Source organism: Pinus tabuliformis, chromosome 4_2 (genome assembly GCF_031772625.1).
Source record: "Pinus tabuliformis cultivar Carrire ecotype Pingquan chromosome 4_2, CPIR1, whole genome shotgun sequence".
In the NCBI taxonomy this organism is placed as follows: domain Eukaryota; kingdom Viridiplantae; phylum Streptophyta; class Pinopsida; order Pinales; family Pinaceae; genus Pinus; species Pinus tabuliformis.
In genome coordinates, this window is record NC_142304.1 from 166,021,982 (window position 1) to 166,094,070 (window position 72,089).

The following is a 72,089-nucleotide window of genomic DNA, read 5'->3' on the forward strand; positions in this document are numbered from 1 at the left end:
AGCCTTCCAATATCATGTTCTTGATTAATGGAAACATCTTTGGCAAATGATTTCATGGGTTTGCTTTTCATAAATCTCGGAATTTTATCTCTCTAAATCTTGTGAATAGTCATATGCTTGTTTGAAAGATTAAGCCATGCATATCTACATATTAACCAATTCAGACTTTCAAACTTTAAAACTGTGGATGGCTAATAAGATCCAGTCTGATCACAATGCTTTGAATATAATCAGATTTCCCTACAGACAAGCCACCTCTTCAGTCTTAAATAAGTGCCGAACATATCTTCTTTAAACAAATCCGATGTCATGTTTCTTCCTAGATTGCCTTACAGATCTTTTCTAGATAATCCAATGTCTTGTTTCTTCATATTTCTTACCACACACAAGGCACCTCTATATATTTAAATAGATTCAGTGGGTAGTTAAAAGTCAAGGAAAAGTGTGTTGAGCTCAGGATAAATAGTATTCAAACTGCCCTATTTTCCTGAGTAAATTTGGCCTTAAATCTAGTTTGAATTATGATGGAAGTCAGAGTTCTGTTTATTGGAGGCGAACTTTGCCTGTGGAATTTATTTTTGGAGTTCTGGCTGATTATCTCTTTTCAAATAAACAATAAGAAAGAGTGGAACTTTTGACTCGTGGAAAAACAAAACTCACCAAAAATGAGGCGATATGAGTGCTGGATATCAAACATGGATCTCAATATAATTTCATTGCATCGACCTGGTTGTTAAGTTACCAATGCTGTGATTCTGTACACGTTTCTCGTTTATTGGTAAATAATACATTTCTCCACCAACCTCTTTTTGTTGTCAATGAAACCATAATGTTTCTTGGAGAAATAATCTCTGTTACTTACCTGAGATAAAAAAAAATTAAACCCAGATTTGGCCACTGCAACAAAGTAAGTCATTTTCCCTTAATGTTATTGTATTCTCTAATTATCATTTGTTTTTGGTTTAATTTCTTTTCAGGTTGTTGCATTTGTCAACTAGGTTCATTTGTTGAGAGGATTAGAAATACATCATTTTTTTATCAGAGTATTGATTTAGACTTGTTTCTTCATTAAATTTTATTTATTTCTAAGCTAATTGGATCACTCACTAGTTTTTTTTTTAAATGAAGTTCAGATTTGCTTCCTTTGGAGTATACCTTCCCACCTAGATCTAGATTGGCACTCTCTCCTCAGTCTCCCTATTTCAATTTTGAATTGATTTGGAACCCTTGTTTCAATAAAAAGACTTCATCGGATCTAATCCATGGATCTTGGCATTCCCACTAAGATTTCACTGAATTTCTTTCAGGTCAGTTAGTTTTGTATTAGTTCTATTTTTTTTAACATTCATTCGTCTCTTACCTCACAACTTTTTAGCTTTGTTATTCTCTTCCATTACTAGCTTGCTTGAACCCAACATCCACTTTTCTCTACGATTTAGCCTATCACTGGCCACATTACACCTCTATCACTGCTCCTGCAGATCAAGATCTTATGCTGTTCACGGTATCTAAAAGTACAGGTCATGCAGGAAGTCGGATTGGGTAAGTAATGTTGATTCTTTTACAATTATATGCAATTTTCTGTGCTACCTCTTCTTTCTCACTTGTAACTTGAATGTTGGCAGACCTTGTACTCTGTTTCTCTGGGTCTGTATGTGTATGCTTGTTTTTGTGTGCATGTGTGTACTCAATGGCTTGGAGTTTGACTGGTACTTATGCATGTCATGTAAGGTATGTATATTTCAAATGGGTCTATCTGTCTGTTGAAGTAGAGACATCAATGAATGGTGGAACTGAGTTGATGTCTCTACTTTAAATGGTTGAAATGAAAATACTTGGCAAAATGGACTAATTACTCTTACTCTGGCCGTCTGTATCAATGCAGCTTTTGCAGGGCTAAAATGTGAAGGAAAGGAGGATGAAGATTGTGAGAAGTTATTGAAGAGCAATGGAATCATCACACGCAGTGGGATGCATTTTGGTGCACCTCAAACTTATGTGAGGTTGAGTATTATTGACAGAAACCAGACCTTCAATCTTCTGCTTGACAGGCTCTCAACTATTCATGGATGATTAGTTGAATCGCTCAATCATTGATGCGAGATCAACTATATTCCTTTTCAATGTTTACAACTACAAATACAGTAGTATCTTTAACTAGAAGGCCGAGCGACCATGGCAGGATGATACAAGGCTTTACAAAAGTTTATCCACCAATTCTACAAGCAAATTCCCAAATCAGCGTTCTTTTCTCGGTTCTGTTCCAAATAATCTTTATATGTATGTGCACCACCTGCTCATAAAAAATCATTCTCAAGATCGTGGAGGGCCTTCCTCTTTTCTGTTGAACAAAGAATTAATGTCACTCACTATAGCAATTGAACTTGAAACCACTGCCAGAAAAATCATGAACAATGCAATAAATATGTCCTTCCTGGTTGAGATTCCATGGGTGTCTCTGCAATTAAAAAATAATTGAGGTTAGAAGTTACATACAAGCAAGGTGAAAGACGAAACCAGAAATGAAAAACAACTTTTTTTCTACCTGAGAGCAATGGAAGCTGGGAAGATGAACCCAATACAAACTGCTGCTGTGGCCCCTGTGAATTGAAATGCATCCCAGATACTTGGTATGAATGATGCCCCAAGGAAAACGATTCCAATTAACCCAGCAGTGATCAAAATGAACCTCTTATTATCCAAAACAAGATGCTTTTTCGCTGGAAAGACAAGCCCATCAAGATTAAGTCTCAGGGAAAAAAAAATGAGAGGAAAGACCAGCATCAGATGTACAACATAGGTCACACGAACAATGTCATTCAGCACAACACTGTAGGGAACTCCCAAGTTGGTGTCAAAATTGGCCAGGACATCATCCATGGTCTGGTCTCCAAATAGAAGAAAGCCAAAAAAGCTTGTACTTATGTATACAATTGAGCACAATGCCAATGATGTGCGAACAATGGGCTGCATTTCTGAAGGGTCCTCAAGTTCATTGTATATGGAATGAACTGCATGGCACAAAGACATCACAATTCATTATAACATAATTTTAAATGCAAATTCAACTAATGAACTCTAAGATACTACACTGCAGGACCAAAGATGGAGGAAAATAATCCATACCATTGTAATGACAGATGTAAGCAGTCACAATAACTGGTACCATAGTGAAAAGCTTCAAGAACGAAGTAAAATCCACAATATCTGGTAACAATCTTGGTGCTTTGACGGTGCCACTGAACAACTTTACAATTGCAATACCAGCCGTAATCACAACAAATACAACAACGAGTGCAACTGATAATGCAGAAGTGAATTTCAAAGAATCTGCAAATTCATGGAAATGAACACATCAATGTAGGCATGAAGATTTGAACATCACAACTCCTAAGGAATAACCCATGATCCACATCCTTGAATGTATATGCCATATGCCATTTCTAACAGGGCAACATGAAAAGTCAGACAAATCGTTAAGCAGATGCCATCAGTATGTGACATTCCTAAGATATGTTGAATCCCCTCATATAATTACAACAGTTTCTAGACATTTAAATCCCTGAAAAGGCCCAAATGAAATATGATATTTCTGAAAATCAGTGCTAAAAAATGCTTATCAGGATGAGCAAAGCAGACTTACCCACTCTCTTGAAAGACACCAACAGAGCTAAAATAAGGACTATGGTGAGAACTAGGATCGGAACACGTCCATTCCACCAATGAAATCCAAACCATTCTTCAAGTATACCAGCATGATGCACGCCATTTGATGATGTTCCGGATAGCACATTGCCTGCCCAAATCAAGAAAACACCCCCATCAGACATAGAGATTTCTAATTCAAAGCCATATATAAGATAGGAATCATGCCCAAAGGCACCAGATCAGTGTTGCGGGGGAGCGCCCCCCCCCCCTCGAACCCGCTCCCGAAGCGCGCTCCGGGCGGGAGCGCGCTCCCAAAATCGCTCCTGTAAAAAAAATTACGCTCCCTGGTCTGTTAGGGAGCGACTCAGGGAGCGATCGCTCCCGCGCTCCCGGAGCGTTTTTTAATGCCCGGGAGCGATCGGGGAGCGATCGCTCCCTGATCGCTCTCGGGCATTAAAAAACGCTCCGGGAGCGAATTGGGCCGGGCCGGGAGCGGTTCGGCGGAAAAAAAAAATCCGCCGAACCCGAAAAAATTAAAAATTTTAGAATTTTTTTTTTGTTTTATAAGGCCAATGGGCCAAAAAAACATCCATTATCACTTCATTGAGCAAGTTTGGAGCTGGAGCAAGAGCATTGGAGCGAAGAGGAAGTGCTGAGGAGCGAGGAGCAAGCCTGCAGAGGTAAGTAACTTAGTAATCTAGTTAGTTTAGCTGGTTAGGTAGTTAATTTAGTTGATTTAATTTAGTTGTTTGAGTTTAACTGTTTAAAAATCATGTATTTAAATTAAATTAATAAATTAAATGAATTAATCCCAATAAATTAAATTAATTTGCAGATTCAAGACTCAAAACCCTACAAACATCAAACACCATGGACCTGGGGATATTTATTGGCATTTTCCTCTTCCTGATCCCTTTTATGGTTATTATGGTGGTGGAGAGTAGGAAATGGAGGGGGCCTCAAACTGAAGAGGTGGATGAAGAAGCCGGAGGAAGTCAAATGGGTGAAAACCCCAGTGAGGAGGAGGTGGAGGAGGGTGAACATGACCCTCAAAAAACTAAACAAGACCAAACTCCATTGTGGAAATATGTTCACAGGGCTGAAACAGGGAGAGGGGGTGGAACCACTAAATTTCATTGCCCCCATTGCAACACTGATTACACAGGTTCATACACCCGTGCTATAAGACACCTCTGCGGGAAAAGGCCATGGGATGGGGAGAAACAAGTAGGAATCAAAACTTGTGCAGCGGTGTCAACAGCAGATAGAGCCAAATACATAAAGGAAGAGGAGGACGCCCAATACAGAACAAAAAGATCAAGGGGTTTCTTTGAACCAAGCTCACAATCACAAAGAACTCCTTCAGCATCCTCCCAAGGCAGTGGATATGGACATGGAGGCACAGGGTCATCATCTTTAAGGTGTAGAACCATATCAGATTTCCTTGATGAGGGGTGTAGGAATGATGTGGATTCAAAAGTTTACAGGTTCCTCTATGCATGTGGGATACCATTCAATGTTCTACGCTCACCTTATTGGCACGAAATGGTTTCTGCCATAAATGATGCCCCTAAAGGATACAAGAGCCCTGGGTATGACAAGGCAAGAACTGTTGGCCTTGATCATGAAAAAGCAAAAATATCACATTCTTTGAATAAAATGACAAGTTCTTGGACTGACAATGGGGTGTCCATTGTATCTGATGGATGGACAAATGTAAAAGGCAAGCCATTGATAAGTGTTCTTGCTGTGTCTGTTAGTGGTCCCATCTTTCTAGCTGCACATGATTACTCAGACAAGTTCAAGACCGCTATCAACATTGCAGAAGCATTACTTGAAACAATTGAGCGTATTGGCCCATACAATGTCATCCAAGTCATCACTGATAATGCTCCTAATTGTAAGGCAGCGGGAGCAATTATTGAGGATAAATACCCGAACATATTTTGGTCTGGATGTTTGGTTCATACATTGAACCTTCTGTTGCATGATATTGTCAAAAACAAAAATGAACAATACCAATGGATTGGTGATTTGTACAAGAAAGGAAAACAAATGATAAAATTTATTACAAATCATAGCAATACCCATGGCCTTTTCCGCAGTCACTCGAGATTGGATTTGCTGAAGATTGCGAGGACTAGATTTGGTAGCTATTACCTCACCTTCAGGCGCCTTTTGAAGGTAAGAGAGGCATTAGCTAGCATGGTATCAAGTCCACATTGGCAGGTGTTAAAGGAAAGGGCTACAAATGTAGCTGACATGGCAGGTTTTGAAACGGTGGAGGAGGCCGCTCTTGATGGGCAGTTTTGGACAACTGTGAGGCAGGTATTGGATTTCACCAAGCCAATTTATCACATGATTCGGTTTGCAGATACAGACAAACCAGTGATTGGCGAGGTGTATGAGCAAATGGATACCATGTTGGGGGAAATAAAAGACATTGTTCATAATAAAGATCCCAACTTGTACAAACTGATTCATGATTGTGTGTGTGAACGGTGGAATAGGCTTAACCTTCCACTACATTGCTTGGCGTATATCCTTACGCCAAAATACTACTCTACATCTTGGTTGGGCCAACCTGCAGCAGGGGGTGGGGTTAGGACCAAACCCCATTTAGATCAAGAGGTAACTAAAGGATATCTGGAAGCATTAGAAAAGTTGGTGCCTGACAGGGAGGAATGTGCAGTTGTGCGCCTTGAAATAGGCAGATACTTCAGTGGCACTGGTTTGTATGGTAACTTCCATGCAATGGACGACAAAGATAAATTTGATTCTCTCACATGGTGGGAAACATATGGCGGCCACGGACTTTTGCCAAAATTGGCAAAAAAAGTTCTTTCACAGGTTGTAAATTCTTCTTCTGCAGAGAGGTGTTGGAGCACCTACAGTTATATACATAATGTGAAAAGAAACAGACTCAACGAAAACCGAGCAGAAAGCTTGGTTTATGTGCACTACAACTTGAGGTTGTTGAGCCATTACTGTGATCGGGCTAATGAAGATCCCACATATAAAATTTGGGACAATCACCCTGAGGACGACAATTTGGAGGATGGCATTGTACATATTGAAGAACTAGAAGAGGAGCTTGTAAGGGATGAAAATGAAGCAGCTGCAGCAGCCATGCCACCTCCATCGACACCCTCGCGTGGAGGTTCTAGTTCTGGTCGTCGGTCTGTGCGGGAGACTCCTAGAAGACCACCACGACCTGCTTATACTCCTGGAGACTCTCGTGGCAAGGGCCACTTGTAGATTTACAGTTCACTTGTCTTTTTTAGTTTCTATTAGACTTTAGTTTTCATAACTGTTGAGTTTTGAGTCCTTGACTCTTGACTCTTGACTCTTTCATATCATTATGATATTTTTTGTAAACATTATATCACTGTGACAATGAAAATTTGAAGTTTGAAGTTGGGCCTTGGCAATTATAACTCATTGGTAATGATTGTGAATTATGAATATCATGCTTTGTGAAAGACTAAAGTTGTTTCATTTCATCTCATTATTCATGTTTCATTTTATAAATTTTTAACATTTCATATCATGTTAACAATTAGAAGTTAGGACTTAGAAATATCTTCGATATTACTTCTTGTAATGGTTAAACTTGGCTTACAAGTACAACTTTGGTGATCAATGATGATAAATGTTATTGAATTTTCAATTCTGAAAGCTTGAAGTTGAAACTTTAATATTGAATTTGATGAATCATGATTTATAAGACTCAATATGTTGCAGTTGTAATATGTATTTTACTAACTTGTGGACATGGTTGATGACGATTATAATTTCTAGATGATTGATGTGATATGGTTCAATGATCAATTTATGTTTTTTTATGTTTTTTATGTCTATTTCATCATTCTACATGTTTTTGTTGACATATATGTATCAAAAATTTAAAAATATAAAATATATATATATTTTTAAAAAATCGCTCCCGGATTCGCTCCCAAACCAGGAGCTTCTGAAAATGGTCGCTCCCGCTCCCGTTTTCGCTCCCGCTCCTGCTCCCAAGTAACATTGCACCAGATAATTGACCATTCAAACAAAAATGAAAGGAATCTAAGAAAAAAGAGACACTAATAAAGCATGTCAAGTCATGTATGCTTCATAGAACACTTCAACTTTGTTAAACAGAAACAAGTTGTTAGTGTTTCAGCTTGCTAAACTGCTCACAATGCAAAAATTGGGTTGAAGTTTCAATTCAAGCAGTACTTTTAAAATACTCTAGTTGTAACATACATGCTTAAATATTCCCACACGATATACTATTTATCCTTGGATATTACCCTCAAAACTGGGCTAATTCAGCCTGTGACCTAAAATGCATAACCTACAATGTTTAGATTGAATTACTTTTCAATTCATCTTATCTTGATTCCTTTCTAACAGAAGCCTGTAAAAATAATATCAATGGACTGCTTCTAAATCAATGATTGCAAATAGTTAAACTCTTCACAAGGTACGAGGGTCTCCCTCGATCTCCAACATATTAAACACGATGCAATTATGAGCTAAAGTCAGATGAACAGAAACATACTCAAATTCAAACACTGGATTCAGTGATTAAAAGCAAGGGACTATCACATATTTACCAAGATTCAACTTGGGAAATATCACTGAATAAAGGCAGTGATAAACTGGTAATTTACCTTATGTAGCATCCCTTTCCATAATCTTCCAACAAATTGGTCTCCTCAAACAGAAAATACTGATTATGATCGATTGTTATAACAACAAAGGGAGTGAGATTTTTTCAAAAGCCATCAGAAGCAGAAAACAAATAACAGAGGAGAAATAAATAATTTGTTCCCAGTACATGATTTTGTAATCAAATAAAAATACTTTTTCAACTCACAAGGACTGAAAGATGACTCGATTTCAGAACTTTATCCAGATCTTTAGCATTCAAAATGCAACCAAACAAAAAGGGCAAGGGCTAACCAGCCTGCCATAGGGCATTAAATGCTTGTATGTAGGCGGCCCTTACCATGGATGTCCATACCCGAACCCATAATCGAATGCCGCATCCATCGTCATGCCATAAACAATCCGGTCGGCCGTCCCCATCGCGTCATTCTCTTTCCGGGAACGCGGGACCCACCACCTCCGAGCTGGCACTGGGTCACTTTTCAAACCTGCCCTCGCGCCAAAATACAATTTCATTTTCACCATTCGGCACCCGCTCCCATCGAACATGCTCTGCAACCCGTCTCGAGGAAACCAGCCGGCGTTGTGCACCCACCTCGCAGGTCCGCTCTCGTCAATCCCAGCATTCTGTGCGGCGTGAGGTAAAGTAACCTCCCTGCTTACAGAAAATTTAGGATCTATGCGAGTGTGGAAATAAAAAATGCTTCTGCTGTATATTTCCTTCTCCTCGCAATTCAACACAAAACCTGTATTAAACCACAACCGTGAGTACACAGCGCCACAGAACCTGTTTGTGCATGATTGTTAACCCGCAACCGTGAGTGCACAGCGCCACAAAACCTGTTTGTGCATGATTGGAGGAAAACATGATTGAACACATTGATCTGAGAAGACCGCCAGATTTAGGCCCACGTTTATGGCAATAACAGGAAGTTTGTTTTCATTATCTTGGATACTTATGAAGTGTCAGAAGCCATTTATATAACTCCAAAAATCAATCTGCTTTATTTTTTTATTAAATTTTAAACTATTATCATGTAAAAATCTCCCTCAAACTGGATCAACTTAGATCTAAAAACTTCATGCCAATGCAGGCTTGGATCTGTGTAATAAACTAGGCAACGCTAAATCTCAACCACCACAGCCAGAAGATTACAGTGTTTGCCAAGTTTAGCATGCTTTAAGGTTCTGATATATATATATAAAAAAGCACAAAATCACTTCTGCCTGTTCACAAATTTGAGCACCATTTCAAATAAATGTCTTTAGAAAACAAGGTTTCAAAGATGTACTGAACAAAAAAAATAAAATAAGCCCATGGAAAGCAGAATATCCAGAAACCTGAATAGAGCAACGGAACCAAAAATACACATATCTAGACATATAGCACTTATTCTTGGATACAAGATTACAGTTTTTGCCAAGTTTAGCATGCTTTAAGGTTCTGATATATATATAAAGAAGCACAAAATCACTTCTGCCTGTTCACAAATTTGAGCACAATTTCAAATAAATGTCTTTAAAAAACAAGGTTTCAAAGATGTACTGAACAAAAAAAATAAAATAAGCCCATGGAAAGCAGAATATCCAGAAAGCTGAACAGAGCAACAGAACCAACAATACACATATCTAGACATATAGCACTTATTCTTGGATACTTATCAAGTGTCTTGAGCTGCTGATTCTCCTACTAGTTGTGAAGTTCATTGAGTTTTTCAACTTAAGCTTAGCATAGATTCATTTAACTTTAGCGCTGTCTATTAAACACCAAGCCTACCTTTTAAAAAAAAACTATTCTTAAAAAAGCTTCCAGGGTTCAGATGGATCCATGCTACTTTGTTTTGTTTTGTTTTTTTTTTTTTTTTACCTCTTCTGGCATTGGCCCTTTTTTTACACCCAGACTAAGATCACCTTACTCCAATAGTAATGTATTTGATATGTTTCTGGCTGCCATTTCTAAGGAGTACCAGCCCTTTACTGTTGATATGTTTTTGGCTGCCATTGTGCCTCTCTTCTTCTGTATTTTGGGTTTGTTTTGAGAGGATACAGTCATCTATTTTCCTAGGTGAAGTATATCAATTTGTCATAGTATATCCTCTCTTATATGCTCAGGCTATTGTATGAAGGAATATCAATTTGTCATAGTATATCCCCTCTTATATGCTCAGGCTATTGTATGCATCATTCTATTATGACGTGATTATTTTGTTTATATTTTTGTGAACCATATTAGATGTTATCTCTTACAAGGGCGGGGTTTGAATTATTTTGTGTCTTTGTTATTTGAGCCACACATTATGTTATTCAGAAGGCCTTTGAATTACCAGCAAAACCACCAGCAGCAGGCACAGCAGCATCCTAATCATGGAAATGAACCAGAGACAAAATATTTTAAAAAAATCTTGTTTGGATCTGACCTGAACCTTCCTTTGAGAGGCTATCTGCTTCCCCATTAAACCAGACCCTACTTCTCATCATTTTCCTCAATCTGGGAAGGTAGAATTTCAAACCAGCACGTCACACCATTATTAAGGAGATTGAGACAATATACAACATAGATTTAACAGAAATATTCTAAATAAGATGGAAGAGACAATACACCTACTATGTGGCCATGGACGACCAAGGAAAATGTTGGATGACGAAATTTGGTGAAGCAGAAATACCTCTATAACTACGCTGCATGATATGGGGAAACGGAAACCTGAATTTGAAATAGAAATGTGACCCCTCAAATTAGTAAACAGTGATGTGCTTTTTCAAATAGAACCTGTTTGTGCATGATTGGAGGAAAACATGATTGAACACATTGATCTGAGAAGACCGCCAGATTTAGGCCCACGTTTATGGCAAATAACAGGAAGTTTGTATCTTAATAATTTAACTTTTCTTCTCATGTGTTAATGCATTGTGTAACAAAACTAAAAAATTTATAATAAATCATTGTTGGTATTATGAGCAGGAGAAGAAGCTAATTATTTAAACATAGGCAATCACAAAAGAACATGATAAACTCTCTCTCATGCTCTGTTTTTTTGTTTTCATTATCTTGGATACTTATTTCTATTTGCTAAGAGTAAAAAGCCATCTCAATATGGAATCCCAAAAGTCGCAAGCCTTTCCTTCCATGAAGTGATTGCAGTCACATAATTCGATTGCTATTTTATATGTTCAAGCACAGCAGTGCAAAATGAAAAGATAAGTAGGCAGGAGAGGGATAAAAGTAGTTGAGGGCAGGAGAACCTGGTTTAAGATTCCTTTGAACAATTAACAAGACACTAAAGGTCACAACCTTTGGTGAATAATGATACCACCTAAGACACTATAAAAAAAAATGGGATTGAAACCATTAGGTATCCATCCAAGAAGCGTTTTCCCATGTGATCTCTGCTCAAGGAGAGTGAATACCTCAGTTGCCCGCAATACTTAAAGAAGGACGAATGTTGGAGCATGAATGGTTTCTATAGTCTACTAGAATGCCAAGTATCTACTCAAGTAAGAGGATGGTTTCTTTTGTGATTTTCGTACCTTGTGTAGGACTGTTGAGCGAGGGTTTTGGAGGTATCCTCTGTCTAGTTTGTGCCCTAGTTTATAGCTTCTTTTATGCAAAAAAATTCACCATAAGTCCGTCGCTATGCGGCCTAGTTTTTTGCATTAATCATGAGGAACGAGACCCTTAACAGGTGACATGCTACTGTGATATGTCTCTGCAATAAGGACACATGACTTAAGGATTTAGCACATGTATTTTAGTGAGGAACAGGGGCCAAGATATTGCTCAAATTGTGGCAGAACAAAGCATGTTGGGACTGTCTATTGGATTGTATTGAAGTGAAGGCTAGTGGGAAGAATCAAGGAGAAAGGAGTGTTGAAGGTTGGTGGGTAAAGGTCTGTTTAATAGGCTGATTGGGTAGCGTGTGAATAAGCCCTAAGTTTCATGCAATTTGGGGAGAAAAATTGCGGATGTTTGGGTTACTTCTTGATGCCTATGATCATCCTCTTTCGTGATGAAAGGGGTTGTGTTGGCAGATTTATGGATTTCCTAAGTAAAATGAATGGGATAAAAGTCAATGATAGGTGAATTTGGTTCAGTCATTAATGGCCTGTGATGCTCAGGAAGTGCATTTGCACTGCAACCATATCGATGTCTTAGTCAACAACATTTTGACACACACAAAGAAGTTGAATAGTAATATAGCAAAAAATTAACAAGTCATATTAGTATAGTACCTTGCAGATGGAAGAACTCCCATTAACTGATTGAATGGCTTGAATGGAGTCCGAAGAATAAATGTAATCTTTAACTGACTGAGACCCATAAGATCAGAGGCAAAAGGAGCATAATGGTATGGATAATACCTGGCAAATAAATAAACCAGTCAACCAATATTTTCAACTCAATTAGAGTGCAAACTTACTTGTTTTTGCATCAATTCAGTTAGAAGCAAACATATCACGAAATAAATGTGCTGAGAAAAATATTATACAGCCCAATTAGGAAGGATACATCAACTCTTCATGTAAGTATATGCACGTGTCTGTAACAGTAAAAAACCCTAGCAAAAGTAAATACAATGCCAACTCCTTGTGTGTTATTTCATATATATATATATATATATATATATATAGCATAGATTGATCTTTATCCCATATCTGTTTTATGTTGAGGCATCAAATCTCTCAAGTTACTAAATCCAATGGTTACAGCACACGCCACTGATTAACATTTTGTTCCAAGCAGGACATTCTACATCCCAAGTAAAGGGGATCCTTCAAACTTTGCATGTATGTTTGTAATATGTATGTTGAGAGGTATCAAATTTCTCAAGGTACAAGTCCCAAGGTTTTTGCATTCACAACTAATTTACTGCTTGTTTAGTTGTTCCAAGAGGCACATAAATCTGCCAACACAACAGTGATAAGGCAACTACTTTATCACTATACTTAGGGTTGTACCAATTCTGCCAACACAACCCCTTTCATCACGAAAGAGGATGATCATAGGCATCAAGAAACAACCCAAACATCCGCAATTTTTCTCCCCAAATTGCATGAAACTTAGGGCTTATTCACACGCTACCCAATCAGCCTATTAAACAGACCTTTCTCCTTGATTCTTCCCACTAGCCTTCACTTCAATACAATCCAATAGACAGTCCCAACATGCTTTGTTCTGCCACAATTTGAGCAATATCTTGGCCCCTGTTCCTCACTAAAATACATGTGCTAAATCCTTAAGTCATGTGTCCTTATTGCAGAGACATATCACAGTAGCATGTCACCTGTTAAGGGTCTCGTTCCTCATGATTAATGCAAAAAACTAGGCCGCATAGCGACGGACTTATGGTGAATTTTTTTGCATAAAAGAAGCTATAAACTAGGGCACAAACTAGACAGAGGATACCTCCAAAACCCTCGCTCAACAGTCCTACACAAGGTACGAAAATCACAAAAGAAACCATCCTCTTACTTGAGTAGATACTTGGCATTCTAGTAGACTATAGAAACCATTCATGCTCCAACATTCGTCCTTCTTTAAGTATTGTGGGCAACTGAGGTATTCACTCTCCTTGAGTAGAGATCACATGGGAAAACGCTTCTTGGATGGATACCTAATGGTTTCAATCCCATTTTTTTTATAGTGTCTTAGGTGGTATCATTATTCACCAAAGGTTGTGACCTTTAGTGTCTTGTTAATTGTTCAAAGGAATCTTAAACCAGGTTCTCCTGCCCTCAACTACTTTTATCCCTCTCCTGCCTACTTATCTTTTCATTTTGCACTGCTGTGCTTGAACATATAAAATAGCAATCGAATGTATGTGACTGCAATCACTTCATGGAAGGAAAGGCTTGCGACTTTTGGGATTCCATATTGAGATGGCTTTACTCTTAGCAAATAGAAATGGCAGAAGGCTCTCAATACTCTGTACACACAACAAAATTATTTTTGGAGTTATATAAATGGCTTCTGACACTTCATAAGTGGGGGTGTCAGAACATTGATAATATTCAAATGAAACCAGAGACAAAATAAAACCAGGACTATTAATTGACAGTAACCCAAAAACAGATAAAGAGCCTACTTTACATGCAGTAATGCCATGGTACACATTTATTTTAACCGGCTCTCTGAGGCCCTCTTATAATAGCAAAAAATATGTAGTGTGACCTTTGATGACCAAAGTCAAATAGATATTATATCTTATGGATATTTAAACTAGGGAATCTGTACTCACAAAGTGGAATTTCTTGATTTTGCTAAATTTGAATTACTACAAGAATCTCATGCTTCCATTTTTTCCAGCAATTCGTTCATTTTAGTCCCGCTCTTATGCATTGACAATATCTATCCATTGCTTCAACCAGATGACATAACTCAATATCAACCAGCTACAGTTTGGTTGAATGTACATGTTTATATTTCTAATGTCAATATCTATTGTTTCATTTCACAATTGTTGGACTTTTAGTTATTTTTTTCTAGAAAGTAGAAATATGCTTTGTGGGTGTTGTTTCCAATGACTTCTCTCATGCTCTGTTTTGTTTGTTTTCATCATCTTGGATACTTACATTTTTCTTGATATGTATCAGTACGCTGTTTTTTTTTTAAACCAGAACTTAATCATGTCCTCTTCTGTGATATATGTATCTAAATCATTGACTTTGATCAACATTTCTTCCACTGAGATTTGGTTTTTACAAGACATTGTACAAAAATTTAGAAAAACAAAGACAAAGCTAATATTGTGGCTTCTTGGCAAATATGATGTAGATCCATCAACAAATGCAACATATGGTTCCCTCGTAAAAAGCTTAGCATTTGTGAGGAAATTTGTTGTTGGAATCATGGTTCCAAAGGACTACATTTGCTCGGTCGATACAAACTTGTATTTAGAAGCACCTACAAGTATTGTACAAGATGCACACTCTGCAGGGCTGGAAATATTTGCTGCTAATTTTGCCAAATTATAGCTATGACCCAGTAAGGGAATATCTTCAGTTTGTGGACAACAAGAATTTCACATTTAATGGCATCCTAACCGATTCCTCTGTAACAACATCAGAGGCTATAGGTATGAATTTCTTTCTACTTAACCTCCACCAATTTTTGAAATTCCTTATCCATGCCCTCTTGGCCAAAGAGGTATTAGTTTATTTCTTTAAACTTGCAGACAATGCAAACATCAATCATCATAATAGTTATATCAGTGCAATATTTAGCAGCCTGTGTCGAAGCCTTTTTTTTATGGTGCCAATCCATTTCTGCCATCAAAACAACGATTTAAACACTCTCACGGATTTCCCCAAAATTTTCTCACAAGATATTGTCCAGAAATTCATGGTATGGACAAAATTTTGGGGTCATTAGACAACACCCAAAAGTTTTGAATTGCAAATTCTACGAACATCTAGGGTGGACAGCAGCAAAGTCAAACAATTTATGTTTTGTACTGCAGATTCTGCGAACATCCAGAATGGACAGCAACCAAGCTAAACAATTTATGATTTGGATTGCAGATTCTGCTAGCACACATGATTTGACTTCATAGATTGGAAACATTTAGCACACATGATTTGACTTCCTGGATATTGCCTCTTGTTGATGGTGATCTGGATAAGCATAGGAGTGTTCTCTCTATTTGGAACCCTCCACCCAATGCAATCCCTCTTTCAAGATGTGAGCAATAGCTCTGAAACACTAACAGTGAATTGCAATTGGAATCGCTGGATATAGCAATGTTTTTGAAAATGGATATAGCAATGTTTTTGGAAATGTAACAGGAAAAACCATTTTCTAGGGTTTCTTTAGTCAATCTTACTAAAAGATGATATTTTGAAGTCCTTAGAATCCTTGATAGCATGATAAGGTTTGTCTTAAATGATTCATTTCTTCTTGTCATGCTACATCCTCATTTTCGTGAACATGCATGCATTATTAACTCTTTATGCCCAAAGTCTTATCACTGATATTTGATTTTCTGTTATTTTTCAAGGATGTGCATTCAAACTTGAGGTAGCATAAAAATAATCAATTTCAATCAGGATATTTTGTCATATTAAAGTATTCTAACATGAATCTATTTTGTTGTTGTCACTATGCAGTGCTTCTAAGCTCACGGAATGGTGGAAAAGTGGACACTGTGCATTGAAGTATCATGCCGCCCAAATCCGGGTTGAGCATCTTTAAAATTTGTCCTTCACAATGGGGCAAAAAATCATGTGATTTATAGAATATGGGAAGTGCAGGGAAAGACAACCAATAACGAAGCATACTACATTACACTTGTTGCGGGGTTAAAAGAGGCAAAACACAATGGGGTGAATAACATAACAGTGCTGACAAACTCAGATTTAATCTGTAATCACATGGAAGGCATCTACAATGTTCGCGCAGACAATTTGAAGCCCCTCTACAGAGAGGCAAAAATCTGGAGTGCTCGATTTAATTCTTTTTCGATAAAGCACCTTGCGGAGATCCATAAAATCTCTACTGATCTAATGGTTGGAGCAATCTCAAGTGTAGATGCAGGTGCCAGAGATGATTCAGGATCATCGTTCATTCCACTGGCAAACATTGATCAGCATCAGTATAGGTCTCGACTATGTGTATACACCATGGTTGTCATTTTTCTTGGGATTCTCATACCGTGGTTCTTTCAGTAAAGAACTCGTTAATGTACTTTTTTTTGGTTTTGTAATATCATTCACCTTAGATGTCCAATCATGTTATAACTGAATTCATGTGTCCAATTATGTACATTATATTTGAGGTGAACTAATTATTCTTAACCTACTAGTGGTTCAGCGAAGATTATTGTAGCTCCGTTTGAATTTAATTTTAATTTCAAGTTTCAGATGCTACCTCTTTAATAGTGTTGATTTCCACCTGGATGGATGCCATGGGAATAAATGAAAGTAACAAAATAAGGTTATTTACATCTGGTTTGTTGGTTTTCACAACATTTAAGAAGTATAAGTCATTTCTGATGCAAACCCTAGCTATATCCATATCTATATGATGACAAGCCGAAAATAGTTGATGCGTGATCTAATGTGAGATGAAGAATTTCATACCATGAAACCCTCCTAGGAACATTGATGCATAATAATGACAAACTCTAACCTAGTATGAAATTAATTTTCTTAGGTACATGGTTTGCCCTAGAATGATGCAATGTACGCATATATCAATGAAGCCCTACATGCCCATGATGCTTTTGAAGATGCCATAATCTTAATAAATAAAGTTAATAAATAAAGAACACAAGTGAAGAAACGCTCATCTTTCAAAATTGCCTAAAAGATTAAAAATATGGAGTCAATAAACTTTGTCAAAATCATAATGATAAAATCTGCTTCAAAAAGCTTAATCCCCCATTTTCTTGACATTTGTTTTTCTTGACATGTCCCTTGTTCGTCACACCCACACTAATCTTCCAACTAGGACACCTTTCTTACAAGCACAAGAAATGCTCTAGAGTCTAGTGTCCCATGTTTTTAGCACCGGAACCAAAAACCAAGGCTTTGCAATTTACAAGAATGACACCAACAATAACAACTAGAAAGTTAAAGCGTAATGCCCCATAATATTGGCCATCTCGTTACCACAGGTCTAACTCAGCTAATGGCCATAGCTCATCATCTAATCAAGAACACTCACTATTGACTTTACACCGGAATCAACGGTGATGTGCGACCATAAAAAGTATGCCATAAACCATAACAAGGAAGTACATCATCACCATCCATATTCATCAAAGTGTAACGAAGAAAGATGTAACAAATACCATGCTTATTAACATATACACAACAACTACAAGAATCCCGATGGAACAAAGTAGGTTATCAAACATTTAGAACAATGCTCCATTCAGTATCCACACATTATGGCAAGAACCCTTCAATAGCATGCCAAAACTAATCAATCTTACCATTTGTAACAACCCAAAACTAGCAACAACCCTAAACTGTTCAGAGCTCAAGTACTTGTACACCACTACCTGCTCAATGGCAATTTAGGTAAACTTTACAGCGTTCCGTTACCCTTATGTACATGCATCTTTCACATCCAAACTAGTAAGTAAAGCAGAGTCGTTTCCAAAGAAACGTTACAATGAGTTCGAAGCTCTCTTAAAACTTCCAAATTTAAAATGAATATCACTTTACATTTGACCAAGTCAAATAATATATCTAAAATGGGGATTAATAACTCGCCGACCAAGTCAAATAATATATTTAAAAGGAGAGTAATAAATAATATATTTAAAAGGAGGATTACTCACTGTACCATATAATTCATCTTTAGATCCCGTGTAATGCATAAAGAGGTGGAATGCTATGTTATGGAGCCCATGTACTATTATCACAAGCATCACTTTCAGTTATATCAAGGTGTCAAGGTTATTTCTATATTATATGTTAATTAGAGTCTAGCAGTGAGCAGCTTGATTAATTCATATATCCTGAAGCCTTATGAATAGTTGTATAGCTATGTTTTTATAGAGATGTAAAATTGGTTGTGTGAATGGCCTAGAGATGGCCTGTGCTCATGGTTTTTTTGGAGCCAAGGCTAGTTTACATATGACATCACTATGTTTTCACAATCATAACATTTTATATCAGTTCATTTACTAAATGAACTAAATTATGGTGCATCCAAAAACCAGATTAGTGTGATATTAGAAATTTTATTCATTAGATTTTAAATCCAGAATGTTTCAGTGTAATGCCTTCTGGATCTATTTTCAAAATCACAACAGATTAAATCAGTTCATTTACTAAATGAATTAAATTATGGTGCACCCAGAGACCAGATTAGTATGATATTAAAGCTTTTGTTCATTAGATTTAAATCCAGTGTAATGCCTTCTGGACCCTCTTTGGTATATGGGTTGTTATCTATGTAATGTCCATAATAATTGCAACTTTTACAATAATACTGTCTTTCCTCCTCGTCACTGATTGAAGAACAAGGATCCATTAAGCTGCCAATATCCTCCATAGACAAGATAACTGCTTAGCCGTATGGCTAGTTACACAGATCAAACTTTACAAAAAAAACTCGTTGAAAAACCATGGTGCTTTACAGGCCTTATCTTCCCAAGCATATACTAAAAGAATACAATTTTGTATCAATATAGTGAAATATGCTACAAATTACAATGACATTTGAAAAACTCCATCACTAACTCTGCTTTCCAAAGCAATGGGTGTCTCACTTGGAGGAGGCTCACAACACAAATAGCCATGGAACTGCTATTATAGCTCTGTTTCGAAGAATAGATAACTCTTGATACATAATATAGCCGAAAAGGTATAACAATAACCAGATCGTTCTGCAGGAAAGTGATCTAAGGTTAGACTAAACATCTGAAAACAAATCTAATATATTCTTAGTGTGAACAGGACTTCATTAGTTATGACTTCCACCTGTTGCACCTTGTCACCATCCTATACAAACCAGTTGACTCCCTGACCAGAGAATCTGTGAGATGGCTTTCCAAATAAACTTGGAAAGGCTGATTTTATTCACTTTCATGGACATCAAAAGACAACTATAACTGCAAGGAGATGATGATTCTGCCATAAAAAATTAATAATCGGCGCAAGATTGTGGTCGATTGCCACGCAAACTGCTAGGTGATGCCTGGCGATTTAGTTCCTGGAAACATGAAGCACAAAACAATTTAGATAACTGATAATGTAGCATGTACTCTTTGCTTGAGTTTAAGTGTTGTTTGAGAATTCTAGGAGGCAGCTGCAAACTTTCAAAATTTCGAGTGCATTCTTTAACTCAAAAATTGAAGAACAGAAAAAGCCCAAAGCAGAAAAATATCAAGGTCAAATGTCACAATTTGGAATGAGCTTGATTAGCATACCTCTGAAAAATGCAGGTGTCCAAGTTGTGTATAGGTTGACTTCACAATGGTTTCTGTTAAATCTCTGTTGTATATTGTCTCAATCTCCTTAATAATGGTGTGACGTGCTGGTTTGAAATTCTAACTTCCCAGATTGAGGAAAATGATGAGAAGTAGGGTCTGGTTTAATGGGGAAGCAGATAGCCTCTCAAAGGAAGGTTCAGGTCAAATCCAAACAAGATTTTTTAAAAATATTTTGTCTCTGGTTCATTTCCATGATTAGGATGCTGTTGTGCCTGCTGCTGGTGGTTTTGCTGGTAATTCAAAGGCCTTCTGAATAACATAATGTGTGGCTCAAATAACAAAGACACAAAATAATTCAAACCCCGCCTTTGTAAGAGATAACATCTAATATGGTTCACAAAAATAGAAACAAATAATCACGTCATAATAGAATGATGCATACAATAGCCTGAGCATATAAGAGGGATATACTATGACAAATTGATATTCCTTCATACAATAGCCTGAGCATATAAGAGAGGATATACTATGACAAATTGATATACTTCATTCACTTAGGAAAATAGATGACTGTATCCTCTCAAAACAAACCCAAAATACAGTAGAAGAGAGGCACAATGGCAGCCAAAAACATATCAACAGTAAAGGGCTGGCACTCCTTAGAAATGGCAGCCAGAAACATATCAAATACATTACTATTGGAGTAAGGTGATCTTAGTCTGGGTGTAAAAAAAGGGCCAATGCTAGAAGAGGTTAAAAAAAAAAAAAAAAACAAAACAAAACAAAGTAGCATGGATCCATCTGAACCCTGGAAGCTTTTTTAAGAATAGTTTTTTTTAAAAGGTAGGCTTGGTGTTTAATAGACAGCGCTAAAGTTAAATGAATCTATGCTAAGCTTAAGTTGAAAAACTCAATGAACTTCACAACTAGTAGGAGAGTCAGCAGCTCAAGACACTTGATAAGTATCCAAGAATAAGTGCTATATGTCTAGATATGTGTATTGTTGGTTCTGTTGCTCTGTTCAGCTTTCTGGATATTCCGCTTTCCATGGGCTTATTTTATTTTTTTTGTTCAGTACATCTTTGAAACCTTGTTTTTTAAAGACATTTATTTGAAATTGTGCTCAAATTTGTGAACAGGCAGAATTTTGTGCTTCTTTATATATATATCAGAACCTTAAAGCATGCTAAACTTGCAAAAACTGTAATCTTGTATCCAAGAATAAGTGCTATATGTCTAGATATGTGTATTGTTGGTTCCGTTGCTCTGTTCAGGTTTCTGGATATTCTGCTTTCCATGGGCTTATTTTTTTTTTTTTGTTCAGTACATCTTTGAAACCTTGTTTTCTAAAGACATTTATTTGAAATGGTGCTCAAATTTGTGAACAGGCAGAAGTGGTTTTGTGCTTCTTTATATATATATATCAGAACCTTAAAGCATGCTAAACTTGGCAAACACTGTAATCTTCTGGCTGTGGTGGTTGAGATTCAGCGTTGCCTAGTTTATTACACAGATCCAAGCCTGCATTGGCATGAAGTTTTTAGATCTAAGTTGATCCAGTTTGAGGGAGATTTTTACATGATAATAGTTTAAAATTTAATAAAAAAATAAAGCTGATTGATTTTTGGAGTTATATAAATGGCTTCTGACACTTCATAAGTATCCAAGATAATGAAAACAAACTTCCTGTTATTTGCCATAAACGTGGGCCTAAATCTGGCGGTCTTCTCAGATCAATGTGTTCAATCATGTTTTCCTCCAATCATGCACAAACAGGTTCTGTGGCGCTGTGCACTCACGGTTGCGGGTTAACAATCATGCACAAACAGGTTCTGTGGCGCTGTGCACTCACGGTTGTGGGTTAATACAGGTTCTGTGTTGAACTGCGAGGAGAAGGAAATATACAGCAGAAGCGTTTTTTATTTCCACACTCGCATAGATCCTAAATTTTCTGTAAGCAGGGAGGTTACTTTACCTCACACCGCACAGAATGCCTGGATTGACGAGAGCGGACCTGCGAGGTGGGTGCACAGCGCCGGCTGGTTTCCTCGAGATGGGTTGCAGAGCAGGTTCGACGGGAGCGGGTGCCGAATGGTGAAAATGAAATTGTATTTTGGTGCGAGGGCAGGTTTGAAAAGTGACCCGGTGCATGGGTTCGGGTATGGACATCCATGGTAAGGGCTGCCTCCATACGGGCATTTAATGCCCTATGGCAGGCTGGTTAGCCCTTGCGAACAAAAAGTACCTTAGTTTTTGTACTTGATACCTTGAACATCACTAAAAAATTATTTCCAACTCTGCCAAGTTTTAGCCTTTAGGCAGGTATCCAAATTCTGTGGTAAGACTTTTGCCTGGAAAGGAAGTTGATCATTTCTCATCTTAGTCAATCCTCGGAACCATTTTGCTGCTTTGCTTGTGCCAAACAGGACATTACAGTCTGCACATTTATCACAAAACTAACATAATCAATAACATGAACACATCTGAAATAAAAAGGGGTTATATACTCTAACATGCAGCAATGTTGTTAAAACTGAAAAAATAAATAAAAGCTGTCCAGAGACAGAGCAAGTTACCTGATGACCCTGATTGATCTTCTGAAACAACAATAATAGCATCCATAATGCGCTCCTCTGCTTTTGTCATACAGATTAAAAAATCAAAACCCTGAATACCCTTCCTGTTGTGAAGCAGAAACATCAAAACTTCCCACTTCAAAACCCCATAGCTTGCAGACTGCCTTCAAAGCCTTAATCTATACTGAACGAAGCCATTAGTGGGAAATGCTTTATGCTAAATGAGATGTAACTAATCTCTGACCAGAATATGAAGAGAAAAATTGTCAGATTCAGTATCTGTCGAATACAAGTACCTATCTATCTGGTAAAACAACAATAGTAGCATCCATAATGCCCATCTTTTCTCTTGTCATACAAATTAAAATATCAAAACCCTAATTGCTCTTATTATTGTGAAGCGGAAACATCAAAACTTCCCACTTCTAAAACCCAAAGCTTGCAGTCTGTTTTCAAAGCCTTAATTTATATTGGAGGAGGGAATGACCAATGTTGTACACTAAAAGAACTACTAGTACCCTTTTATCCACAATTTCTCTATACAAGGAGCATAGATTTAAATTTCCCAAAAAAATAACCTGTTACAATTTTACAAAATGTTAAAAGACACAACAGCATGAATACAGGATATGCCAGCTTCCTTTTAAAAGCTTTGCACATGAAATGAAGCTCGAAATCAGATCTGCATAATCTTATGTAACGTGACCATGATCTTGCAACTGATGCATGAACTCCCTCTCCTGGGTAACAAATCTGGCTAGAGAAAACTTCCCAGCACTTTTATAGGCATCTATAACTGCCTTGAACGTGAATTCGTTTGGCTGAAAACCCTTCTGTTTCATTTTGTAAAACATTCTCCTAACACCGTCTACCAACCCTAGCTTCCCATAGCTAATTATCATACTTGCATAAGTAATTGTATCTGGTTCAAGACCTTTGGCTTGCATGATCATGAACATCTTGTAAGCTTCATTAATCCTCCCAGCACTACCAAGTGCATATATAACAGCATTGTAAGAAGACACATCAAAATCCAACCCAGAAGCTCTCAGTTCATCACAAGCTTCCAAAGCTTCAGCATGCATCCCCACTGCAGAAAAGATTGTCATTCTCAAGGCCTGAATACCATGTGGAAGCCCACTTTTACGTGCAACATCGAGCTGCTCTACTGCCTCTCTTGGAATGCCTCCTCTCTTCAGAAGAATGCCCAGTGTTTTGTATGTATTCTCATTGGGTGAAGCCTTTAGTTTTAACATTTGATGAAAAACTTCAGCAGCCTCTCTCAATCTTCCATCTGCAATGAACAGGCTAATGACACTATTAAAAGAAAGAACGTTAGTAAGAAATCCCGATTCTAACATTTCCTTTGCAATTTCAGTGGCTTCATTAAGCCTTCCATTCTTTTTGTATAAGGACAACATCATGGAAAAAGAAAATTCATTTGCCTGCTGCTTTTCCTTCAAGACTTTGAACACTTCTTGTGCTTCAGTCACCATATCAGTGCGAGCATAAAGGTCAAGCATACAGCCTGATAAAAAAGCATCTGGCTCAACACCCAATTCCTGTATGCGTTTGTACGTTTCTTGTGCTTCCTTCAAAAGACCACGTTTACTATAAACCTTAATCAAAGAACTATACACCACAGAGTTCCCTGCAAAACCAGCATTTTGCATTATTTGAAAGTAACGTACAGCTTCTTCCACACATCCAGCTTCAGCAAATGCATTTATCAAGGCACCATAAACAAAAACATCTGGCTCCACACCTGCTTTAACCATCTTTTCAAACATCTTCTCTGCCTCTGCAGCTCGACCCAATCTTCCATAGGCGGCAATAACAGCACAAAATGATGAACAGTTAGGCACAAACCCTGCTTCCTGCATTTTGGTAATAAAGTGTTTTGATTCATCTAGAAGTCCTGAACTTGCAAATGTCTGAATGACAGAAGCATATGTACATCTGTCAGGCAAAACCCCTTGAACTTCCATTCTTTCAAACAACTTCAGAACCTTGTCATGGACTTTTGCAATCCCATAGGCCTTGATCATGACATTAAATTCTAATACAGTTTGACCCTCGCCTCTTTCTTGACTGCACTTAAACACCTTTTCAGCTTCTAACCAATAACCCTGTTCCCCATATGCATCAATATTGGCAGCATAGCACTCACAGCTCATTCCTCCAGCAAGATGGAACCTTTCAAACCATGCCCATGCTTTCTCAAGCATCCCCAGATCTATATACATCCTAATAACAGCTGATTCGGAGTACTCATCCACATGAATGCCCAATCCATCCATCTCCCTGACAACAGCTTCTACTTCACTGACCATGTGTTTAATACAAAATGCATATAAAATAGTTCGACAACCCACAGTATCAGGAACGAGTCCTGCTTCCTTCATTTTTGTGAAGTAACAAAATGCTTTATCAATATTGTCATTTTGAGCATGCAATGCTATAAGAGTGTTATACGTCCTTGTGTCAGGCAAGCAATGAAGCTCTTCCATTTTCACCATAAGGGCATCTGCTTCGTCAAGATATCCATAAGATCCACATATGTGAATCATGGTATTGAATGTTACAACATTTGGGCTTATTCCTTCTTTTAACATCTTAGAAAATAACTTGGAAGCTTCTTTTAGGCGGCCTGCCTTCCCATATGTATCAATTAATGTATTATACATGTAAGAACTGCGTGGCCTCTGAACTTGATCATTCTCTCTGCAAGGATCCATGCACTTATCATCTAATAACCCTTTAATGAGCACTCCTTCAGGAAAATTATTTGGAGAGCAGTCCCTTTTACCCACTGGGTCCTCAAAATGATTTTTTACTTCACAACGACGACTAATATAGAAGAAATCCTTCTGTTGCTGTCGATCAGGCTCTGATTTAGATGAACAAACATTTGTAGTATTTCCTACAAAGATTTTCCCAGAAGACCAGTCCCTGAAGAACTGTTCAGCTTTCTCAAATTCCCTTGCCTTCTTCAAAATATGGACTACCGTGTTCACGATGACCTCATCTGGCCAGAGACCTTGTGATATCATGCGATCCAGCCAGAGAAGAGCCTCTTCTTTGAGACCAGCTTTCCCATACACATCTATAAGAGTACCATAGGTAGTGGCGGTAGGCAAGACCTTGTCTTTAACCATTTCTTCCCAAAAAAATTTCAGTTGATCCCATTTCTGTGCTCTTCCTAGAATTCTAAGCAGGATATTATAGTGAATTACATTAACTTCATAGCACTCTTTCTTCTGAAACCACTTAAAAATCTGAACTGCTCTTTCCCAGTCCCACTGCTCCTTTAGGATAATGCTTCGCTCTTTTGCACTGAGGTTTGCTTCCCAAGGTTCAAGCGCTTCTTCAATGTTCTCTGTAGAATCCAAAGCTTGCAAAATGGCTGGGATACACCCACCATACGATTTGTGTGAGCCTTTTCTTTTAGTTTCCATTTTCTTTGTTACATTTCTGCACCCTGAACTTGACTTTACTAGTGTGCTCTTGTGAGACTGTTTTGGTGGATAACGATGGCCTTCAGTATTTCTCTCTTTGTTAAAATTTTCTCTTACGCAGTTAAGACCTTCAACTTGCAAAATCGTTTCTTTCATATTTTTCTTATCCTGCAGACTTCCCACAGAGGTTGGCATATCTTTTCCTCCTTCCAATTTTTTCTCTATTTTCACCAAACTCTGCACCATATGCATGCCAATGGCGCCTGCATAACTTCTGCTGCCATTTTTTCTCGCATTATAAATCCTTGGTTCCGATTTTGTCCCGCGACTTAACTCTCCTAGAACACCACATTCTGTCCTATTATTCATCAAATTTTGCTGCTGGAACTCACTACTAACAGTTGCCCTCCTCTCTTCATTCCCCCTTTCTAAAATCCCACCTTGTAGTCCATTCATGTTCTTGAGACTTTCAAAAACCCTTCCTTCTGCCTCAAACCACTGTAAATTATGCAACAAACAATGTTTGAGCAAATCAACATCTTTCTCCAAAACACGCCCTTGCAAAACTCTGCCTTCTATTCCAGTCTTACTTTGAAACCTTTCAATAACACTCCCCTTGTCTCTAGAGACCTCCATAAAGACATCAAAATTCCTACTTCCAGATTCCATCCTGTTGGTAAACCCTTTACGAGCCCTAATTTCGTCGACTGCCCTCCTAAATCCTTGCAAAACCTTACTTTTGTCTCCAGTCCCCCCCTCAAACCATTCCCCAACCCTACCCACCACATCAACAAAGCACTTAAACCCCTCCAAAGCCCTTCCCTCCACCCTAAACTATGCAATATCACTCTCTGAATCATCCATGGTTCCTAATCCATCCTTATGTTGAACACACTCTATTTATGTTTCTGAAAGATTACAAAATTCCTTAAACAACAAATCTTGGGTTTCATCTAATTGGCCTGATACCAAGCACTCATTACTTTTATTCTTCATGAATTCTTCTTCTGAGGGTTTGTCACCATGATTCTAAAATTGATATGCGTTGTTTTCAATGGAAGAGGAATGTAATCTCATGGGTTTGCACCTTGAATGAAATGTTGACGCCCCTTTACAACTGTCACCAGACATAAAAAATGATCTGGGAGTTACAGTACCTGGAGAAACATGTACAGATTGAAAATGTTGCTTGTATTTCTGTTTCTTCTTAGCACTCCGGGGATGTGTATTGCAATAAGGATAAAGATAAACATATCCCGTGTTTAGGGCCGAAGGAGAAGGGATATCTACTAATGACTGCGCTAGCATTTCTTCTGTTTGATAGGCAAAGGCAAAACATGAATGAAATAATAACAGATAACGGAGATTCGTAACAAGGAAACCTTCTGCGCGGCCTGAATCGTATCCCTGCGGGATTAGGCTGTAGTGCCGTGAAGTCGATTGGCAGCGTGTAGGGCTCTAAATTAAAACAGTACATACACATCTATATAATTTGAAATTAAAATGCTACATACGCATATCTATATAATTTGAATGGATTATTGGTGAAGAAAATATATATATTATTTATAAAGTTAAATGTTAATAACGTTTATAAAATTTTAATAATTATCTTTTTATATAAAAAAATTCCCTCATAGTTTATGGGTATGGCTTTTAGATATTATGGTTGGATTTAATATGAAATTACTCTTTGCCATAAGGTATTGATTTAAATCTTTATAAATATTACTCTTTTTATATGGTTTAAATTTGTATAGATATTAGTTTTTTTATGCGTAAATAAAAATAAAAATATTATTATTATTATAATATGATGTTTTTATTTTTTAATAAAAAAATTGATTAATTAATTTTCAAAATTTTATTATAAAAAATTAAATTTAAAAAAATAAATAAAAACTAAAAATATAGCAATAATAAGTTTTTAATGGAGAAACACATAAACATATTTTGAATGTTAATGTAAATCCCTTGAGTTGCCTTATCACTTTTGCAATTGCTATTATTTATTTGTGATACTTAATTTAATTATAAAAAATTATATATAATTTTAATTTTATTTATTTATTATTATTATTTTTTAAATATAAATTTATTTAATTATATTACATTATATTAGATGTAATTAATGAAATTGCATTATACCCTCACGGGGTGGAAGAAAGAAAAAATGGTCGGGCTAAGAGAGCTCTAGCCACCCCACTGACTCCTGGATTTCATATAGAGGGGGCAGCGTGGCATGGCCCCTCATGCATCATATGTGTGTCATTACTCTCTATATCACGGTGGGTGTGGAGCGTAGTTGTGTAATCTTTCTTTTAGCAAGACCTTGATGCGTGAGGTTTGGAGTTTCAAGGGGTGGTAGGGTTGGCTTCATGATGGCCCGGTACACTAGGTTCTTGACTACTTTGAAGGCACACTCTTATATTGATGGTGTTTGCTTAGGGGACTCAGTGGCTGACAAACGTCTGATAGAGAATTTTGGGACCCTGGTAACTAGGAAACTTTGAACCCTCAGCAACAACTCGGCATGGAAGGGGCATGGTAGGTAGTTCATATCTACTTAGCAAACCTACAACTGAACCCGCCTCCTTTCACTCAACTTGTCTATGAGGTATCTCGAAGTCTCTAGTTGGAATGGCTTTCAATTCCCATGCTAGAATTTTGTTGGTTTAGTTTTGGGTCTTAACTTTCCTCTGGTTGTGTTATGTATATTGGCTTTTACGGTCTGCGTAGTTTATTATACTTGGCTTTGTATGATCTCTACCGATCTCAATTACGTCTGTGTTGTTAAATAGATAAGGCGCGTGCCACTGGCTCTCAGGTTAACTTTTACCTCCTTTAGTGACCTAGCACTAGCCTTGCTATGGTGACATTGTTTATATTATGTTAAACTTACCTGCGAGTCAAGGGTTCTTGTCACTCTTTGTTTCTTTGGGATCGTGGCAAGTCACAGTCTAGAGGTTTTATGAGAGTCTTTTTTGTCCTGCAGAGGTTTTCTTCTTTGGTGGCATGGGAGGCTCTTCCCCTGTGGCCTATATGTGCACTCCTCAAACCCTAGTCTACCTAGTCCCTAGAAAGTTATACCATGTTATGTCAGCGTGGTTGAGTCCATTGGGGGATTGGTGAGAGGGGATAGGCAATCCAACCTCGCCCAAAGACTCTCGCACAAGCAGAGGCAATGAACTTTCACCTAGCTAATTCTCCTAGCCTTCAGAAGACACTTATTGCTTGGAGAACACTTGCTACCAGTGCAAACAACTCAAGACACTTATGGAGCAACTACTCAAATACAAGCATGACAACCGAAATGTTATTATTCCTTTCATGAATAACCTTCAAAGGAATTAGTGGCATATGCAAGACAGCTTGGCTCGCCTTCAACAGAACCAATGGCACATGTAGGAAACCTTGGAATGTCTAGATGGTCCACTGACCCATATGGAAAAGCATGTACATTTTGAATTCCAGCCTCTGCCCCCCCCCCCCCAAATTCACACCCAGATAATCCTGCTCCGATAAATTCATCTGAATCCTAATGGCTTTGTGTTGTGCCTTGATCCTACTAGTTTTTTGGTTTTGGGTTCATTTCTGGTTTCGGACTACACACTCCTTTTGGTATAGTGTAATCATTCTTGGAAACTACCTACTCGCAAGCAAATTTGATCAAAGTGATGTGTGTAGAATTTTGGAAAATAGTGGGCCATGATGTAATATTTTGGCATAATGAAAAATCTTGACTTACAAAAAAATAATGTTATTACATTAAATTGACTATAAAAGCTTCATCAATATTAGTATAAAATTATTTTATACAATTCTTTTCTTTCTTTATTAAATTTACACATGTTTTAACATACTCATATTTAACCTTTCCTTATATCAATAAACTTACTTACCATAAAACATTTCCTTTTTGAATATCAATAAATTTGGATCTACCAAGCATAGATCTCTTTTCATTCTAAAAGAGGTTTGTATCTCAAGAGGTTTGATCTCTCTCAGTGCTCGGTAGATATGGAGTTGAGATGGATATAGGTTGGTTTAATCATTAATTTTAATTTTAATTATAAATATAATTACCAATTTTATGTTTTTTGTTTTATTTTTTATTTTATGTAATTTGACCAAGTTATTTTATTATTATTGATATTTGTACCAAGAGGCGCTCTCTAGCCGGTATGGTAGAGATGTCTTAATGCACTGTTTAACATTTTGACTAAGTCAAATTATATAAAAATTAAAATTAAAATTAAATAAAAAGTTTAACGTAATGCAATGTAAACATTTTAACAAGTTCTTGTCTACTAGCATAATTGACAAAAAGCATGTTGATGAGCCCTTGTGTATCCAAGTAATTGGAAGCTCAATCTTCCCGAACTTGTCTCCTACAAAAAAATAGCATTTTAACACGGTCAAAATAAAATAAAATAAATAAAAATAACCCTATAAAAATAAAATAAAAATAAAAATAGTCCATGATATTGACCCATGGTATTCATGTGGAATATAACCTACTTAAAGGGAAAATTAAACCAACCTAGATCCATCTTAACTCCACGAGAGGGATCAAATCTCTTTTCACTCTAAATAGAGATGTTGTAATGCAATGCTTAACATTTTGACTAAGTCAAATTACATAAAAATAAAAATAAATAAAAAGATTAATGTAATGCAAACATTTGAACTCTGTCAAAATAAAAATAAACCTCTAAAATTAAAACAATGATGATGATGATGATTAGTGTCCACTAAGACCAATGCGGTTTATCGGACCTTAAGAAAGTAAGAGATTAATCATTTGTAAAAAATAAAAATGGCCCATGGTATTCATGTGGAATATAGTCTATTAAAAGGGGGAAATTAAACTAGCCTAAATCTATCTTAACTTTGGATTTACCAAGCGTCTAGAGGTATCAAATATCTTGAGATGCAAACATATTTTAGAGTGAAAAGAGATTTGATCCCTCTCAACACTTTGTAGATCCGGAGTTAAGATGGATCTAGGATGGTTATATTGTATTGCATTGTATTATATTATATTACATTTTTATTTTTATTTTATTTTGACTAAGTCAAAATGTTAAACATTACAACATTTCTACCATATTGGACTAGAGAGTGCCTCTCAACACAAATACACATGTTCTTTACAAAGGATTTTGTTATTTCATATATCAGCCTAAAACCATCTTAACTTTGAACCTACCAAGCATCAAAAGGGATCAAACCTCTTGATATGCAAATCTCTTTTAGAGTGAAGATATTTAATCCATCTTAGCAGCTTGGTAGATCTATAGTTAAGATAGATATAGGTTGGTTTAATTCCCCCCTTTAAATAGGTTATATTCCACATGAATGACATGGGTCAATACCATGGGTTCTCATAAACCTAAAATTCAAAAACAACTAGTAACTTGACCAATTGAAGTTTACTTTAACCACCCAACAAATAATAATAATAATAATATATTGTTATTATTTTAGTTTGAAGTTACTTTTATTTTAACATAGAGTTTTTTTTTTTGACCAAGTCAAAATGTTTACAAGACATTACATTACACATCTCTACCATACTACCATACTAGGTTGGAGAGCATCTATTTGATCCCTCTTGACACTTGGTAGATCCAGATTTAAGATTGACCTAGTTTGATTTAATTTCCCCCTTTAAATGGGCTATATTCCACATGAATACCATGGGTTAGTATCATGGGTTCTCAATACCATTGGTTTGTTGTTGTTGCGACAAACACCCTCCAAAAATTTTCCTATACTTGAATTTTGGAGCCTATTGTGGATCTTGTGATCATTCATTTTGTAGTCACTTCTTGGTTGGTTAATGCTTTGTTAAGTCTTTGAGCTCCTTTCTTGGATTGTAAGTGTTGAAGTCACCTACTCACACATGCTCAGTCTGTAATGAATTCATGAACACATTCTTTCATGCAAGCTTGAACAGGCCTAGCACAATCCATCAAGATAGTGCCTGTGCACTGTTCAACCCATGTCGACAGTCAGTGCACAATATCACCAACAATCTCTCACGTTTGGTTTTGCTTGTACTTCTATTTCGGTGAGTTTTTCAAACTGTCGTTTTTGCACACCTTCGCTTTCACGAGTGTCACTTTCATGTTTTTTACTGTCACTTTTTATTGCTTTCACTTTAATTAGTATTGTTTTAAGGTTACCTTCGCTCTGGCATGTGTCACCTTCACCGTTGTTTGCATATCGCAAGTGTCATTCACACTTTTCTTTTCATATAGGATGTGTCGTCTTTTAGCATGTTAAGTGTCGCACATTGCATAAAAGCTAGTTCTAGTGTCTTTCAAGGGGTAATATTTGTGATAATGAGTTCTTCTCATCATGTAAACATGTATTGTACTCATTTCCGAAGTTTCAAGCATTGTCGCTCAAGTGTCGTCATGTCGTCGCAAAGTGTATATTTAGTGTCGCACTTGGAGTAAGTTGTCGCGACGTTATCGCATTAAGGAAAGTATGTTGTTCATATGTTCTGAGTGTCCTATGGTTTTTCATTAAGAAATCTAAGTGTGTGATCATGCTCAAGACTTGTACCTGTTCAACTTCATCTCATTGATCCCACACTTAGTCAAAACTGGGAAAAATCCCTGACCGGGCCACTCAGCCTCATCCATCCCTCTTAAACTGCGCATTGTGAAGTCTCAGTCCTCAAGTAGCAACCTTGTCTCTTGACACTGTGAAATGCGTAGTCTCTGCCTCCTAGAACTGCACATTGCCTAATTTAGTGCTCAAGCCCAACCCATGAGCTCCAAACCTGCGCATTTTTCCTTTACATCCAGTCCTTCACTGTGCATTGTGTAGTCTCAATCCTCAAGCCTTGGCCTTGTGCTCCTAAACTATGCAATTGCGCAGTCACTTGTCCTCCTCTCCTTCCAGAACAACGCAGTGGAAACTCAGTGCTCAAGCCCTCATCATGCCTCCTTGAGTCCCTCAACTATGTAGTTGAAATTCCTAGCCCAGCCTGAACTGCACATTGCATAGTCTATTAGGCATGAAATCCCCCCAAGGGAGGTTTTTGGGCTTAAAGCCCAAGTTTTGACCGAATCTTTTGTAAAAGCTCCGCGAATTGTGGGCACGGGGCGTGAAATGATAATAGAGTCACAGGGTTGTTCGCCCTAGTTTTTGTAATGTAATTTCAGCTCTATAGACCTACCCATGGTCCGCGGACCATGGGATTGTATAAATAGAGCAAGGCTCTAAGTGTATAAGATAACTAATAGCTAAGATGGAATCGAGAAGAGCAAGAGAAGTCTAAGTGATTAAGTGGAAGTATAAAGTGTGTCTTTGGGTTGTAGAGTAGGGAAAGGCTTTGTAGCTGAGTGCGTAGAGGCCTAGTAGTCCGCAGCTGAGTGCACGGACCCCTGCAGCTGAGTGCACAGGGCATGTCGAGTTTGTAACGGTTGGAAGAATCATAAAGATAAAGTTTACCATATTTCTGTGCATCTTTTCCTGTTTTAATATATGATTGGGTATAATTTGCAAGTATATTGTTTATGAGCTACGCGAACTTATTTGAATGTTTTACTAATTATAACATAAGACATCCAAGTACGCAAAGGTAATTAATTAGTGTAGGAAGATAAGTAAGATCTCGGGTAACAGTGCAGAGCATGGCTCTAGTAGCGCAAAAGCTCCACAATCCCTAGTTAGGGTTGCGCGAAGGCAGTGTATCAAGGCGTGAGGAACAGGGAAGTGTGCGAAGCGACCTGCGCGTAGGGACAAACAATGAGACCAATCGAACCTCTCAGACATCTCAAGGGTGCGGAAACCTGGTTCTAACACCCTCCCATACTACTTCAGGTGAGACCTCAGTCCGCGCTCTGCGGACTGTTGCCGAAAGGACCAGTAGTACAGGGATTTGTTTGGCTAATTAACTCCAAACCTGGGTCAGGCCCCAACAAGACAACAAATGGTTCCGTTGCCGGGACCAGGATCTGCATAGAGATGTCTGATGTCGTATCATTGGAATCTGACAAAGAAAGGAATTGAAGATTGGTTGGACAAGAAGATTCACAAGTTCGCGACGCAGGAAAATAGGAATCCACAACTATCAAAGGAAGAGTGGTTAGACTGCTACTTATATACAGAGATCCACGAAATTTTCTTTGTATCCTTCCCCACTGAGTTGTATGAGTGGATCGTGAAGCTAGAAGATAGCCAAGGAAGGTGTAAACTCGACAAACCGATTGTGTGGACTCCAGAATTAGTGCGTAGACTGGAAGCATCGGAAGATAAGATCGCGTGCGCTGCCGATCATTGGCTCGATCGAATGGATTCATCACCAAATTCGCGGTAGATACTTCGGTCAATTATAGAGAGGAAGAACGACGCTTCCTCAAAGGACCGCGAGGTAAGTATGTTAAATCTTTAAACACTTGGATTAAAATGCCACTATGTGAAGCGAGTTATGCAAATAAATTGATGTTTGGGGCTACACGAAGTGGGAGAATCTACAAAAGCGAAGGTAGCACAGAACTAGAAACTAGCCCCTTGATTTCACCTCCGCGAGGGGGCGAAGAAGAGCTCGCGAAGGTCTTGCCAAGAAGTGCGATCAATCTGATATGGAAGAGAATTCTGCGCATACCACCTCCACCCACACCACTGCCAGTTTCACCATCTTCACCCCTATCTTCACCCATACCACCTTCGCCACCACTGCAAAGCAGTATGGCAAGTGCGATAAAGCTACCTGTGTTCAAAGGAGTAGGGAATGAAGATCCAAACTAGTTTTGGTTCGTGATAAAAATGGCATGGGAAGCACAGGGAATCACAAATGACAATATAAAGAAGCCAATGCTAGTCAACGTTCTGCAGGATTGCATGCTGACCTGGTACATTAAGCATTCAAATGACAATCCGAATGTGGCGATCGTAGATATCCAAGTGGCGTTAAACAAAGAATTTAGTAAGCTAAAGTCAGAGGCACAGTCGATCATTGGGTTCAAGGAAATCACAATGCTATCAGGCGAGACCCTGTGGGAGTTGGATCAAAGACTGAAGTGCACAATTCGCCAAGCAAACATGACATTGACAGATGGGCAACACTGTGAATGTTTTGTAGCATCGTTAACGCCGCATCTACGGAACACACTATCACAATAGAGGCTAAGCACTTAGGCCGAGGCCTTGGAGGTCGCAATGAGATTGCAATGAGACCCCAATACAAGATCCCAACCTGGGAGTTTAGCAGATTCACGCACAGTTGAAAAACTTGTGCCTGGAGATGCAGAGTTTGAAACAAGACATGACAACCTGCCTAGAGATGCGCGATGAGGTATGGTGCATAGAACGCAAGGGCCAGGGGCACAACAAGGACCATTGCCTAGTGTTCGCAAATTACCTTGCAGGGGGAGGGCCAATGCCACTAAGACTGAAGGCACAAGCAGGACCAAGCGCAATGCCTACACTATGGTGCACGATTTTTCCGATAGGATGAAAGCATGCTACATATAACTGCCATCTATTACAGAAGTATATGCAGAATTCACATCAGTTGTTCTGTAATTTTTGTAGGTCAGTAGGACATGATGAGCGCACCTGTAGAAGTTATGATTTGATGATGGATCAAACTCCTACCTACAGAGTTCAGGCTGAAACACGCCCCCTCGATTAAAATGCAGCAATGGCACGCACCGGATTTCAGGGGTGTGGATGAGGCCGAGGTGGAGGGGGACCAGGAAGAGGTTGCAGAAAACTGATATGTTACAATCGTAGAGGGCTAGGGAATTATGCCCACGATTGTACAAATCCAACGTGACCATCATGCTTGTTTTGCACATTGTTTGATCATAAGACGAAGGACTGTCCCACATTGATAGCAAGGTTACGCGATAAAGGAGCATTCCAACCTACCCCGACTCAGAACCTGCAAATGATGAGGTCTGATCCACGCGAGGAAGACCCTAACGTAAACATCGTGCTCCGAAGTGGAATTACGAGAGGAGATGACAAAGGCAAGCAACTTGAAGAAAGTACGTGGGTTCACAAGGCTCCAACGAAGGAACCAAAATTTGATTTGGAGCGCGCTAAAGAGACTTTCATGGAAGCTAAGAGGAGCTTTGCTGATGCCTCCACTTCAGGAAGTAAAGGAAGACTAGATCCGGAAATGGATCCATTGATGCTCACTGCGTTCTTGGAGACATGCATGAAGCTAATGTGCGACAACAAGGCTGTAAAGGGGATGCAAGAACTCAGAACTAGATGCACTGGGACCGCACTAGGAGAACTGTGCGTAGTCTGGAAGCTTAGGAAGTACACAACACAAACAGGAAGAGAGATGAGATTGACCACACAGATTGGGGAATATGAGACGGACCAAGTGATTCTGGATCTAGGATCGGACGCGAACGTCCTGCCAAAGTAGACATGGGAGCGCATGGGTAGGCCTGTGCTGTAATGGTATCCTATCCAACTGCGAATGGCGAACCAGCAAAAGATCCTACCTATGGGGAGATTATAGGGAATCACAATAGATATCGAAGGAGCAAGCGTGCTAGCAGATTTCAAAATCATAGAGATTGTTGATGACAACAATCCCTACCCCACGCTATTGGGAATAGATTGGGCCACTAACATGAATGGAGTGATAAATTTGAAGAAGCGCAAGATGATCTTTGAGAAAAAGTCTCTGCGCGTAGTGGTACCTTTAGACCCTGCAGAAGGATCACGCTACACGGAGCCAGTGCGCAACTACGATAGCGACGACGATTTGGATTGCATCTACAAGATAACCGCGCGGGAGCAAGACTGGGTAAATCCAACCACGGATGACCAAATCTCATGGGAGCGCGAAAGCTCCTGCACATCAGATTCTGATGAGGAGATAGAACGATGGCAGAACCGGTTACACGAGGTAACCATGCTCAACTGTAACATGATGACGAGGTCACTGCACTACATAGCAACAGAGATAAGAAATCTGCCTACGTATGATGGGTTAAGCGAGGTGGATGACTTCCTGAACAAATTTGAAAGAGAAGTACCGGAACAACAGCGTTTCGACGCTCTGAAACGGGTACTACGCGCTATGCCCGCAAGATGGTGGGGTATACACTAAAGAAGTTTTGAGGACTGACACGAATGCAGAAGGATGATGCGCATGTGGTTTGGGAAGCCACCGATGCGATTAACATACAAGATTGCCAGATGAACCGGCTCGCGCACCCACCTATCCAGGTGGATACATGTATATGGTGCGAAACTTGCACGAATGCACATGTAGCAGACACGATTAGTAAGCAGGTGTGGGTAAGGCAATGGCGCGAATGATCCCTTCGGTTGGAACCACGAAGTATGGAAAGACCAAGTGCGCAGAAGGATATCCATGCAAAAGCCTTTAAAAAAGTACGCGAAGTGCTAAACAAGGTCCACAATGTGAAACAGATTGGCTAGGACTTGTGCGTACTAGTGGTTCTATGGGCTTATAGGACCACGTGCAAGAACCTGACCATGCAGGCACCGCCAAGGCTGGAGTATCAAGCAAACGTTGTAAGCCCTATAGTACATGGAAAGCTTAGACTGCACATGGTAGCACCGGTAGATACAACAGTTCGCAGAACCTTGGAAGAAGAAATCCAACTGGGAAATTCTAGGCTCCAAGCACTTGAAGAAGAAAGGGTACGATTAAGGAAGAAAAGCACTATGGTGGATGCAGAAGTCAAGAAGCTGGAGGACGAGATAAAGGAAGCTTTTCTTGGTAAAAATACCAAGGTGATAAGGCAGGATGCACAAGATCACGATAACAGGTTCGAGGCCTATCGTCGCGAATTGATCAGTCTGATGCCTTGGCTTGGACCGCACATTACTAAGCGAATCGACTAGGGTAGCGCATTGCAGATGATAAAGTGCGTGATGCCGCCTGTAACAATGAAAGGTGGGTATTTCCCAGGAAACGTGATGGATGATAGGATGAAACTTTACACAGGTGGTGTGACCACCTGACTAGCCGAGGGAAGTACAGTCTTAGCGCTCCAGGTAGTTGAAAGGAAGCACAGGACTATAAACTACTCTGCTCAGGAGCTGCGCGATGTTGGAGCTATGCGCAGAAGAAAAGAGTCACAAAGTCCACGACCGCGCACGAGGGGTTATGCTGCCGCGCATGTTGGCCAGAAAGTGACTGTTGAAGTCACTATTCACGATGGATGCTCGACTTGAGACCAAATGGAGCGGGCGACAAGCATTTAAGACGTAATTTATGGGCAAAATTTGGGAAAATCTGCCACCAAGGGAGCATTAATGAATCGAATTTGGGGGGAATGGTCGAATTCAAATTCAAAAAGCACTATAAATTACAAGGGGTTTCCCAACAAACAACACTTGGTCATTTGCGAATTGAGTGATTGAGCAGAGCCCTGTTTGTTTTGTGCCAAGTGTTGATTGAGCCCCTGAGTTCGCGAGTGATAGATTTCTACACAAACACGATGGAAGAAATTAAGGAAGTTATGGAAATAACCGAATTGTGGCAGAAATCCCGAAATCACCGCGCACACCAATACCCAAGACAGAAAAACAAGTGATGGTTCCCATACGTGTGTCCCCGTGGAACTCACTGCGCACCAAGTTGTCAATGGAGGAAAAGGGGAAAGCCATCACCATAGAGACCGATGAAGAAGAAGAAGACCTGGAGGACCTAATTATCGAAGAGGACGAGGACGAAGGCATGGAGGAGGAAACTGAGCCTGCGCACCCCCCGAAAAAGCTACCCGCCTATGTCCCCCCATGGAAAGGGAAGGCTAAAGTGCCTAAGGACCTTGACGAGACCAAGAGCTCACTCTAGACCCTGCTCCTCCCAGACAACATTATTTTTGAGGGCATGCACCTGGGACGGGTGCCAAGCTTAAAATTCGAAGATTGGGACCTCGTTGACCACGAGAAGTTCCCTCACCTTGAGACCTTGCACCTCATGAAGCCCAAACAGAACATCGTGGCGGGGGTTACAGAGTTAGAGCCGCGAAAGTGGTTGCGCGCCGTGGAAAAGGCCGGGCTATTTCACGTGCTCTGGATGCCACATTTCCACCGCGCCCCAATAACAATTTTCGTCATTAGGCAGCTACTTTTCCTGGTGCATGATGGGTGTTTATGGCTGGAGGAGCCCATCCCCATCACGACGGACTTGATTCACTACATTTCTCGGCTCCCATACAAAGGAGAGGACCCTGCGGACATCTCGAAAGGGAAGAGCAATGACTTAGCCATTGCAGAGGCCATGAAGAACAAGTACAAGATGGCGAAGAAGAAAAGGGGCTATACCATATCCAACATCAATGATAAAGTAGTGAGAGTGGTGACCAAAATACTGGCCGGTAAGGTTATGCGCAAGTGCTGCGCGGACGAGGTACCCGCGCCAGTGGTAGCACTTGCTGAATAGTGCGCGGAGGGGGTCTAGTTTAACTGGTCTGAGTTCCTCTGCAAGGAATTTTTGGAAAATTGTTGCGAAGCTTAGGAACAGGGAAAAACATTCCACTTTGCATGGTTTCTGCTGTCCATGGTGCTCATGGCAGGGGAATTGCCAGAAGATATTCAATTCCCAACAATTGACAGGGATCTGCCGGAGGCCGCGAAGTACGCTTCGCTTTGGGCCACAAAGGATGCCAATAGGATCCGCAACAGTAAAATATTTTGGGTGTTCATGGAGATGAACCTCAAAATGGGGATCAACCGTAAGCTGTAGTTGTCGCCCACTGTTTACAACAGCTTGCAGACTATTGCAGAATTTAAAGCAGAAATCCATAGCATATACATCAAAGCGCGCAAGGACCCAACCAAACAATGGAGGAAGATACCCTTTGTAGCCACATACAATGTCATCTTTAACGTCTTGGAGACATGGCCGCCGGAGTGGCGTGCCCCAGACATCGCAGAGATAGAAAAGTCGGTGGCACAGAGCAAGAAAGAAGAGGCCAAACTGCGCATCGCCCAGTTGGCAGAAAAGAGAAGGAAGGAGGCAGCAGCAGCAGAAGCGCGGGTGGCGCGAGACGCTGCATAGACAACAACTGAACAGGAAAAGGTCGTCACAACAGCAGTAATGCAAGAGGCAGCCGCGAAGGCGCGTGAGGGCCAATTGTTGCCTTTGCATGGGTAGGAAGCAAAGGAAGAAGAGGGAGGCATGGACCCACAAAACGCTTCAATGCAGTTGAAGCACCACCACCCAACCAAGTGGACAGGGCTGCGCAAGAAGGTCAAGGCATCGAAGTTGTCTATTGACCTGATCATCTTAACCAAGGGTGATTTGCATGACATCGGTGAGACAGTGCGTGATGTCACCTTCGAGGCCCTCCAAAATTTCATGCAGGAGAACCAGATTGTGTTGGGGGCCCTCAGAGTGCAGTTGCAGGAGTTGTAGGTGTGCCCTCCTCAGGCTGGTACCCTTTCGACTAGCCTCGCAGTTGGAACAATGGCAACAGAACAAATGTTGCGCGCTCAGGTGACGAATACCATAGTGCTGCCAGAAGGGGCACTAGTGACAACAAATGAGGCCGACAGGCCTACGGTTAGTGCATTGAAGGGTCTCAGTATCAATATGGTTGCACTACCATGGGAGACTTTATATCTTCTGCAGGATGGGATAACTGTGGGCTAGGGAGAGTCGCACACTGCAAGTCCTTAGCAAGAAAAAAATCAATATGGAACAGTTGAGCTTGCAGCGCGACGAAGTGGTGTCATAGGATCGACAAATGGTACAGGAAATAGATGAATCTTGTCAGAGCATCCCGGAGTTGGCCATCCCAGCAGACACACTAGTAGTGACGCGCATCCACAGGTTAGCAGTAGGGGTGCGTGAGGAAAGGGAGGAAATGACAAAGGTTCAGCTGGAGCTGAAACTTCAGATCGCCGAGCTACGGTTAAAGGTGCAGCCGTCCACCCCTCCGAAAGTCAGAGAACAGCATGCTAGCGCTATTACAATGGGATTGGACGAAATTGGCAGTGCAGTGCGAGACTGCACCAACATGTTGGAAGAATCATTTGAGGTCCTCACAAATATGCAGGAGGATCCCAACATCCAACACTTAGAGACAGAGGTGTGAGAACTCCAACAACAGTATGACACAAAGGGACTGTACAGATGGTGGCCCTCACTCAGAGGTTCGCGCGGATGCAACAGGCCAAAGCACTGAAATAACAGGTGGACGCGACACGACACAAGGAAGCAGTCTTGAAGGCACGCGTTCAGCCTTGGATCGACAAGGCCTTCACCATCACAACAGAAATTGAAGGCAAGATCGCACACATGTAGGGGATACACACACAGATGCAGAGAAGTACTTCCAACACAACGGTCTCGAAACAACGCATGTAGCAGATTTAGCAGGTAGCAGCTCAGTGTGTTGTCGACCTTGCAGCAGTTCGAGCAGAGTTGGCGGGACTCTGCGCAAAGATCTCCACACCGACAGAGTGACTCGAGAATGAGTCATGATGTTTGTGTTGGGGGCCTGTTGGGCATGGAGTCCCCCCATGGGAGGTTTTGGGGCTCAAAGCCCAAGTTTTGACCGAATCTTTTTTAAAAGCTCCACGAATTGTGGGCGCGGGGCGCGAAAATATAATAGAGTCATAGGGTTGTTCGCCCTAGTTTTTGTAATGTAATGTCGGCTCTATAGACCTACCCATGGTCCGCGGACCATGGGATTTTATAAATAGAGTGAGGCTCTAAGTGTATAATATAACTAGTAGCTAAGATGGAATAGAGAAGAGCAAGAGAAGTCTAAGTGATTGAGTGGAAGTGTAAAGTGTGTCTTTGGGTCGTAGAGTAGGGAAAGGCTCTGCAGCTGAGTGTGCAGAGGCCTGGTAGTCCGCAGCTGAGTGCGCGGAGCCTTGCAACTGAGTGTGCAGGGGATGTCGAGTCTGTAACCGTTGGAAGAATCAATAAAGATAAAGTTTACCATATTTCTGTGCATCTTTTCCTGTTTTAATATATGATTGGGTATAATTTGCAAGTATATTGTTTATGAGCTGCATGAACTTATTTGAATGTTTTACTAATTATAACATAAGACATCCAAGTACGCAAAGGTAATTAATTGGTGTAGGAAGATAAGTAAGATCTCAGGTAATAGCGTAGAGGGTGGCTCTAGCAGTGCGGAAGCTCCACAATCCTTGGTTAGGGCTGTGCGAAGGTAGTGTATCAGGGCATGAGGAATAGGGAAGTGTGTAAAGCGACCTGTGCGTAGGGAAAAATAATGAGACCAGTCGAACCTCTCAGACATCTCAAGGGTGCAGAAACCTAGTTTCTATCACCCTCCCATACTACTTCAGGTGAGACCTCAGTCCGCGCTCTGCGGACTGTTGTCGAAAGGGCCAGTAGTACAAGGATTTGTTTGGCTAATTAACTCCGAACCTGGGTTAGGCCCCAACAAGCCAACATAGTCTCAAGGCTCAGTCCTGACCCTTGACTACCTGAGCTACACAACTTTGCAATCCTAGAGCCTCTCTCTCAATCTGTCATCCAATTCCAACTCAATTAATGGATCATCATGAAGCATCTTCTACTAGGGTTTTATCAGACTGATGTCATCTTGTCATGAGTGGATTGTAGTCACAGGTACCCTATCATGTTATGATAGAATGATGATGAAGGAGAGGGAGAAGGATACCATGCTAGAAGACATCTATGTAGTTGTAAAGACAAGTTGATCAATCAAGAGGAGACAAAGGGACTATTATGCAACCAGCTCACTAAAACAGAAGAAAAGATAGATCAACGAATTAAAAATTATCCTCTTCGAGGGGGAAACCTCCTCTACATTACATAAGTGAACAATTCTTGGATGATACAAATGACAAGGCCTCCTTGGTATATGTAGGAGTCTAAGGGGTCACAATATAATCAAATCCTACATAACAACAATAATGTAAGGGCACAACAATAACAATAGTGTGTTTCTATGGGGCACAACAATAACAATATGGGGGTTACATGGGCACAACAATAATGATAGGGGGCTACACTAGTATTATAGGGACCTAACATGCCCCTCTCCTTCAAAAAAGTTTTTTCCTCAACGCTTGAGTAGTTATGGTTACTTCTGTATAAAATTCTCATCCTCCCATATGGAATCTCTAGCAGGTAAGTTCTTCCACTTAATGAGATACTATGAAATTGATCAATTATGTCTTTGTCGGGTTCTTGTTTATGTGACTGCTTCAGACTCCAATATGATTTTTCCTTCTTTGTCAAGTTCTAGCAATACTATTTGAACTGGGAGCTTGTCATTGATAACCTTATTTAAGCATGAAACATGGAAAACTGGGTGTACTCAAGAAGATGCAGGCAGCTCCAATTTGTATGCCATAGTACCAATATTTTGCAACACGTTGTAAGGACCATAGTGATTGGGTGATAATTTATTATCCTTCTTAGCTTGCTTGAGGGACATTTGTTTGTATGGTTGTAGCCATAAAAATACCCCGTCACCTACATTGAAACTTCTTTCACTACGATGTTGATTTGTATGTTGTTTCATTCGATTTTGTGCTAGAGTGAGGTTATCCTTTAAGAGATGGAGATCTTGTTGTCGATGCTCGATGTGATCTTCCACTGCTTGAACCTTAGAATGTTCTGTTAAAGGTGATGTGATGAACGATGGATGATATCCATAAAGTGCCATAAATGGTGTCATTTTTGTTGTAGTATGGAAGGAAGTGTTATACCACAATTCATCCAGAGGGATCCACTTCACCCATTGTGTTTGTTTATCAGATACAAGGAAACAAAGAAATCCTTCCAAACATTTGTTCACTATCTCAGTTTTCCCATAATATTGAGGATGATAATATGATCTATGAGCTAATTGTGTGCTAAGACAAGAAAATAATTCCGTCCAAAAATTTCCAGTGAAAATGGGATCTTTGTAACTTACAATAGTCTTTGGGTTTCCATGTAGATTTTGATTGTTTCCATAAATACATTAGCAACGGTATAGCCTTTAAAAGGATGAGATAGTGCACAAAAGTGTTCATACTTGGTAAGTTTATCAACTACCACCATGATGACACTCTTTCCTTCAGACTTGGGTAAACCTGTGATAATATCCATTGAGACCTCCTCCCAACACTAACTTGGAATGGATAAAGGTTGTAACAAACCTGAGATCTTAATTATCTCAACTTTATTTTGTTGGAAAATGTTTGAATATCAGATTTAAAGTCATCCCCAAAAAATTCCTTCTTGACCCTCTGGTAAGTTTTTAAAAATCTTGAGTGCCCTCCTACAGGGGAGGTGTGCAATTCCAAAAGAATCTTTTGTTTGAGTTGGGAATTTTTATAGAGATATAAGTGATCTTTGTACCATGATGAATCAATTTTCCAAATAAATGTATTTGATGTACTAGGATCTTGCTGCAACTTTTGAATAAGTGTCTGCACCCCTTCGTCATTCTTCCATTCATCCCTTGGTTCAGTTATCCAATCAGGTTGGATAATAGAAATGGCATAGAGAAATGTGACTGAATTCTCATCCTTTCTTAAGATTGCATCTGCAATAATATTTTTCTTTCCTTTTTTGTAGATGATTTCAAAGTCAAAACCCAACATCTTTGTTGTTGATTTGGGGTAGCATTGGATGTTCTCTAGCCACAAAATTTGGTAAGGAGGTTGGGGTGCATGAGATCTCCAATACCCATAAAGGGTTTGGGCAGATTCTAAACAGTTCAGGAGATATTAAAATAATTAATATTTTTAACGGAGTCCCTAAGTCTAAACTTATGGAAAATTAAATATTAATGTGTATTAATATGAAACTGTGTTAGAATGGTCCAAACGACATGGATCAAGCCAGATCTAATCTTAGCCGTTGATTAGGGACTTAATCTCGATTGTTGATTTTTCAATGAGAAAAGTATAAGAGGAGGATTGAGGGTCACTTAGAGAACACACTGAGGGGGACAAGTCAGTTCAAGTTCTGGAGCGGGGTTAGCTGAGAAATTGAACCAGTGGTCTGGAGAGAAGTCAGGAGATAACAAGTACGGAATAGAGAGACGGGAGATGAGCGCAGAGGCAGAAGAGATCAGACGCAGGGCTAGAGGAAGCCACGCAGAGGCTGCACAGAGCTAGCAAGGCCTGCACCATCGACGCAGAGGCTGCAAGAGTGACGCAGAAGGCTAGAGAGGTTGCGTAGAGCCTAAGTAGGCTGATGCAGAGGGTTTCAGGCTGACACAGAAGTCAGTAGGGCCTATGCTGGGTTCATAAGAAGTTTTGTCTATCTGTGGGTAAGCAAGTTTGGCACCTTGTTGTACTAGAAGATTGCTGAATAATAAAATCCTCCCTTGCTGCACTGGTTTTCCCGCATTGGGTTTTTCTGGGGATATTATTCCAAAATAACTATGTCAATGTGTTGATTCTTGTGCATATGTTTGTTTCTGTATTATGGTGTGATATCTACAGTAGTATTTATTTTAATGTTTGTTGAAGTAATTTCATGAATAACTTATGGTGAAATAAGTAGGAAAAGTAAATCAGTTGCTCCAGTGATAGAATTTTCACATGGTATCAAAGCAAGTAATCAGAGACGGAAAAGGAAAATCAGTTATGGGTCGAGACCATGATGTAGAGGCATTTACCTCAGGGGACTCACACAGATTTTCAGTAGATTGCACAAGAGAAAGAGATTTTGATTTCTCTATGTTGGCTTTCAGGTTGGAAGAAGAAGTGGCGTGCATGGCTAGTGCTGCATCATTAGGAGTATGGTATATAGACAATGGAGCCTCGTGGCATATGACGGGAATTAGGGAGTGTTTCTCGGAATATTGAGAAGAGAAGATGAACTTTTAGATCACCATGTGGAACAAGGCAAAGTGTACTCTAGTAGGAAAGGGTACCATAGTTTTTCAGACAAAATCGGGAGAGCGGTTCCGTGCCACAAATGTGCCGCATGTACCAAGATTGGGGATGAACTTACCTTTTGTGTCACAACTACAAGGCAAGGGCTATGACATCTAATTCATCAAGAAAAAAGTATATGTCAAACACCCGAGCTGGAAAAAGAAAGTGCATATCGGGATCAAAAGTAATTGGTTGTATAGATTACAACTAGAATCTCCAATGGCACTAATAGGTAATCATGGGGACAAGGAATTGAATGAACTATAGCACATAAGGATGGGTCACTTGCACCATGGAGCTCTGAGAATTCTCAGGAGCATTGTAACAAGATTTTCGGATCTGGGTACGGAATGAGATGATGTATGCAGGGGATGCGCTCTAGGAAAGTATGCCAAGGCGACATTTCCTAGGAGCAAACATAGGGCCAAAAGTGTACTAAGATTGATACACTCAGATATCTGTGGACCTATGTCCATCAAATCTCTTAGCGGTGCTGATTATTTCCTTACCTTCATTGATGAACACTTGAGGAAAGCTTGGATTTATTTTCTAAAAACCAAGGATGAGGTTTTCTGTCGATTCAAGGAGTTAAAGGCTCTAGTGGAGAATTTGACTGGTAAGAAAATAAAAGTCTTGTGCTCAGATAATGGTGGAGAGTATGTCGATAAGGACTTCATTGATTATTGCACTAAGGAGGGCATCAGAAGAGAGTGGACAACTCCCTACAATCCAGAGCAAAATGGGGTGGCAGAAAGGAAAAACATGACTATTGTAGAAGCAGCTAAGGCCATGCTATATGATTAGGATATGCCAAATTCCTGTGGGTGGAAGCATGCAACACAATTATCTATGTTCAGAACAGAACTCCTCATCGAGCATTGGGCAAGATTACTCCAAAGAAAGTCTTCACTGGGAAGACGCCTGAAGTCAGTGTTTTCAGGATATTTGGGAGTTTAGCGTATTGCCGCATACCCGAAGAAAAGAGGAAGAAGCTGAATCAGACTGCAAAAAATGGATATTTGGTGGAATATAGTGAGAACGCTAAGGCATATAGAATCTATATTCCAGGGAGCAAGAAGGTAGTAGTACAATGAGATGTAAAGTTCATGAAGGACAAAGCTTTCAGAAGATCTCGCGAAATGCCTTCCGAGGAGCAGTCGAAAGAGGATCCGTTGGTCATGCCTCTTCAACCAACGGAAGTGAAGAATCCTTCCTCAGGTCAGGAAGATTCTCAGGATGAGGAGGAGGAGTGAACATAAGCACCTTCTAGAAGAGGAAGAACTAGCAGAGAACTTCGTCAGATTCTGCGTGATGTAGAGAACTTCATCGGTGAGCCAAGGAACAGTAAGAGGGAGTGAAAACAACCAGACATGTATTAGGCGTTGGTAGCTCAGGATGGGGAACCTGCCAGTTTCAAGGAGGCTTCTCAGCATAAGGTATTGCTAGATGTGATGGTGGAGGAGTATAACTCCATAACGGTGAACGATGTCTAGGAGGTGGTGTCAAGGCCTCAAGACAGATATGTGGTAGGTTCAAGATGGATCTACAAGTTCAAATATGTTGCGGACGACAGTGTTGAGAAATACAAGGCCAAGTTTGTGGCTATGCTCAAAAGGAAGGGATTGACTATGAGGAAACCTTCGCCCCGGTAGCCAGGTATACATCTATTAGGACCGTGATATCTCTTGCAGCCTAGATGGGATGGGAGATCCATCAGATGGATGTCAAGATGACATTTCTGAACGGGGTAATAGAAGAAGAGGTATACATTGAACAACCAGAGGGCTTTGAAACTCATGAGAAGAAGTATCATGTGTGCAGACTGAAGAAAGCCTTGTATGGGCTGAAGCAGGCACTGAGAGCGTGGTATGGTTGAATAGATGGCTACTTGCAGTAGATGGGGCTTGTCAAGAGTGATGCGGATCCGAATCTCTACTATCTGGTCGTAGAGAACGAGCCACTTATCTTAGTATTATATGTGGATGATCTCTTTCTGACATGATCATCTAGATTCATTGAGGACTGCAAGAAGAATCTAGCCACAAGTTCGATATGAAGGATCTGGGACGAATGCACTACTTCCTAGGGTTGGAAGTTTGGGAGTAGAAAGGAGAAATCTTCCTTGGGCAAGGGAGGTATGCTACAGAGATCCTGAAAAGGTTCGGGATGGGAGACTGTAGACGTATGGATACACCAATGATCACCAACTGGAATAATATTGATGCATTAGAAGACAAGGATGTCGATCCCACCCTATACCGACAGCTCAGGGTCCCTGATGTATTTGGTCAATACTAGGACCGATATTTGCTATGCTGTCAACAACCTCAATCAGTTCATGGTGGAACCAAAGAGGGCACACTAGGCAACAACCAAACATGTTCTCAGGTATTTACAGGGAACAATTGATTATGGACTCTTATACACCAAGGGGAAGGATATCAGGTTGAGTGGATTTACTGATGCAGATTGGGTAGGAAGTTCAGTGGATCAGAAAAGTACCTCTGGGTATTGTTTCAACATTAGTTCAGGAATGACCTCCTGGTGCAGTAGGAAACAAAAGTCCATGGCTTTGAGCTCATCTGAGGTAGAATATATGGAAGCAAGCACAACTTCGTGTGAGGCCATATGGCTTAGAAAACTGTTGGTGAACCTATTTAGAAGAAATATGGAGGCGACCAGGATCATGTGTGACAATCAGAGTTGCATCAAACTTTCTGAGAATCCAGTATTTCATGATAGGTCGAAGCATATTAATATCCGATGTCACCTTGTCAGAGACTGTGTCTAGCGAGGAGCTGTATAGTTGAGCTACACTCCTACAGGAGAATATGTGGCAAATATTCTCACGAAGGCCCTTGGAATGTCAAAATTTGACTACTTTAGGGAAAAGATGGAGATGGTAAAGAACCCCTTTCAGAACTAGTGTGTTAGAAACACGAATGAAGAGGGAGTTGCAGTGTAGATGCAGTGTTGGGAGAAAGAACCAACAACAATACAAATGCAGAGGGAGTTGTAGTGCGGATGCAGTGTTGGGAGAAAGGACCAACAACAACACAGATGCAGAGGGAATTGTCGTACAGATGTAGCAGTGGAAGTAGCAGAGTCATGGGTAGTAGTACAGGATGCAGCAGTGCAGAGGATGTTGGGCAGGGAGGCTTAACATCAGCACAGGGACCGATGCCGGAAGATCAGGGTGATACTCAGTGAGGAGTATTACTAGAGCACAATCCTCGCTAAGAGAGAGTGTTTATTTGCGGTAGCATCGAATGTGCTCTAGTCACGAAATTTGGTGGAGAGGTTGGGGCACATGAGATCTCCAATACCCAGAAAGGGTTTGGGCAGATTCTAAACAGTTCAGGATATATTAAAATAATTAATATTTTTAATAGAGTCCCTAAGTCTAAACTTATGGAAAATAAAATATTAACGTGTATTAATATGAAACTGTGTTAGAATGGTCCAAAAGACATGGATCAAGCTAGATCTAATCTTAGCCGTTGATTAGGGACTTAATCTCGGTCGTTGATTTGTCAACGAGAAAAGTATAAGAGGAGGCTTGAGGGTCACTTAGAGAACACACTGAAGGAGACTAGTCAGTTCATTTTCTGGAGCGGAGTTAGCTGAGAAATTGAACCAGTGGTTTAGGGAGCAGTCAGGAGGCAAAAATTACGGAACAGAGAGACAGGAGATCAGCGCAGAGGCAGAAGAGATGAGACGTAGGGCCAGAGGAAGCCACACAGAGGCTGCAGAGACTGCATAGAGCCAGCAAGGCCTGCGTCATCCACACAGAGGCTGCAGGAGTGATGCAGAAGGCCAGAAAGGCTGCGTAGAGCCTCAGTAGGTTGACGCAGAAGTCATTAGGGCCTACACTGGGTTTAGAATAAGTTTTGTCTATTTGTGGGTAAGCCAGTTTGGCACCTTATTGTACTAGAAGATTGTTGAATAATAAAATCCTCCCTTGTTACATCGGTTTTCCCACATTGGGTTTTTACGGGGACATTAGTCCAAAATAACTGCGTCAATGTGTTGATTCTTGTGCATATGTTTGTTTTTGTATTACGGTGTGATATCTGCAACAATATTTATTTTAATGTTTGTTGAAGTAATTTCATGAATAACTTATGGTGAAATAAGTAGGAAAAGTAAATTAGTTGCTGTAGTGATAGAATTTTCACATTTGTGACCCATTTTTGCTTCTCTTATGAAGATAATATTTGTTCCAAAAATTATTTCGGACTATCATGATATGTTTTTACCTTGAAGTGTCTTCCCATTAGGTAGGGTTGCCATTTATTTAGTGCATTTAGTATTTCCAACATTTTCATCTCATAAATAAGTTTGCATAAATACTTTCCCTTGGTTGGACAAATTTTAAAAGCAATGGGTCTTCCTTCTTGCATTAAAACAACACCAAGTCCATTTCTTGAGGCATCACATTTCACAATGAAGTTTTTTGTGAATTTTGGCGTAGTTAAGACTAGTGCTTGGCACATTTCCTCTTTAAGATATTCAAAGGCCTCAGTTGCTTCTGGAGTCCAAGAAAATGCATCTTTCTTTAGTAATGTTGTTAGAGGCATTGTTATTCTCCCATAATTTGTAACAAACTTGCGATAATACCCTATCAACCCGATAAATCCTCAAATATGCTTTACGGTTGTGGGGATTTTCCATTCCTTAATGGATTTTTTTTTTTTAGGGTCTACCTTAACACCCTCATGAGAGACAATATGAGCCAAATATTCCACCTCCTGTACTCTGAAGAAACATTTGGAGTTTTTTGCATATAATTGCTTCTCCTCCAATAGTTTGAGCACCATGTCAACGTGTTGAACATGATCCTTCCAGGACCTTTTATGGATTAGTATATCATCAAAAAATACTAACACAAATTTTCTAAGGAAGGGTTTGAAAATGGAATTCATCAAACCTTGAAATGTGGAAGGTGCATTAGTAAGGCCAAAAGGCATGACCAAAAATTCATAATGACATGCATGAGTTATGAATGTTGTTTTCAGAATGTCTTCAGTCTTCATTCTAATTTGATAATATCCCGAACAAATATCTAGCTTGGTGAAGTAAATTGCTCCATGTAATTCATCCAACAATTCATCAATGATAAGAATGGGAAATTTGTCTTTAATAGTGAGATTGTTGACCTCCCTATAATCCGGATACTTACGACATGATCCATCCTTCTTGTGCACCAACACTACTAGATCAAAGAAATAACTTTGACTAGGTTGAATTATACTGGCCTCTAGCCTTTTTGCAACCATACATTCAATTTCACTCTTTTGAGCATCGAGATATCTGTAAGGCCTGATGTTTGGAGGAACACTTCGTGGAATTAAGTGAATAGCATGATCATAATCACGATTGGTGGGAGGCCTTTGGGAGTCTCAAACACCTTGGGATGATTGTCCAAGAATTTTTGGAGATCTGGAGAAATAGACGATTTCGATGTTTGAACCTCTAGTGAGCATAATTGTGTAATTATGTCCTGTTGTTCTTTCTTAAAAATATTTGTCATGTTGTTAGAGTTGATTATATTCATTGGTTTCAATTTGATACCCCTTAATTCAATTTCCTTTTCTTCCCAAAATTTTTTCAAGAAAAGTTCTTGAAAATTAAAAGTTATCATCTCTAAAGATTGTAACCATTGGACTCCTAGTACAATATCAACACCACCCATTGGAATAGAAAGCATTGGCCTATTCAATACATATTCTCCCATGGTTAGATTAATATTATGGAACTTTTTGTAGAAAGTTCCTCCATTTGCAACCATCACTTGACACTCTGGTGCTAGATATAGAAAGCAATTCAATTCCTTGGCTATCTTACAATGAATAAAACTATGGGTACTACTCGAATCAATCAACACTATTAATTTTTTATTCTTGATATATCCTTCTAACTTGAGAGTTTGGGGAGTGGTAATTCCCACAAAATTCATTGCAAGATATCGTCATATTCATTTCTTCTTTTTCTAGGGTTGTTTCCTGGTGTATATCCTCCTCTTTTGATGCTTCTCGTTCCTTTTATTCCTCCTCTTCACAATCTATGTAAAATAATTTATTCTTAGGACACTTATGACCTTTAATGTATTTACTATAAGAATTTGTAAGAAAGCCCTTTTTCTTTTTTCCTCCAATTGTTGTGGTGTCAACCTTATATGTTGTGGAAGGTTAGTAACAACAACACTTCCATCTTTATAGTTGTGAGTGGTAGAATTCCTTGTTTCCATAATTTTTCTTTCAAATTTTCTTTCCAACTTGAATGCCTTCTCCAATGAATTAGGTTCCCAAAGGCGCACCTCATTTTGGATTTTATCCTTTAAATTTCCTCTGAAGACATCAATCCTATGCTCCTCTAGAATATCATTTACCTTGATATTCAATCTTTGGAAGTCCTCAATGTGCTCTGCTATTTAAGCCTTTTATTTGAGATTTATCAATTGGCTAAAGAAGGTGTTTATCTTTGTATCCTCATAATGTGCTACTAATTCCACTGCAAAAAATTTCCAAGTGACAATTGATTTACAAGAACAAAGCCATCGATACCACACAAAGTAATTTTGTTCTAAATATGAAGATGCAATGTGTACCTCTTGTGTGTTTGACACATCATGTAGATCAAATAATTTCTCCATTTGTAGTATCAATGTCACTGGATCCTTACTATCAAACTTCCTCATATCGATATCTGGAATGTGGTTAGTCTTCAACCCACTATGGGAGTCTCTAAAATCATAATTTGTATTCCTTTTATCCTCATCATGATTTTCACGGAGTACCTTGTCACCAATAGGAAGCATTTCTTGTAGCAACTTTGTTAAACCTTCCAAATCCCTTTTCATTTCTGTTTTTAAACCATCCTTCAAACCTTCCATCTTGACATTCATCATTTCTTCCATGTCAGATTTCAAACCATCCATCTTAGCTTCTAGTTAAATTTTTGTTACTCTTTGCGAGAGTGAATTTTTTTGCACTTGGTCTCATAATTTTGATACATCATTATGCATTTCTTCCTCTTCTTCATGCGTCATAGAAGAGCTTTCTGGTTGGTTACTAGGTGTGTCCATTTTTTTGTTTCGAGGCATTTTGGAATCAAACAATGATATTTATGCTTCACTATTCTCTTTGAATCACTTCAAACTGATTTTTTCAAATAAAAGTTTTGCAAAATTTTAAAAAAATACACACCTTTTTCTTGCTTTTTAGGAGCTTGAAAATGAAATTGTTTTATCTCTGTAATTTCATATCTCCAAGGTCTGAAATTTTGTCCTGTGGTAGCTCGCTTAGTCTTCTTTCCAACCCCACAATTCAGACGGAGATTGAATTCTTCGAGAAAGAATTATACCCAATCTCTCATGTTGACATGATTATAGACTGTTTCAATAGAGTGAACTTGTACGGAGTGTCACGTGTCATTGTTTCGACCTTCGACCCTAAAAATGATACACGAAAAACTATATTCCATGTAATTTCAATTTTTTTTTATGAAATTTAAATCTAATTCCTGGAGAGAAAGTTATGGCGATTTTCCCCAGGTCACCTGTTTGAGATGGAATTAGGGAGCCTTAAAAACCGTAAATTCCTTGGATTATATCTCCGAAAATGTAGTGAACTAAGATCTGAAATTCATACACAAATTTCAACTATATTTTGCCTCCATGTAATTGAAATTTTAACTTTTGAAGCCTCATAGAAAAAAAGTTATAGCGAAAATTCCAATATGACCTGTTTGAAGCAGCGAAACCCTAGAATCCAAAGCTCTTACCAAATGTTCTGTAACCAGCTCACCAAAACACAAGAAAAGATAGATCAAGGACTTGAAAATTATCCTCTTCGAGGAGGAAACCTACTTTACATTACATAAGTGAACAATTCTTGGATGATACAAATGAGAAGACCTCTTTGGTATATATACGAGTCTAAGGGGGCATAATATAATCAAAGACTACATAATAATAAAATTGTAAGGGCACAACAATAACAATATTGTGCTTATATGGGGCACACCAATAACAATATGGGGGTTATATGGGCACAACAATAAAAATAGGGGGCTACACTAACAATAAAAATAAGGGTGCTACACTAGTATTATAGGGACCTAATAAGGACATCAGATTGCAACAATAGTTGAAGGTCAAGATCACACTGAATACTCCTTATCCTAAAGCCATATGGAGGTGGAAGAAAATATCATGTTTTATCCTTCAAGAAGACAGAAAGGAAGCAACAACCAAGAGTGACTTGACACTTCCATGTCATCATGCAATCCATGTCACCTGTGTCATTCCATGTCATGTAATGAGTCATCATGTGTGAAATCATTTTGTGGAGTATCTAAATTCATATTGGAGAAATGTATTGTAAAGTGAAAGTATAGGAAACATGTACACATTGTGAAGAGTCATGTAAACAGTCTAAGAGCCACAATTGAGGTGAATGGACATCCCATTTGTTATATATATACCCTCATAGCTCATGAAAATGGAATTTTTCTCACCTTGGCTCCTATACCAGGCATTGGAGAGGAATATAGTTGTTTTGGAGGAGTGAGTGATTGCTCTAATGCTCCACTAATGGGGCTAGTGGTGTTCATTGTCTTGATGTAACTTAGAACTTTTACTTAATTTAGAATCTCGTTGAGCCAACATGCTTTCATGCATATGTCGTGAATATTGTAAGAATATTCTTTGAATGTTTGCGATGTATGTTGTTTTCATATGTACTAAGGAAATTGAACTATTTTGGTGGATTTGGTACTTATCTTGTTGAAGGCGTGTTGTATTTTCTTTAACAATCATTGCTTCCTTGTGAACTATTTCACTGGTTGATCAAGAATCCATTGAAATGTATATGCTCATGTGCCTTTTCTAGATTAGTACTATTAATTTTCTTTAAAGGGCCCACTTTTCTCTTCCCTTTTGGTAAAAGGACCTTGATACTTTCTGAAACTGAAAATTTCATAAGGCATACTCACTATTACTTTTTTCTTCCTGATATATCCTTCTATATTGAGAGTTGGAGGAGTGGTAATTCCCACCAATGCATTACAAGATATCTTCGGATTCATTTATTCTTTTTCTATGGTTGTTTCCTGGTTTATATCCTCCTCTTTTGGTTCTTGTTGTTCCTTTTCTTCCTCCTCTTCACAATCTATGTAAAATAATTTCTTCTTAGCACACTCATAACCTTTAGTGTATTTAATATTACAACTGTAACAAATCCCTTTGCTATTTTTTCCTTTAATTTTTGTGGTGTCAACCTTGTAGGTTGTGGAACGTTAATAGAAGCAACACTTCCATCTTTATAGTTGTGAGTGGTAGACTTCCTTGTTGCCATAATTTTGCTTTCAACTTTTCTTGCCACCTTGATTACCTTCTCTAATGAATTAGGTTCGCAAAGGCGGGCCTCATTTTGGATGTTATCCTTTAAATTTCCTATGAAGACGTCAATCATGTACTCCTCAAGAATATAATCTACCTTGATATTCAATCTTTGGAAGTCCTCAATGTGCTCTGCCATTAAACCCTTTTGTTTGAGATTTATCAATTCGATAGAGATGGTGTTTCTCTTTGTATTCGCATAATGTGCTACCAATTCCTCTACAAAACTTGTCCAAGTGACAATTTATTTATGAGAAAAAAACCATCTATAACACACAAACTGATTTTGTTCTAAATATAAAGATGCAATGCTTACCTTTTGTGTGTTCGACACATCGTGTAGATCAAATAATTGCTCCATTTGTAGTATCCATGTCACCGGATACTTACCATCAAACTTCCTCATATCCATCTTTGGAATGTGGTTAGTATTAAAACTAATATGGTAGTCTCTTAAATCATAATTTGTATTCTTTTATCCTCATTATGATTTTCGTGGAGTACCTTGTTCGCGCTAGGAAGCATTTCTTGGAGCAACTTTGTTAAACCTTCTAGATCCCTTTTCATTTATGTTTTTAAACCATCCTTCAAACCTTCCATCTTAACATTCATCATTTCTTCCATGTTAGATTTCAAACCATCCATATTAGCTTCCAGTGAATTTTTGGTTACTCTTTGCGAGAGTGAAATTTGCTGCACTTGGTCTCATAATTTTGATATATCATTTTGCATTTCTTCCTCTTCTTCATGTGTCATAGAAGATATTTCTAGTTGCTTACTATGTGTGTCCATTTTTTTTTTTGTTTCGAGGCATTTTGGAATAAAACAATGATATACATGCTTCACTATGCCCTTTGAATCACTTCAAACTAATTTTTCAAACAAAAGTTATGCAAATTTTAAAAAAAAACATACACACCTTTTTCTTGCTTTTTAGGAGCTCGATATTGAAATTGTTTTATATCTGTAATTTCGGATCTCCAAGGTATGAAATTTTGTCATGTGGTAGCCCTCTTAATATTCTTGCCAACCCCCGAGATTGAATTCTTCAAGAAAGAGTTATGCTAATCTCCCATGATGACTTGATTATAGACTGGTTCAATAGAGTGAACTTGTATGGAGTGCCATGTGTCATTGTTTAGACCTTCGACCCTAAAAAATGATACACAAAAAACTACATTTCGCGTACTTTCGGTTGATTTTTATGAAATTCAAATCTGATGCTTGGAGAGAAAGTTATGATGATTTTCCTTAGGTTGCCTGTTTTAGATGGAATTCTGGAGCCTTCAAAAACCCTAAATTCCTCGGATTATATCTCTGAAAATATAGTGAACCAAGATATGAAATTCGTACACAAAGTTCATATATTTCAGATCCATGTAGTTTCAATTTCATCTTCTGAAGCCTCGTAGAAAAAAAGTAGTAGCGAAAATTCCAAGATGACCTGTTTGAAGGAGTGAAACCCAAGAATTCAAAGCTCTGATACCAAATATTATGCAACCAGCTCACCAAAACAAAAGAAAATATAGATATACGACTTAAAAATTATCCTCTTCAAGGGGGAAACCTCCTTTACATTACATAAGTGAACAATTCTTGGATAATACAAATGACAAGACCTCTTTGGTATATATAGTAGTTAAGGGGCCACAATATAATCAAACACTACATGACAATAATAATGTAAGGGCACAACAATAACAATGGTGTGCTTCTATGGGGCACAACAATAGCAATATGGGGGCTACATGGGCGCAACAATAACAATAGGGGCTACACTAAAAATAACAATAACGAGGCTACACTATTATTATAGGGGCCTAATAAGGACATTAGATTGCAACAATAACTGAAGGTCAAGAGCACAATGAAGACTCCGTATCCTAAAGCCATATGGAGGTGGAAGAAATATCATGTTTTATCCTTCAAGAATACACAACGGAAGCAATATCTAAGAGTGACTTAACATTGGCATGCCATCATGTATTCCATGTCACTAGTGTCATGCCATGCCATGTAATGAGTCATCATGTGCCATATCATTGTGTGGAGTATGTAAATTCATATTGGAGAAATGTATTGTAAATTGGAAGTCTAAGGGACATGTCCAAAATGTGAAGAGTCATGTAAGAGTCGAAAGTCATAGAGAAGTTAAACAATCATGAGGGTAGTCCAAGAGTCACATTGGAGGTGAATGGTTACCCCATTTGTTATATATATATCCTCATAGCTCATGCAATAGAATTTTTTTCCACCTTGGCTCCACCTACCAGGCATTGGAGAGGAATATAGTTGTTTTGAAGGAGCGAGTGATTGCTCTAATGCTCCACTATTGGGGCTAGTATCTTGGAACTTTTACTTAATTTAAAAGCTCGTTGAGCCAACACGCTTTCATGCATATGTCGTGAATATTGTAAGACTATTATTTGAATGTACACACATGTATGTTGTTTTCATATTTACTAAGGAAATTGAACAATTTTGGTGACTTTGGTACTTATCTTGTTGAAGGTGTGTTGTATTTGCTCTAACAATCGTTGCTTCATTATTAACTATTTCGCTGGTCGATCAAAGATTCATTCATATGTATATGCTTGTGTGCCTTGTTAGAGTCAGTATTTGCATATTTCCATCAGTGATCAAAACTCCTCTTTTATATCATATTAGTGTCCCACTTGAAATTTTTATCATTCCACCTAGGTCATCATGTAAAATTCTACTCACTGATGGTAGCCCAAAATCGAAAATCACACTCCCCTCTCAAATAATTTGTATTTGTTGGCCCACCTTCATGTGTCTTTGTGAGCATCCATTAACTATAAAGGCTCATTTCATCATGTTTTATGTCAGTCAAGTCCACCTGAAGTCCAGTCATTCAAGGTTCCATTAGGTCACCTAGGTTTCATTTTCTCAAGGTCCAATAAAGCACCATCTCACTGCATAAGGCCAACAAAGTATGAGAGTAAAGCAAATAATATCCCTTTTTAAGTCAAATAAGGATTTACAAGTATGTAACCATGGTTGTTGAAGTTCCAAATTTGATTTTAAGCAAGAATTTCATTCCAGTTTGTAACTTTATTTCAAAAGAGGGATGTAATATTTTTTTATTTTATTTATGTAATTTTATATTATCATATGTAATAAGTCACCATTTTAGCTGTTTACTCAATTCCATTGCCAAAAGCTCAGCATCATCCACCTACCAAAGGAAGAAGTCAGAAGTCAAAAAGCATTAGTGTGAAAATTTGAAAAGTGACATGAAACATTAGAAAATGGGTTTTCAAAGCATAAATTAAACCCATTCAAATATAAAAGCCCTTAAGGACATCATTTCAAGATTCATTTGCACTCCTACACTCTCAAAGCATCCTCAAGAAAAGCGAATTTTTGAGAAATTGGGCAAAATAGGGGCAAAGGGCGCGTTTTGAACTGGTGCTGCGCGTTTGCCTCAAAACACTGAGTGTTTTCTAAGGGCGCTACGCACTTGTTAAGAGAGGGCACGTTTGAACAAATTCCTGCACGTTTGACCAAATTGCTGCGCGTTTGCCCAAAAACATCCAAAGATTTCCCAAAGAGCACTACATCATCTCCAAGCTTCAAAATGTGCCACCATCATGCTCCATCAAACAAGTAGGTTGAAATCATATCACTTCTCTCTTCTAGAGTTGAATTATATGGTGGTTCATTGTGTTTTGGTGTACTACTAAATTCAAAACCCTAGTAACATAATCCCATTCCTTAATTTCATTTTCTAGCATCCCACAACCATTCCCACATTTCAAAACTAGCCCCTGTTACCTCCCTCATATCACACATCCCCATTTTTCATCTCCTCAATTTCCTCACACCATTCCATACTCTCTACACCAACATTCCATTTCATCATCTCCCTAGGGTTTGACTCCAATAACTCATGGAAAAACAAGAGAACATAAGTCATAGTGAGGAAGACAAACAGGAGAGGAGGTTATCTAGGAGAGGAGGAAGAATCATTATACATGAGCCAACCAATACCAGAGAACTCATGGCATCTCCCATCACTGTGACAGGCTTTAAGCATGTGGGCTGTTTTGAGTTTTGTGAGAAAGTACAAAGGATCCAACATCATCCTGTGTTGACCAGATTATTCATCACCAACCTCCATGACAACCAGGTAACCCTTGTTGGTGTCACCTTCACTGTATCTCCTGCTATCATATCAGTTGCCTCTGGGATCCCAAATGTTGGGGAAAAATGGTTTAAACAAGGAGAATTGGATCATTTCTATTATGAGCCATATCTTAAACCAAGGTACAAGAATGAGAGAAAGAGGATTTTTCCTTTCTCTTACCTCCTAGACATATATGTTCCCATGATGAAAATCATCATGAAGTACTTCACTTGTGAGGGTAGGTTTTCTAGGCTTTATTCCTATCATATTCGGCTACTCATGCATTTCACAAGAGTCAAAATGCTCAATATGCCCTACTATCTTTACCGAAGCATTGACAAGATGTCATTCATTGCCCAAAAGAAATATTATGATCATCAAATGCAAAGTATCTTTCACCACTCCCTCATCAAGATGATAGTCCTCCATTACCTTGATCAGCTTAACATTGCATGGGACACCTTTATATCCAATGAGATTTTCATTGTCCCACCTATTCAGCATGGCCATGAAGCACCTTCATCATCTGATCCACCCACTCCATTCCTCCACCTCAGTCCATACATTATTCATCTTCATCTAATGAATCAGCCATACCATCACCTCCATCATCACCATTTCATGAGCCTATTCATTCACCTGGCAGAGATGAAGGCAGTGAGCAAGAACACATTGAGCATGGTGAGAGCAGCAAGCCTAAAAGGGCTGGTTTAGGTACCTTGACACATACCTATTAGAAAGGGCATAGGCAAGTGTTTTCCCCATAGATTGTGGGAGGGGCCTTGCATTCTTCATCATCAAAGCATGTACAGAAGGGTAAGGAAAAGGTGACAGAGGCAGAGATCTAGCAACAGGAAGGGGACCTCCATGAGACAGAGTAGGATTTTCACTTAGTTGACCTAAGCGAAAATGATGACACTGAGAATATAGCCATTTCCATCAAGGAGAAGAATGCACTCATAGGAGAGCTCTAGGCCAACTTGCAAAGAGCCAAATACATTATTTCATACTATCAGCAGGAGAACAGGCAGTTTGAGGGCAAACATGAGCTCATGTAGGTTCAAATCATCAAAGCAAAGAGAGAGGCTAAAAAGGTTAAGGCCTTACTTGATGAGACATATGGAGAATATAGTGACTAGATGGAGGAACAGGTGCCAAGAAGAAGGCCAAGGACTAGAGGCCTAAAGAGATCTTTGGAGCTAGAAAAGCAAAGGGAGGCAGAACTAGCTAATGAGCTCACCTTAAATGAGCAATTTGCCAAAATAGTAAATGAGAACCGGGAACATTGGCTCGAGAGGGTAAATGGTCATCTTGAGAAACTCTTAGTCAAGGCCAAAAAGGACAATGATATTCAGAGAAGGATGACAAAGTATTATGCCATGAGAAACAAAATTGCAAGAGCCAAGCTCAAAAGAGCCCATGCAAAGATTGAAGCCTTGACCAAGCAAGAGGAGAAAAGGAGGCTAGACATTCTTGCTGAGGCATCACTCCATGCCTCAAACACATGATTAGCCATCATCCCACCAATTTTGACAAGTTTTGAGAAAATTTTTGCAAGTTGTGAATTACTGTGTTTTTTGAGGCATTTTTAGCAAAATAAAAAGGGTCAAACGCGCAACACCTAGGGTGCTGTGCTTTTTTTTGGGACATCTAATGAGAAAAAGGTCAACATAATTAGATTCAGAGTGATGAGGACATTCACCCTGTGCATTTTCTAAGCATTTGGAGACAAACAAGCCAGTCAAAAAGGTCAAAAACCACCTTTCTGCCTTGGGCACTGCACGTTTACTAGTCTTGGGAGATTGAGTTTTTGACAAGGCAAATGAGCTCCAAATTGAAAACTGAAGAAATTCCTAGAAAGTAGACTTGAAGGCATTTTCAACAAGCCATCTTGGAGAAAATTTGGACACCGGGAAGGCACCCAAAAGTAGTCGTGAACTTGGAGGGTGCATTTGACAGAGAAAGGGCGCGTTTGACAAAGAGAGGGCACATTTGACAGTCTTCTCCAATTTTATGAGTTTCTCTCCTGTTTTGATTTTCACCTTGGAAAATGATGATTTTACCTATGTAAATGATCAAATTGGATGTGATTATCATGTTTTTACTATTACCTAGGGTAAATGCATTAGGTAAATCAAGAAGATGAGGTGTAATGAAACAATTCATTTAAGATAGGAATGAGTCACTCGGACCCTCCTACAAGTTAGCTATTAGTTTAGATTTTTGTAAAATATCTTCCTCACCTCATGGACTCCACCCTTGAGGATGAGGGGAAGTGGTTTTCATGTCTATTTAGTCCCTTTCTTCACCATAGAGAAGGGTTGGAATTAGTTGGATGTTTGGCTATTGATCAGAGACACTAGTGTAATCAGTGTTTGGCGGAATTTAAGGAATGAGTTGCAGCGATTTTGGTGGAATACCCGTGGTATGGAATTTTGACATAGTTTATTCTTATGTTTCATATGTTTGAATGTTTTGTACTCCCATGTTTCAGTTCACTTCTATGATATGTTGATTTTAAAGTTGATGAGCATAATACATCTTACATGCTCTGTTTTGGGGAAATCTTCATAGTTTGTCCATTTTCTTCAGTTTAGAAAGAATACATGCTTGTCTTGCTCTTTCTAGAATCTCACCAGTCTTATCCATATCACTTCATAACCCTAAAGTGTATGAGTGCCTACCTACCTTTCTCCATCAGATGTCTGCAATCATACCCTCATTTGCCCTGACCTAGTCTTTTTGACCTAATCCTCTTCCAACAACCCCACCAAATCAAATCAAACAACCTATGCACATCATACCTAGCCTAAAACCATAATCCATCCAGCCCTTTTCGCTGTGATCCTTTGGAGAGAACCCTCTCTAGCTTGGTAGGGATAGCCACCAAGTCAAAATATTGGTCTGTGGTTACCTTAGCTGGACTCTTTCTCAGCCTTGGAGATCCGTAGGAGTGATAACATACTGGCACCATTGCCAGGGAACGAAAGGTTCATTTTCCCTGGGTGCACGGCTAGTTATCATTGGAGTTTGGTCCTCTGGATGATGGGACTAAGCTTCACCAAGGCTGATTCAGTAACTGTAGTGTCAAGATTGTAGAAGCTGGCCTCAAGGAGACGAACAAGACAAATTCTACATCCTGATCCAGCTGATTCAGTCAAAGGCAATTAGAGCTTGTTCGAAGAAATCAAGAAGGTTACAAATCACATGTTTGATCAAAATTCATTCCATTAGTAAGCTCTCATTCATTACCAATTTTAGATCTCGCTATTGAAGACTTTCCTTTGAAAATATCCTTGTTCAGCTCAAAGTCTTAGGTCCTTTACCTCATATAGTTTGTGACTTTGTTAAGATTCTGGCTTCGAAAAGATATAGTAGGTCAAACCCTGACCCAAATCTTCCTTCTCCAGTTGATAATCTTGAAAGATTGTTAAGAAAGCCTAATTCCCTTTCCCCGAGACTGAAACCATAAAATTGGAAAGGACCACTTCCTTCCTAGATCAAATACATAGTATTGAGGATATACCTATCGACATTAAATTTGAGCTATCCCCATTTAGTTCAAAATCTGAATCTTGTCTTACCGAAGAAGTTTTTGATCCCATAAATGTTGACTCATGTCTTCCTATATCAAAGTCTTTGTTTAATCGACCTTTTGGTGCTTCTCAGTCTGCAAATCTTGAGCATGAGGTTTGGTCTAATTTTGAGAAACTTCAAAGCCTATATTTAGTATCAACTTGAGCTCTCATCTTCTGTCAGACCCTCTACTACACCTCTGAAATCATCCACTTCACCCCCTCCATCTTCATCTCAACCAACACAACCCATTGCAGTTCCCATCCACCATTCTCCAGGAGTTATGGCGAGATTTGCACCCTTAGTGTTACCTGGTCAGTTGGCAGCTTTACCTCAGACCTATGGCCATAGACTTCCTCTGTTTGATGGCAGCCCAGGAGTCACAGTGCAACAACATATTGATAAGATGGCTGATTTCATTGACTTAGAGGAAGTTGATGAAGATGATGCGAAAATGAGACTAATGGCTCAAAGTTTTTCTGGAGATGTCAAAAAATGGTTCCGTGGTTTGGCAACTCACTCTATTGATACTCCTTAGAGGTTGAATGAGTTGTTCTTAGCCAGGTGGCAGGAAAAGAAAAATCCATTACAGATCTTGGCGGAATACAACACATTGAAGAGGAATCCTAATGAGACGGTTCAGGAATTCACTATAAGGTTCAATCAGATCTACAATTCCATTCTGGATAACATGAAACCTCCACCTGATTTGGCACTTCAGCACTACCCGGATGCTTTTGATCTGGAGATGGCTTATCAATTGAGGGAAAGAGATCCCACAACTCTGGAAGACATGCAAAAATGCGGTAAGTGTGGAAGCAAACTTGATGGTTAAGAAGTCTCAACTGAAACATGAGAAACCAGAAAAGAGAGTGACCATCAAAGAAGAACCTTCTTCTTCCACCAATCTTAAGCTAGATGTGCTGATCAGAACCATGGAAAGAATGGCTGACTGGATGATAAATTTGGATAGACCTCAGGAACCCCAAGTTAGAAATCCTAACTTCAAAAATCAGTAGCAACCTCAGTACACGATAAAAAAGAGAGAGCAGAAAGCTTCCAAAGCATCGACATCTCAGCAGCCAATCCGAACACCCTTGCAGAAAATTATGCTCAAGGAGAGTATGATGATGAAACAGACCCGATCGTTTAGGAAAATAACGTCTTTAGGGAAGATCACCATCCCATTTTCTTGACTGAAGATGAGAAGTATGTTGAGAAGGTGGAGGATCCTAAAGATGAGGACTACATACTGGCAAGTGACAATGCATTAGAAACCCAAACCAGTGATTATCAAAGAAGATATTTGAACGCACTCAGTTCTCAATAGAAGCAATATTCTTTGAGGAATAGAGATGTCCCAATCACTCCTATTCAGAAAAGGACATCACATAAGAAAGATACCCAAAAAAAATCAAATCTTCAAGGAAGTCAAAGCAAAGGTAAAGAGTTGGCATCAACCGATCAAAGCAGAACAAAACAACCATCTACAATCAGTTCAAACAAGGATCATGGCAGTCAAAATAAGGACCAGATACCAAGAGATCTGCCCGAGAAGAGAGACAATGTCCAAAGAGAGGTAGATAAATGTAGTTCTTTCGATCTAGAAACTGAAATTTCAAAATTGAAAGTGTCAATCCCTCTTACTGAACTAGTCAAAAATAGCCATTACAAGTCTGATATAGTTAAAATGCTCAAAGTTGATCCTATGTCTGACATGGTTAATATTGAAGATGATCAGCTTGAATTGATTTTTGGTCCATTCGTAGATGGTTAGTCAGGAGATAGTGACGTTCCTCCATTTTATCTCAGTTTAAGAATCCACCAATTCATTCTTCACAACTCCATGCTTGACTTCAAAGCCTCTCATAATTTAATGCCAAAAGCCATCATGGAAAGGTTGGGTCTAGATATAACTCGTGAATACCATGACTTGTATTCTTTTGACTTCGGTAAGGTTCGTTGTCTTGGCCTAATCAAATATTTGGTAGTATCCCTGGATCAAATCCCTGCAAAGAATGTTTTAATGGATGTGGTGGTAGCTGATATACCACCACAGTTTGGCATGTTATTGTCGAGATCCTGGGGAGCAAAATTAAGAGGCACAATGCAGTTAGACTTCTCCTATGCTACCATCCTGGTTTTCGGGAAATTGAGAAAGTTGTACTGAGAAACTAAAATGAAGTTCATGATAACTAGCAAGGATAAGCCTAACAATCATCCTATAAATGTTGTACATACAGATTTAGAGTCTTTTATTTTATATAATGATAGTGGACTGAACGATGTAGATAGTCAGCTTGTAGAAATTAAAGATGTACCAGAGATTTTCAACACTATAAGGACAATTTCAGATCAAGAAAAAGAAGAGCTGCCAAGTTCATCCGAACAACCATCAGACAAGGCATAAAAAGGTTCAGATCAGCCATCAGAGAAGGTAATGGAAACTTCAGAAGAGTCTGAAGTGAAAGTTCAAAAAATTGACCCAAAACAGAAAAAGGATGTACAACCCTTAGAATAGGAAAGTGGCCTTTAGACCATGGAATTTTATGGTGCTCTTGGGAAAGACGGAGCATGTATTGGCATTTGGATTCAAAGTCCACATCATCATCAGCAAGGTAATCTCCCTATTGTGCTCATACAAGTTGGCTTTTGATTGCACTAAAAATGAGGCAGAGTACAGAGTGTTGATCACAGGTTTGAAGATCTTGAAGAGGTTAGGTGCGTGAAGAAATTCCGTGTATGGTGATTCAGAATTTGTAATCAAGCAAGTTAAATGTGAATATCAAGCTCACCATCCGCTAATGAAACAATATAGAAATGTAGTTTTAGATATTCTTAAGATGTTTCCGGAGTATACTCTTTTAGTTGTACCAAGAAGTCATAATATTATGGCGGATTCACTAGCTATAGCCGCAAGTAATTTCAAATCCCCATCTTTTCAAATAAGAAGTTTGAGATTCATGTGAAGCATTGACCCTCAGTTCTTGACAACTTGCGATATTGGGAAGTATTCTGGGATGACAAACAGGAGAATAAATTTCTTCAGAGTGAATGAGAGTTTGAAAATTGTTCCATGGATGAAGTTTACGACGAGGATGATCAGATCATTGAAGCAACCCAAGTTGATATATTACCGCTGAAGGACAAGAATATTCTGAAAGGTCTGGTACCTTTGGAAGACTTGTTTGATCAGGATGACGTAGCAAGGAAGCCTACATTGGTTCCTACAGAGAAAGGTGTTGAAGATGTGAACATCAGAACAATAGACAAACCAAAAATGATCAAGCTGTCCAAAACATTGTCTCCTGAGGTAAAAGAGAAATACATTCATTTATTGTCTGAATTTTTTGATGTTTTCGCTTGGGATTATGCAGATTTGAAGGAGTATGATAAGAAAATAATTGAGCATACCATCCCAATCAAGTCCTATAAAAAACCCTTAAAAAAAAGAGCTAAGGAGGATTAACCCAAGGCTGTTGCCATCCATAGAGAAAGAAGTTAACAGAATTTACAAGGTGGGCATCATTGTTCCTATTAGATTTTTTGATTGGATATCGAATCTAGTCCCGACGAGAAAGAAGACTAGGGAGATTAGGCTCTGTGTAGACTTTAGAAACTTGAATAAAGTGTCTCTGAAAGATAAGTACCCGCTTCCAAAAATGGACCATATCATTCAGAGAGTTGTGGGCGCTTCCCGGCTATCACTTTTGGATGGCTACTCCAGTTACAATCAAGTTTTAGTGCATGAAGATGATTAGGACAAGACATTATTCACCACACCTTGGGGCACATTCAAATATGCAAAGATGCCATTTGGTCTCAAAAAAATGCAGGGGCCACTTTTCAGCGTGCCATGGACATAGCCTTTTCAGATGAAAAAGATGTTTTCTTGGTTGTATACTTAGATGATGTAACTGTGTTTTCACATTCAGATGATGAACATTTGCATCATTTTAATAGTCATTTTTCAGAAGTGTAGAAAGTTCAGGATCTCTCTCAATCCAAAGAAAAGTCTGTTTGCTATGGAGGAAGGTAAAATTCTTGGCCACATCATTTCGAAAGACGACATCCAGATTAATCCTTCACAAGTAGAAGATATTCAGCAAATTGATTTCCCTTACAGCAAAAATGAAATCCAAGAATTTAATGGTAAGATGAATTTCTTATGCATATTTATTCCTAATTTAGTTGAACATCTTAGAGAAATGACCAATATGTTAAAAAATGATAATGAGGTGAAATGGTTCGAAGAAGTCCGCAAGTCCTTTCATGCAATGAAGCTTTCCTTAACCACTACCCCTAGTTTGATTAGTCTTGATTACACCGATTATTTTATCATATTTTCATTTGCTTCTGAGCATACTATAGCAGTGGTACTGATGCAAAAAAGGGATAAAACCGAGATGCCAATTTCATTTTTCAGTCGCAACATCAGGGATGCAGCCCTTAAATACAATATCATTAATAAACAGGCCTTGGCTTTGGTAAAGGCAGTGAAAGATTTCAGAGTTTACATTTTACATTCGCATACACTTACTTATGTGCCTAATGCAGCGGTAAAACAAGTCCTTGTGCAGAATGACCCGGAAGGTAGAAGAGGTAGATGGATAACAACACTATTAGAATATGATCTTGATATCAAGCCTACAAAGCTAATCAAGGGTCAATGCTTAGCCAAACTCATGGCCGAGTCAAACCTTCATGCTCTAGACATCAACCTTGTGGTAGCATTATTCGACAATCAAGAAGAAGTGGATCTCATTCAGGTATCTGAAATTTTTCTGTCATCCTCATGATATTATGATATTATTTATGTGCTTCAACATCTAAATCCCCCTCCACACATGTCTAAAGCTAAGTGCAGGTCATTGAAGTTGAAGGCTTCCAAATATTGTATCATGGACAATGTACTTTATTGGAAAGATTTTGGAGGTGTGTTGCAGAACTGTTTGACCAAAGATGAGTCAAAAGAAGTAATAAATGACTTCCACAAAGGAGATTGTGGAGGCCACTTGCATTGGAAGACCATGACCAACAAAGTACTGAGAGCGGGTTACTATTGTCCTACACTTTTTGCAAATATCTACAAGGTAGTGATGAGTTGTCACAAGTGTCAGGTTTTCCAAGGAAAAAGAAAACTTCTTCCTTTGCCTCTACAACCAATATCAGTAAATGCACCTTTTCAGCAGTGGGGCCCAGATTTCATAGGTGAGATCAATCTATCATCATCCACACAACACAAGTGGATATCGACAGCTACAGACTACTTTAATAAATGGATTGAAGCAATCCCAACTAGGCAAGCAACTGATTTAGTTATCATTCAATTTTTAGAACCTAATATCTTGTCCCTTTTTGGTTGTCCTAATAAGATTATCGCAGATAACACGGCAGCATTCAAGTCCAAAAAGATGACTGAGTTTTGTGACAAGTACAACATAAAGTTGGGGCATTCAACAACATACTATCCATAAGGAAATGGTTTGGCGGAGTCCTCCAATAAGTCTTTAATCAACATCATCAAGAAAATGTTGGAGGCCAACAAAAATAATTGGCACAAAAAGTTGATCAATGCATTATGGGCAGATCGGGTGAGTAGCAATAAATCTCTTGGGATTTCTCCTTTTCAGATTGTGTATGGAGTAGATACTGTTTTTCCTACATCATTAGTAGTCTCGGTCATGAAATTATTACAAGAAGCAGGAAGTGAAGAGAATGATATTCAGCGGCGGATCAATCAAATGATTCACTTAGAGAAGATACAGGATGAGGCATTTCAGAACACCTCCAATCTTCATGAGAGAATAAAGAGGATCTATGATCAGAAAACAAAGGAAGATGATTTCAAAATTGGAGATGTGGTACTTCGTTGGGATGCCAGAAATGAAGACAAGGGTAAGCATGGAAAACTTGAGAACTTATGGAAAGGCCCTTATTAGATTTCAACTTTCTGAGGACAAAATTCTTTCTTGTTGGACAAGATGAATGGAGAACCATGCTTAGGAGGACCAGTCAATGGCAGGCTCCTAGAGCATTATTTTTCTGAATTGTCCTGGTTTCATTGTACATACCTTTTAAATATTCTGCAAGTATGAAGTTGAAGATCATTTGAGTTCGGAGCCCGAAGTGAAGGCCATGGAGCTTCACTGATTTTCTGCCATTTTAGTATTCAGTCCTTAGTCATGTAAGTCAGTTTTGAGTCAGTCTTGAGTTAGTTTGAATTATTTGAGTTGTCAACATTTACTCATGCATCCAAGTTTGAGTTTTTGACCGTATTGGTCCATATGGTTAGGCACTTGGTCTACGGTGTTCTTGGCACCTCCAAGGAGTTGCCATCCCCAAATAAGGCCAATGTTTGAGTCAGTATTTGCATATTGCCATCAGTGATCAATTCTCCTCTTTTATATCATATTAATGTCCCACTTGAAATATTTATCATTCCACCTAGGTCATCATGTAAAAATCTACTCACTGATTGTAGCCCAAAATCGAAAATCACACTCCCCTCTCAAAAAAATTGTATTTGTTGGCCCGCCTTCATGTGTCTTGCTGAGCATCCATTGACTATAAAGGCTCATTTCATCATGTTTTATGTCAGTGAAGTCCACTTGAAGTCCAGTCATTTAAGGTTCCGTTTGGTCACCTAGGTTTCATTTTCCCAAGGTCCAATAAATCACCATCTCACTGCATAAGGCGAGCAAAGTATGTGAGTAAAGAAAATAATATCCCTTTTTCAGTCAAATAAGGATTTACAGGTATGTAACCATGGTTTCTGAAGTTCCAAATTTGATTTTAAGCAAGAATTTCATTCCAGTTTGTAACTTTATTTCAAAAGAGAGATGTAATATTTTTTATTTTATTTATGTAATTTTATGTTATCATATGTAATAAGTCACCATTTTAGCTATTTACTCAATTCCATTACCGAAAGATCAGCATCATCCACCTGTCAAAGGAAAAAGTCAGAAGTAAAAAAGCATTAGTGTGAAAATTTGAAAAGTGACATGAAACATTAGAAAATGGATTTTCAAAGCATAAATTAAACCCATTCAAATATAAAAGCTCTCAAGGACATCAATTCAACATTCATTTGCACTCCTACACTCTCAAAGCATTCTCAACAAAAGGGAATTTTCGAGAAGTTGGGAAAAATAGGGGCAGAGGGCGTGTTCTAAATTGGTGCTGCACGTTTGCCTCAAAACGCTGAGTGTTCTCTAAGGGAATTGTGCGCCTGTTAAGAGAGGGTGCGTTTGACCAGATTATTGTGCATTTGCCCAAAAACGTCCAGAGAATGCCGAAAGAGCACTGCATCATCTCCAAGCTTCAAAATGTGCCACCATCATGCTCCATCAAACAAGTAGGTTGAAATCATATCACTCCTCTCTTCTAGAGTTGAATTATATGGTGGTTCATTGTGTTTTGGTGTCCTACTAAATTCAAAACCCTAGTAACATAATCCCATTCCTAAATTTCATTTTCTAGCATCCCACAACCATTCCTACATTTCAAAAGTACCCCCTGTTACCTCCCTCATATCACACATCCCCATTTTTCATCTCCTCAATTTCCTCACACCATTCCATACTCTCTACACCAACATTCCATTTCATCATCTCCCTAAGGTTTGACTCCAATAACTCATGGCAGAAGAAGAGAACATAAGTCATAGTGAGGAAGACAGACATGAGAGGAGGCTATCTAAGAGAGGAGGAAGAATCATTAGACATGAGCCAACCAATACCAGAGAACTCATGGCATCTCCCATCACTGTGACAGGCTTTAAGCATGTGGGCTGTTTTGAGTTTTGTGAGAAAGTACAAAGGATCCAACATCATCCTGTGTTGACCAGATTATTCATCACCAACCTCCATGACAACCAGGTAACTCTTGCTGGTGTCACCTACACTGTATCTCCTGCTATCATATCAGTTGCCTCTGTGTTTTGGAGAATTTGGTATCTATGGATAAATACTAATTCCCTAGATAAGTAGTTGTATCTAGAACAACAATTTAAAGTGTTTTAGACTTTTCCTATAAGCAATAGATAAGATGAGAAGATAAGAAGACCTACTTGCAGTTCCGCTTTTCTCTCGTCTCCCTTGTATTGATCCTGTCACTCCTTCTTGTACTTAATACGCTAGAGAAGTACCTGTAATCACAACAGAAAACAAAGAATCGATCAAACCACATGATCTATTAAATATAAGTGAAAGGAATCAGATACAATTCACACATATAAGTATTATGAAACAATACAAACATATGGGAGAAATGTTCAAACACTTTATTAGATAGAAGAAGGAATTACAACCATTGGTGTCTGATTCAAAGCCATTCCTTCAGCTTGGATCCCATCCACATCACATCAAAAGCATGACAAACTTGTAGCATTACAATACTTGCTTCAAAGCCAAATCTTATAGCAGCGTTATCTCCTTAAAATTCAGCATAATCCAGCCCCTGATCACTTAGATGAGTGGTCAATTTATAGGAAAATGGAGGAGGTTTTGTCATAAATGGTGGCATTGAATGGCCTTCCATACTTAGAATTAGCTCCATGGAGGAAGGGATGAGAGGATAGGATGCACCTTAACTCATTCCTCATCCATTTTCGAGCTCATGGGAGATGATAAGTGAGGGAACCTTCTAGATGACTCCAAAAGATAAGAATATTCCCCAAACCCTATGTGAATTTTGCTCATTCTCGCCCAATGTAGGTGAAAGGAAGCCTAAGTGCTCTACAGAGCACCTTAGCAGTGGACTCAACTGCTCTGCAGCACACCTTTACAAGGGCTTACCTGCGTTGGTCCCTCTAGAGGCTATTTCTGGATGTCTTCAAGTTATGAAACTGTCTAGGAAGGAGACATTCAAAGGCGTGAC

The 72,089-nt window shown here is 39.0% G+C and overlaps 1 protein-coding gene and 1 pseudogene across 2 annotated transcripts; both read right to left on the minus strand.

Annotated features, from left to right (window-relative positions):
• Positions 1-1,605: 1,605 nt before the first annotated feature.
• Positions 1,606-22,835, minus strand: LOC149168700 (amino acid transporter AVT6A-like). Its single transcript, XM_089424954.1, has 8 exons — positions 22,766-22,835; positions 22,541-22,626; positions 10,632-10,665; positions 8,796-9,053; positions 3,644-3,796; positions 3,127-3,330; positions 2,546-3,011; positions 1,606-2,458 (listed from the first exon to the last, which is right to left on the minus strand). The coding sequence occupies exons 1-8, from the start codon at positions 22,833-22,835 to the stop codon at positions 2,314-2,316; spliced, it is 1,416 nt and encodes a 471-aa protein (XP_089281080.1). The 3' UTR covers positions 1,606-2,313.
• LOC149168701 (pentatricopeptide repeat-containing protein At1g73710 pseudogene) lies at positions 19,450-27,004 on the minus strand (annotated as a pseudogene). Its single transcript, XR_016259760.1, has 2 exons — positions 22,766-27,004; positions 19,450-22,626 (listed from the first exon to the last, which is right to left on the minus strand). The product of XR_016259760.1 is annotated as a pentatricopeptide repeat-containing protein At1g73710 pseudogene (transcript).
• Between the last annotated feature and the right edge of the window lie 45,085 nt (positions 27,005-72,089).

Bases quoted from the DNA above. Each gene is read 5' to 3' on its own strand.
- LOC149168700 (XM_089424954.1), bottom strand. From the start codon at position 22,835: ATGACAAAAGCAGAGGAGCGCATTATGGATGCTATTATTGTTGTTTCA. The intron at 9,054-10,631 runs GTAATTCAAAGG...GGTTTAATACAG, and splicing joins TGCTGCTGGTGGTTTTGCTG to GTTTTGTGTTGAATTGCGAG. The intron at 3,012-3,126 runs GTATGGATTATT...TGTGCCATGCAG, and splicing joins TTACATCTGTCATTACAATG to TTCATTCCATATACAATGAA.